Source organism: Capricornis sumatraensis, chromosome 16 (assembly GCF_032405125.1).
Source record: "Capricornis sumatraensis isolate serow.1 chromosome 16, serow.2, whole genome shotgun sequence".
Lineage (NCBI taxonomy): Eukaryota > Metazoa > Chordata > Mammalia > Artiodactyla > Bovidae > Capricornis > Capricornis sumatraensis.
In genome coordinates this window covers 79,228,713-79,300,801 of record NC_091084.1, presented here as the reverse complement: position 1 = coordinate 79,300,801, position 72,089 = coordinate 79,228,713, and the positions used below count along the sequence as shown (strand labels likewise).

At 41.5% G+C, this 72,089-nt stretch overlaps 1 protein-coding gene across 1 annotated transcript; it reads left to right on the top strand.

The window, feature by feature from the left end:
• Positions 1-23,697: 23,697 nt before the first annotated feature.
• LOC138092265 (fatty acid desaturase 2-like protein FADS2B) lies at positions 23,698-61,487 on the top strand. The gene is made up of 13 exons (XM_068988071.1): positions 23,698-24,018; positions 32,405-32,515; positions 42,176-42,373; positions 44,490-44,591; positions 47,815-47,940; positions 51,964-52,024; positions 54,049-54,051; positions 54,631-54,704; positions 54,866-54,963; positions 56,596-56,692; positions 58,583-58,662; positions 59,903-60,028; positions 61,427-61,487. The coding sequence occupies exons 1-13, from the start codon at positions 23,698-23,700 to the stop codon at positions 61,485-61,487; spliced, it is 1,458 nt and encodes a 485-aa protein (XP_068844172.1).
• Positions 61,488-72,089: the final 10,602 nt, after the last annotated feature.

Here is a 72,089-nt window from a genome sequence, read left to right as displayed (position 1 = left end):
CTCTAAAGCAGAGGCTCAAAAGTTGAGGTTCATTGAACACGTGTGTCCTGCACTGGCAGGTGGATTGTTAACCTCTGAGCCACCAGGCAAGCAAGCATTTTTTTTTTTTTCTTTTTTGCTTGTTTGTTCTTATGACCAACATTAAGAAACTAGCACAGACTGCACACCATGTCTCTCTCAGACCCTGGCACAGGAATATCTATCACTAGCTACTTGACTTCATCCCGGGTTAGCCAGGATCAGCACCTTGGCTGATTCCAGGTGTCCCTGAAATAAGCACAGAATTCTAGCAATTCAGCTGAGATTAATGCTGTACTCACTTATGTAACCTGTACATCCTCAGGCCATGAGGGGACAATTAAAAATGAAATGCTAAAACAATGATAGGAAATATCTTTTGGCCCCACCTCTATAACTCATCCCTACCTATCCCTATTCAAATATTTCCCTTTTAGCCCTGGCTAGCATTCCGAAGATCCCTGAAACATTCTTGGCTACTGGCTGCAAGTGAGCCTGGGACCTGCTTTTCCTCCTGGGGCCAGACTTGGTTGCCACTGCTGCTGCTAAGTCGCTTCAGTCGTGTCTGACTCTGTGCGACCCCATAGACGGCAGCCCACCAGGCTTCCCCGTCCCTGGGATTCTCCAGGCAAGAACACTGGAGTGGGTTGCCATTTCCTTCTCCAATGCATGAAAGTGAAAAGTGAAAGTGAAGTCACTCAGTCGTGCCCGACTCTTTGCGACCCCATGGACTGCAGCCTACCAGGCTCCTCCGTCCATGGGATTTTCCAGGCAAGAGTACTAAGCACATCCAAAAGTATTAATACATCCAAATGATGGTTGACTAGTCTCTGTTGTTAGAGGTAGAAGATTCTCTTTCCTGCCTCAGTGATGATGTTCTCAAACACAAAAGGGAGAATCACTGCTTTCTTCCTGCTAGTTAAGTGAAAGCTGGATATTCTAGACCTTGGCTGCTAATGTGGGACTGGCCACATATAAGCTCAGCACCACTGTTGTAAGTGGTTCTCTATTCAGATTGAAGGACTTCACTTGATGAACTTGCCAGCAGCTGAAATGAAAAGGATTTTGAGTCAAGTTAGAACATAAATCACAAAGTGCCTATGATGTCTGTGTGAAGGATTGCTTGCAAGGTCTTCTCCTAAGTTGCTGATGATGAACTCAAATTCACTAAAACTACTGCTTCTCTGAAACACTGACCTCTCTCTTTGAGACAGTGTTTATCAGGGTGGACGGTAACTAGGATTCAAAGGACAAGTTAACAATTCAGCTCCTGACTTGAAAAACCGCAGTAGTAAGCCTTTCTCCAATCACAACAAAAATAACACTTAGAAGCTCATAAGTAACCAACCTGGCTTTTTGATTGAGCAAAATACTGTCAGGATTAACTAAGCAATGTCGAGAATTATTCCTATCTGTTCAGTTCAGTTCAGTCCCTCAGTCATTTCCAACCCCTTGCAACCCCATGAACCACAGCACACTAGGACTCCCTGTCCAACACCAACTCCCAACGTTTGCACAAACTCATGTCCATTGAGTCCGTGATGCCATCCAAATATCTCATCCTCTGTTGTCCCCTTCTCCTCTCGCCTTCAAACTTTTCCAACATCAGGTCTTTTCCAATGAGTCAGCTCTTCCCATCAGGTGGCCAAAGTATTGGAGATTCAGCTTCAACAACAGTCCTTCTAGTGAACACCCAGAAGTATTCTCCTTTAGGATGGACTGGTTGAGTCTCCTTGCAGTCCTAGGGACTCTCAAGAGTCTTCTCCAACACCACAGTTCAAAAGCATCAACTCTTCAGCACTCAGCTTTCTTTATAGTCCAATTCTCACATCCATGCATGACTACTGGAAAAACCATAGCCTTGACTAGATGGAACTTGCTGGCAAAGTAATGTCTCTGCTTTTTAATATGCTGTCTAGGTTAGTCATAACTTTCCTTCCAAGGAGTAAGCATCTTTTAATTTCATGGCTGCAATCAACATCTGCAGTGATTTTGGAGCCCAGAAAAATAAGTCTGTCACTGTTTCCACCATTTCCCCATCTATTTGCAATGAAGTGATAGGAATGGATGCCATGATCTTCGTTATCTGAATGTTGAGCTTTAAGCCAACATTTTCACTCTCCTCTTTCACTTTCATCAAGAGGCTTTTTAGTTCTTCTTCACTTTCTGCATAAGGGTGGTATCATCTACATATGTGAGGTTATTGAGATTTCTCCCAGGAATGTTAATTCCAACTTGTGCTTCTTCCAGCCCAGCATTTCTCATGATGTACTCTGCATATAAGTTAAATAAACAGGGTGTCAATATAGAGCCTTGACATACTCCTTTTCCTATTTGGAACCAGTCTGTTGTTCCATGTCCAGTTCTAACTGTTGCTTCCTGACCTGCATACAGATTTCTGAAGAGGCACGTCAGGTGATCTGGTATTCCCATCTCTTGTAGAGTTTTCCACAGTTTATTGTGATCCACACAGTCAAAGGCTTTGGCACAGTCAATAAAACAGGAGTTGATTTTTTTTTTTTTTTTGGAACTCTCTTGCTTCTTTGATGATCCAGCAGATGTTGGCAATTTGATCTCTGGTTCCTCTGTCTTTTCTAAATCAACCTTTCACATCTGGAAGTTCACAGTTCATGAAGCCTTGCTTGGAGAATTTTGAGCATTACTCTGCTAGAGTGTGAGATGAGTGCAATTGTGTGGTAGTTTGAACATTCTTTGGCATTGCCTTTCTTTGGGATTGGAATGAAAACTGACCTTTTCCAGTCCTGTGGCCACTGTTGAGTTTTCTAATTTGTGGCATATTGAGTGCAGCACTTTCACAGCATCATCTTTTAGGATTTGAAGTAGCTCAACTGGATTTCCATCACGTCCACTAGCTTTGTTCAAAGAAATGCTTCCTAAGGCCAACTTGACCTCACATTCCAGGATGTCTGGCTCTAGGCGAATGATCACACCATTGTAATTATCTGGTTCTTGAAGATCTTTTTCATATAGTTCTTCTCTGTTCTCTTGCCACCTCTTCTTAATATCTTCTGCTTTATTAACTTTATATAAGAAAGAGATTCGTGCATGGATAAATAAATACATTCATGGTTGTGTTTATATTAGACTCTCAATAGAGACCCAAGAGAGTAGTAGAAGTTATTATGCAAATATTAGGTATTGGCACGTGAGATGGACTAGAGGCAGAAATGAAGTTTGAAATAAGCTGTATAGTATTCATTTATGACCTATATGAATCCAATATCCTAAAATAAAAATAAAGTCTGACTCACTTAAATTTTCTTAGTGTTTATTGTAGCTTATGACAGAAAATGTGAGGGACAGAATGCAAATCTCTTTCTCAGAGGTCTTTGATCTTTAAGCGGTGATAGTTCTTGCATAGATTTTAGGGTGCCTTTGAAACTTTGAAACTGTACACAAAATATTGAATCTCTTTGCAAATGTGTATATTTCTAGGGGACTTATGTGACATTTTCCAAAAGACCCCATGATCCAAAACAATGTGATAAATCATGGTTTTCAGGATTCGTAATAATCTCCAGACTCATTTTTTTGAATATCAAGATACCAGATAACATGGTGGTTATGAATATGAGTTCTGGATACAAGGGAGCTGTAATCTTCACTCAACTACTTCACTTAACTAGCTGTGCATCACTGGTTAATTTATTAAAACGTCCTAACCTCACTTCTTTATTTTCAATAGAAAGAAAATAGCAATAATCTCCAAATGGCATTGTGAGGGTTAAAATAATGCATGTGAAAGCGTTAGTCACTCAGTGGTGTCTGACCCCTTGGACTGTCTGCCAGACTTCTCTGTCCATGGCATTCTCCAGGCAAGAACACTGGAGTGGGTAGTCAGTCCCTCTCCATGGGATCTTTCCCATCCAAGGATCAAAACCAGATCTCTTGCATGGCAGGAAGATTTTTACTATTCAAGATACATAATAAGAATATTATTAAAATAATTGAACTGCATATCAGCACAGTGATTACTCAGCAAGCTTTGGGATGGGTCAAAACTAGCACTGTGTTTTGGACATGCTGAATTTGAGATGCTTGCAGGATATCTAAAGAGACATCCAGTATAAAGTTGGATGTAAGGGTCTGGAATGCTGGGAAAGGTTTCTGTTGTGTTATTAAGTTTTGTTTCTGTCTATAATTAGTTCCTTGATTAGCTCATCTAATTTCATTGTCATATGGGTTTGACTCTCAGATTAATATATCCAGTAGAAGTCTTCCTAAACACACACTCCACACACCTATTCAGCAAATAATATTGAATATTTTATAGGCATCTCAAAATGAATATGTCCCAAATCAAATTCTTGATCATCATCTCTTAACCTGACCCATTTATAGCCTTCCACATATTGGGTTTCCCTGGTGGTTCAGATGGTAAAGAATCTGCCTGCAATGCAAGAGAGCCGGGTTCAATTCCTGGGTCAGGAAGATACCCTGGAGAAGTGAATGGCTTACCCACTCCAGTAATCTTTCCTGAAGAACTCTATGGAGAGAGGAGCCACATATTAATTATCAATATTTTCATTTTTCTAGTTACTCAAGCCAAAGATGTTGAAGTCACTCTGATTTTCTTCCTTCTCTTCCACCCCACATAAAATCCACCCCACCCATCAGAACAAGACCCAATTTCCCCTGCAGTGAGTCTCTCCCATTAAGAAATTTTCATAAGCCTATTATCCCTCTCCATCAGAGAGTAGACAGACTGAAAATCACAATCACAGACAACTAACCAATCTAATTACATGGACCACAGCCTTGTCAAACTCAACAAAACTATGAGCCATGCCCTGTAGGGCTACCCAAGGTTGATGGGTTGTGGTAGAATGTTCTGATGAAATGTGGTCCACTGGATAAGGGAATGGCATACCACTTCAGTATTCTTCCCTTGAGAACCCCATGGACAGAATGAAAAGGCAAAAAGATAGGACACTGAAAGATGAGCTCCCCAGGTCAGTAGGTACCAAAAATGCTACTGGAGATCAGTGAAGAAATAACTCTAGAAAGAATGAACAGACGAAGCCAAAGCAAAAACGTCACCTAGTTGTTGATATGACTGGTGATGGAAGCAAGGTCCAATGCTGTAAATAACAATATTGCATAGGAATCTGGAATGTTAGGTCCAGGAATCAGGCAAATTGGAAGTGATCAAACAGGAGATGGCAAGAGTGAACATTGACATTTTAAAAATTAGTGAACTAAAATGTACTGGAATGGGTGAATTTAACTCAGATGAAGACTATATGTACCACTGTGGGCAAGAATCCCTTAGAAGAGATGGAGTAGCCATCATAGTAAACAAATGAGTCTGAAATGCAGTGCTTGGATGCAACCTCAAAAATGACAGAATGATGTCTGTTTGTTTCCAAGGCAAACCATCCAGTATCATGGTAATCCAAGACTATGCCCCTATCAGTAATGCTGAAGAAGCAGAAGTTGAATGGTTCTATGAAGACCTACAAGACCTTCTAGAACTAACACTCAAAAACATGTCCTTTTCATTATAGGGGAGTAGAATGCAAAGCTAGGAAGACAAGAAACCCCTGGAGTAACAGGCAAATTGGCCTTGGAGTACAGAATGAAGCAGGGAAAATGCCAACAGAGTTTTGCCGAGAGAACACACTGGTCATAGCAAACATCCTCTTCCAACCACACAAAAGATATACACATGGACATCACCAGATGGTCAATACTGAAATCATATTGATTATATTCTTTGCAGCTAAAAATGGAGAAGCTCCATCAGTCAGCAGAAACAAGATGGGAGCTGACTGTGACTCAGATCATGAACTCCTTTTTGCCAAATTCAGACTTAATTTGAACAAAATAGGTAAAACCAATAGATCATGCATGTATGACCTAAATCAAATCTCTTATGATTATACACTGAAAATGGGAAATAGATTTAAGGGATCAGATATGACAGAGTGCCTGATGAACTATGGACAGAGGTTTGTACAGGAGGCAAGGATCAAGACCATCCCCATGGAAAAGAAATGCAAAGAAAGCAAAATAGCTGTCTGAAGAGGCCTTACAAATAGCTGTGAAAAGAAGAGAAACAAAAGGCAAAGGAGAAAAAGAGAGAAGCAAAAGGCAAAGGAGAAAAGGAAAATATACCCATTTAAATGAAGAGTTCCAAAGAATAGCCAGGAGAGATAAGAAAGCCTTCCTTGCTGATCACTGCAAAGAAATAGAGGAAAACAACAGAATGGGAAAGACTAGAGATCTCTTCAAGAAAGTTACAGACACCAAGGGAACATTTCATGCAAAGATGAGCTCAATAAAGGACAGAAATGATATGGACCTAACAGTAGCAGAAGACGTTAAGAAGAGGTGGCAAAAATACACAGAAAAACTGTACAAAAAAGATATTCACAGCCCAGATAATCATGATGGTGTGATCACTCACCTAGAGCCAGACATCCTGGAATGTGAATTCAAGTGAGCCTTAGGAAGCATCATTATGAACAAAGCTAGTGGAGGGGGTGGAATTCCAGTGGAGCTATTTCAAATCCTAAAAGATGATGCTGTGAAAGTGCTGCACTCAATACGCCAGCACATTTGGAAAACTCAGCAGTGGCCACAGGACTGGAAAAAGTCAGTTTTCATTCCAATCCCAAAGAAAGGCAATGCCAAAGAATGCTCCAAAATACCACACAATTGCAGTCATCTCACATGCTAGTAAAGTAATGCTCAAAATTCTCCAAGCCAGGCTTCAACACTGCATGAACCATAAACTTTCACATGTTCAAGCTGGTTTTAGAAAAGGCAGAGGAATGAAAGATCAATTTCTAACATCTGCTGGATCATCAAAAAAGCAAGGGAGTTCCAGAAAAAGCATCTATTTATTCATTATTGACTATGCCAAAATCTTTGACTGTGTGGATCACAATAAACTGTGGGAAAATTCTGAAAGAGATGGGAATACCAGATCACCTGACATGCCTCTTCAGAAATCTGTATGAAGATCAGGAAGCAACAGTTAGAATTGGACATGGAACAACAGACTGGTTCCAAATAGGAAAAGGAGTATGTCAAGGCTGTATATTGTCACCCTGTTTAACTTCTATGCAGAGTACATCATGAGAAATGCTGGGCTGAAAGAAGCACAAGCTGGAATGAAGATTTCTAGGAGAGGTATACAGATGACACCACCGTTATGGCAGAAAGTGAAGAAGAACTAAAAAGCCTCTTGATTAAAGTGAAAGAGGAGAGAGAAAAAGTTAGCTGAAAGCTCAACATTCAGAAAACAACGATCATGGCATCCATTTCTATCACTTCATGGCAAATAGATGGGGAAACAGTGGCAGACTTTATTTTTCGGGCTCTAAAAGTACTGCAGATGGTGATTTCAGCCATGAAGTAAAAAGACGTTTACTCCTTGGAAGGAAAGTTATGACCAACCTAGACAGCATATTAAAAATCAGACATTACTTTGCCACCTAAGGTCCGTCTTGTCAAGGCTACAGTTTTCCAGTGCTCATGTATGGATGTGAGAGCTGTAGTGTAAAGAAAGCTGAGCACCGAAGAGTTGATGCTTTCGAGCTGTGGTGTTGGGGAAGACTCTTGAGAGTCCCTTGGACTGCAAGGAGATCCAAACAGTCCATCCCAAAGAGATCAGCCCTGAATGTTCATTGGAAGGACTGAACTGAAGCTAAAACTCCAATACTTTGGCCACCTGATGTGAAGAGCTGACTCACTTGAAAAGATCCTGGTGCTAGGGAAGATTGAAGGCTAGAGGAGAAGGGACAACAGAGGATGAGATGGTTGGATGGCATCATGGACTCAATAGACATGAGTCTGAGTAAACTCCGGGAGTTGGTGACTGACAGGGTGGCCTGAAGTGCTGCAGCCCATGGGGTCATAAAGGGTCAGACACGACTGAGCAGCTGAACTGAAACTGACAGGGTCAATGGCATGATCTTCATGTTTTGAACGCTGAGTTTTAAGACAGCTTTCCGACTCTCCTCTTTCACCTTCATCAAGAGGTTCTTTGGTTCCTTTTCACCTTCTTCCATATAAGTGGTATTGTTTGTGTATCTGAAGCTGTTAGAATTTCTCCTGGCAATCTTGATTTCAGCTTGTGCATCATCCAGCCTGGCATATTGCTTAATATTCTCTGCATAGAAGTCAAAGAAGGAGGTTGAAAAGTACAGCCTAGCATTTCACATGATGTACTCTTCATAGAAGTTAGATAAACAGGGTGTTATTAACTAAGCAGAACTTAAATAAGGTTACCAGGGTAATCTCTTCAATCTGGAGACATGGCATATTACCCCATCCATCATTCATTCAATCATGTTTCTTTCAAACATCAGAAAAAATGAGAGCATCAGAGGCAGAGCAAAAAGAATAAACTGAAATATGGGAGAGCTGTCGCCAGCCCTCAGAGGCACTAATAAACACCTGCTCTGTGCCTTGGAAAACTGAGCAGTAGCCACAGGAATGGAAAAGGTCAGTTTTCATTCCAATTCCAAAGAAAGGCAATGCCATAGAATGTTCAAACTACTGCACAATTGCACGCATCTCACATGCTAGCAAAGTAATGCTCAAAATTCTCCAAGAGAGGCTTCAACAGTATGTGAACTGTGAACATCCAGATATGCCATCTGCATTTAGAACTGGGAGAAAAACCAGAGATCCAATTGCAAATATCCACTGAATCATCGAAAAAGCAAGAGAGTTCCAGAAAAAACAACTACTTTTGTTTTATTGACTATGTCAAAGTCTTTTACTGTGTGGATCACAATAAACTGGAAAATTCTTGAAGAGACAGGAATACGAGACCAGCTCACCTGCCTCCTGGGAAATCTGTAGGCAGGTCAACAAGCAAGTTAGAACTGGACATGGAACAACAGACTGGTTTCAATTTGGGATAGGAGTACAGCAAGGCTGCTTATTTGTATATTGCTACCATGCTTATTTAACTTATATGCAGAGTACATCATGTGAAATGCCAGGCTGGATGAAGAACAATCTGGGATCAAGATCGCTGGAAGAAATATCAATAACCTCAGAAATGCAGAGCACACCACCCTTATGGTAGAAAGCGAAGAAGAGCTAAAGCGCCTCTTGATGAAAGTAAAAGAGGAGAGTGAAAAACTTGGCTTAAAACTCAACATTCAAAAAACTAAGATGATGGCATGAAGTCCCGTCACTTCATGGCAACTAGATGGGGAAATAATGGAAACAGTGAGAGACTACATTTTCTCCAAAATCACTGCAGATGGTGACTGCAGCCATGAAATTAAAAGATGCTTGATACTTGAAAGAATAGCAATGACCAACCTAGAGAGCATATTAAAAACCAGAGACATTACCTTGCCAACAAAGTCCTGTAGAGTCATACTATGGTTTTTCCAGGAGTCATGTATGGATGTGAGAGTTAGAGGATAAAGAAAGCTGAGCACCAAAGAACTGATGATTTTGACCTGTGGTATTGGATAATACTCTTGAGAGTTCGTTGGACTGCAAGGAGATCCAACCAATCAATCCTAAAGGAAATCAGTCCTGAATATTCATTGGAAGGACTGATGTTGAAGCTGAAACTCCAATACTTTGGCCACCTGATGTGAAGAACTGACTCATTGGAAAAGATCCTGATGCTGGGAAAGTCTGAAGGTAGGAAGAGAAGGGGATGCCAGAGGATGAGATGGCTGGATTGCATCACTGACTTGATGGGCATGAATCTGAGCAAGCTCCAGGAGTTGGTGATAGACAGGGGAGCCCAGCATGCTGTAGTCCTTTGGGTCACAAATAGTCGGACACAACTGAGCAACTGAACTGAACTGATCTGTGACTTGGAGCAATTTCTTAAATTATCAAAATCTGTTTCCATATTTGCAAAATAAGGATCATATGCCAAGCTTTGACCTACTGGCATTTGTATTGAGTAATAAATATTAAAGACACTGGTGCATTTCAAAGTGTTTTTTAAGCTAAAGCCATTGCTATTATGGACACTGAAAAATACCATCAGTTGATTGCCCGCTATATGGTACTGCATGGTACAAATCTGAACAAGGCACATTCCCTGCCTTGTACTTTTAACTATCTAATGCAGTAATACTCCAGGTTCACCTGATTTACTCTTTGCTTACTGCTCTGGCTTATCAAAAATCAGTTTTCTTCATTCTGGGTAAAAAAAAAAATATATATATATATATATATATATCCAATTGAGAACAATCAGGGTTGATTTCAGTCCCTTACCTTGAAATGACTCATTTGATCATCTCCAATTCCCTGACCCATGAAAGCAGAACCTGCACAAACCTATTTACTCAAACACCAGGTAGGTGAGAAATATAACACACGCGGGGTGGGGGGTGGGTAGGAATGGATCTCACAGAAAGCAAATGTCTCTCCAAATTCACATCTTGGACATCTCTGGTAAGCTCTTAAGTGCAAAGCAGAATCTTTAAAGACTCCCTTGTACAATGTCTGTAATATTGTATATAAATCTCCCAGTTTGTACACCTCATTAATTCAGTCTACATCTGTGTAGCAAGAAACTGAAGTAATCAACCAGATAGTGAACACTGGAAACTTTGCCATTGAGAGGCCTGAATTACTCCTCTAAGCTGACATTAGCCAAAGTGATTGGGAGAAAACGCTTCTCTCCACCTCATTATGTTAAAGCTATACACACTCACAGACACACACACACACACAAACACACACAGAAAATGTTATATAATATGACATCATAATATACAGTTTAAGTTAAGCCTCTCCCAGTCAGCTTAGATGGGGAGAAATGGAGTTCAAGGGAAGAAATACATGAATTAGAACTTAATTTATACCACTGAACACATATTGGGCTTCCTTGATAGCATATTGTGTTTAGGGTCTAAGTACCTTAAATATTTCTATAAAATGAGAAAACCTCTATAAAATGAGAAAACCAGGGTTTAAAAAAAAACAAAAACTATTTACATGAAAAAAATTCTCTCTCTCTCTCTCTCCTGCTTCCCCAAGGTGAAATTAAGCTCAACGTTATAACTTTTCTTAGGGGGGGGGGGGGGAAGATTTCTCTCCAGAGAATTTTTAGAGGGAGAAGATAATTAGACTCCTTTCTGATAAGATATGCAGATGAATTATGAGTGATTATCTGACACCAAGGTGCAAGCGGGTGCAGAGCTGCTTTCCCCCTGAGCTTGCATCTTAGAGAGGCCATGGTTCTTTGGTTTCTGTCTGTTGTGGAACAAAACCAGAGTGAGATTGCAAAGAGGCAGGGGATACACTAAACGTCTTATTAAATGTAGAAGGTCAATCTAGGGAGCAGGAAAGTGGCCTTTCTTTGAAAAAGTTTTTAAATTTTATTTAATTCTTACTCCAAATGTGACTGAAAAACAACTTCAAATGTTTCCTATATGAGGCAAGTTATGCTGTTAAGGTTAAACAAATAACCTGAGAAGGGACCTGAAAAAAAGTATTTGAACACATAATAGCTGAAAACTTCCCTAACATGAGAAAGGAAACATTCAATTAAGTACAGGCAGCAGAGTCCCAGGCAGAATAAACCCAAATAGGAACACACTGAGACACACAGTAAGCAAATTGACCAAATTAAAGGCAAAGAAAAATTATTAAAAGCAACAAGGGAAAAGCAACAAATAATATACAAGGGAAACGCCATAAGATTATCAGCTTATTTATCAGCAGTAATTCTATAGGCCAAAAGGGAGTGGCATGACATATTAAAATAATGAAATCAAAGGCCCTAGAGCAAAGAATACTCTAACCAGCAAGGCTCACACTCAAGTTTGATGGAGAAATCAAAAGATTTACAGACAACCAACAGCTAAGGCAATTCAGCACCACCAGAACAGCTTTGCAAACAAATGTTAAAGGAACTTCTCTAAGCACACACACACACACACAAATGATCACAACCAGAAACAAGAAAATTACAAATGGAAAAGCTCCCCAGTAAATGCAAACATAGAGTTGTTGCCATTGTTTAGTTGCCAAGTTGTGCTTGATTCTTTGTGACCTCATGGACTGCAGAATGCCAGGCTTCCCTGTCTTCACTATCTGTCGGAGTTTGCTCAAACTCCTGTTCATTGAGTCAATGATGCCATCCAACCATCTTATCCTCTGTTCCCCCTTCTTCTCCTGCCCTCAATCTTTCCCAGCACCAGGGTCTTTTCCAACGACTTGGCTTTTTCCATCAGGTGGCCATAGTATTGGAGTTTAGGCTTCAGTATCAGTCCTTCCAATGAGGGATTTCCTTAAGAATTTCCTCTCCATTCCCCTCCAATGAGTTGATTTCCTTTAGGATTGACTGGTTTGATCTCCTTGATGCCCAAGGGACTCTCAAGAGTCTTCTCCAACACCACAGTTTGAAAACATCAGTTCTTCGATGCTCAACCTACATTATGGCCCAACTCCACATTTCTGCATGACTACTGGAAAGGTGTGAAATCATTTGCACACAAATATAATACGAAAAGCAGCAACTGTGATAGAGGAGAGCAGAAACGCAGTATTGGAAATGCATTTAGAATTAAAAGACCAACAACTTAAAGCAACTTCGTTTATATATAGACTGCTATATCAAAACCTCATGGTATCCTGAAACCAAAAATCTATTGGGTTGGCCAAAGAGTTCATTCAGGTCTTCAGACAAAGCCAAATGAACACTTTGGCCAACCCAATACAACAGATACACACACAGATAAAGAAAAAGGAACTCAAACATGACACTAAAGTTAGCCATCAAATCACAAGAGAAGAGGGGAAAAGAGGAAAGGAGGGGGAAAGGCCTACAGAAACAAATCCAAAACAATTACCAAAAATGGCAATAAGAACATGGATATCAATAATTACTTTAAACATAAATAGATTAACTGCTCCAAGCAAAAGGCACAGATTGGCTGAATGGATAAAAACACAAGACCTGTATACACGTTGTCTTTAAGAGATCCACGTCAGGCCTAGGGACAGATACAGATGGAAGTGAAAAAATGGAAAAGGGGGGTCCATGCACAAGTGAATCAAAGGAAAGGTGCAGTGGCAATACTCACAAGAGACAAAATAGACGTTAGAATAAAGACCATTAAAAAAGACGAAGAAGGACACTACATAATGATCAAGTGATCAACCCAAGAAGAAGATACAATAATTGTAAACATATACACACCCACCATAAGAGCATCCCAATACATAAGTCAAATACAGCCAGAAAAGGAGAAGGGAAAATGACAGTAACACATTAATAGACAGATCATCCAGAAAACAAATAAGGAAGCACAGAACTTAAGTAGCTTGTTAAGCCAGATAGACGTAATTGATACTTATAGAGCGTTCCACTCAAAAGTAGCAGAATACACATTCTTCTCATGTGCACAAGGGAACATTCTCCAAGATTCACCACATGCTGGGCCACAAAGCAAACCTCAGTAAATTTAAGAAAATCAAAATCACATCACGCATCTGCCCCAACCACAATACTATGAGATTAGATATCAACTACTAGAGGAAAAAAAATAAAAAACTGTAAGGCAGGTGGAGGCTAAATAATATGCTACTAAACAACTAGTGGATCACAGAAGAAATGAAACAGAAAATCAAACGACACTTGGAGACAAATGAAAATGAAAGCACAGTCATCCAAAACCTATAGGATGCATCAAAAGCAGTTCTAAGAGGAAAAGCTACAGTGATACAGTCTCACCTCAGGAAGGGAGGAAAATCACAAACCTGAGAAACCATGACGTTATACTTAGAGGACTACAGAAAGAACAAGCAAAACTCAGAGTTAGCAGAAGGGAAGAAATCAAAAAGATCAGGACAAAAATAAATGAAATAGAAAGGAAGAAAATGATAGAAAAAAAAAAAACTCAGTGAAACTAGAAGTGGTTCTTTTAGAAGATAAACAAAAATGATAAACTTCTAGCCAGACTCATCAAGAAAAAAAAGAAGTGGGCTCAAACTGATGAAGAGACAAATGAAAAAGAAGTTACAACAGACATCCTAGAAATAAAAAGAATCATAAGAGACTATTGCAAGCAACTACAAACAACATGCCAATAAAATGGACAACCTAGAATAACTGGACAAATTCTTAGAAATGAACAATCTCCCAAGACTGAAGCATGATGAAACAGAAAATATAAACAGACTAAGCACAAGTGGTGAAATTGAGACTATGATCATAAAACTGCCCCGTATGCTACATTTTCATCTATTCATCTGTCTATGGATGTGCATATAGGTGCTTCCATAGCTTGGCAATTATAAACAATGCTGCAGTGAGCATTCCCGGTGCATATATCATTTTGGAATTAGTGGTTTTGTTTTCCTTGGGTATATACTCAGGAGTAAAACTAATGGTTAATGTGGTTCAGTTAAGTTCAGTTCAGTTGCTCAGTCATGTCCAACTCTTTGCGACCCCATGAATTGCAGCACGCCAGGCCTCCCAGTCCATCACCAACTCCCGGAGGTCACTCAGACTCATGTCCATCGAGTCAGTGATGCCATCCAGCCATCTCATCCTCGGCCGTCCCCTTCTCTTCCTGCCCCCAATCCCTCCCAGCATCGGAGTTTTTCCAATGAGTCAACTCTTCGCATGAAGTGGCCAAAGTACTGGAGATTCAGCTTTAGCATCATTCCTTCCAAAGAAATCCCAGGGTTGATCTCCTTCAGAATGGACTGGTTGGATCTCCTTGCAGTCCAAGGGACTCTCAAGAGTCTTCTCCAACACCACACTTCAAAAGCATCAATTCTTCAGCGCTCAGCCTTCTTCACAGTCCAACTCTCACATCCATACATGACCACAGGAAAAACTATAGCCTTGACTAGACGGACCTTAGTCAGCAAAGTAAGTATTCTGCTTTTGAATACACTATCTAGGTTGGTCATAACTTTTCTCCCAAGGAGTAAGCGTCTTTTAATTTCATGGCTGCAATCACCATCTGCAGTGATTTTGGAGCCCCAAAAAATAAAGTCTGACACTTTCCACTGTTTCCTCATCTATTTCCCATGAAGTGATATGACCAGATGCCATGATCTTCGTTTTCTGAGTTGAGCTTTAAGTCAACATTTTCACTCTCCTCCTTCACTTTCTTCAAGAGGCTTTTTAGTTCTTCTTCACTTTCTGTCATAAGGGCGGTGTCATCTGCATATCTGAGGTTATTGATATTTCTCCCGGCAATCTTGATTCCAGCTTGTGTTTCTTCCAGTCCAGCATTTCTCATGATGTACTCTGCATATAAGTTCAATACGTAGGGTGACAATATACAGCCTTAACGTACTCCTTTTCCTATTTGGAACCAGTCTGTTGTTCCATGTCTAGTTCTAACTGTTGCTTCCTGACCTGCATACAGATTTCTCCAGAGGCAGGTCAGGTGGTGTGGTATTCCCATCTCTTTCAGAATTTTCCTCAGTTTATTGTGATCCACACAGTCAAAGTCTTTGTCATAGTCAATAAAGCAGAAATAGATGTTTTTCTGGAAGTCTCAATTGAAGAAAGATCCTTTCCTAAATATCCAATGGCTCTGCTCAAACTCAGGGGGAAAGTCAGAGGGTCATTAGGATGCAGGTTGACAATAAACTGGTATGAACAGAATTAGTCATAGTGGAATAACACTGTGTCAAAACAGAAAAGCTTCAGCTATGAAGCCAACCATAACCAAGTTCAAATCCTATTTGAGTCACTTTCCAGCTATGTTACTTTGAGCTGTTCATATCTATTCTGAAACTCATCTGCAATGGGGCTAAGGATCAACTGTTAAGACTGGCTGAGAAGTTGCAATTAACATTTTGAAACACAGCAGTTGTGCAACAAAAGGTAAAAACAACTATGAGAATCAGAAGGTCAACTGCAGTGCTGAATGCAAAGGCATGAATCTGCCACTTGCAACAGCAAATGCTTCTTAGAAAACCACAGTTTGGGTCTTTAGTTTGTCACCTGAAGAGTTTGTTAGGCCATCAGAAATCATCTTTTGCCCTTCATGAGAATTTACTTAGCAGACTTTGCAATTATCATCAGACTTAAAGATTATGTAAATGATACAAGAATGTTAACAGCACATCAAAAGATAAATGAGTGCACCTAGCATTAAAGACCTAAGGACACTCCTCATCAGGTGAGAAAGAACAATCAGGGATAACACTGACATCAGTCACAAGGCTTGGCACTGCTAAGGTGAGATAGGAGCCGGGGGGTTAGTTTAAGTGGGACTTGCACTCACCCCCTTCATCTCCATCACAGAAAGTATATATGACAGAGTAGAGCGTGCACAACGCTGGGTCTTAGGTTTCCACTGAACCAGTCATTCTCTCTGTAAGCAAATACTGAACACTAGTTAGTGCCTGCTTTGAAAAATGCAGACGTGAGAAAGGCATGCTCCCTGCCTTCAAACCATCGCTGATCTAGAGGAGGAGAGAGACAACCAAGGTGACGGCAACACGAACAAGACGCAACCAAAGCGGCGACCTCGCCGCGGGAAGGGATAGCGGGGCACAAACGAGGAGCTTCAGCTCCATCGAGACTGAGCACGAGGCAGCAGAAGCGTGTGCTTCAACTGAACTCTCAAGAATGAGCAGGAGAACCCTGGAAAGGCAGGGTGGTGGGGACTAACCTGGGCGTGGTGACTTCTTTGTGACGTCACACATAGACCTTAACAGGAGTGCAGAAAGTCTGAGAGGCGGGCAGATGGGAAACCATTGTGAGCAGAGATCACACACCCTGCCTTTCCTGTGTATCCTCTAAGAAGGCTGAGCAGGATGATTGGCACATATGTCTACAGGAGATAAATATTTATTATGAAATGTCATATTATCTGAAGATTTAATTTGATATATGACAGTCACACATATTTATTATGAAACCTCATTTCATCTGAAGATTTAATCCCATATGTAACAGAGACAAGTATTTATTATGAAATCTCATGTTATCTGAGGATTTAATCCCATACACAATAGAGCAGAATCATAAGTACACTTTGTCTATGGTTAAGGTAGAACAGTGAAGACCCAACTTTACCAGAGCAAGGAAAACAGACAGGGCTTCTTTTTATCTAAGAGCCGGAAGGAATCTCAGATATTATCCAATGCACTGTTCAATGATCAGCCAAGAAATAGCTTTTGATTTCTAATTCAGTATTCTTTGGGACCCCTGAGTCCTTGAGAACAACATTAATGCATCATTCAATGTGAGATAAGGACATGGAGACCCCAAAAAGAAAAATGGTTGTGCAATACATCCAGCTAATCAGCAATGTTCAAACTACCATGCAATTGCACTCATTTCACAAGCTAGCAAGGTAATGCACAAAATCCTTCCAGCAAGTCTTCAGCAGTCTGTGAACCAAGAAGGACCAAATGTACAAGCTGGATTTAGAAAAGGCAGAGGAAATAGAGATCAAATTATCAAAAGCTGTTGGATCATAGATAAAGCAAGGGAATTCCAGAAAAACATCTACTTCTGCTTCATTGACTACGCTGAAGCCTTTGTGTGCATCACAACAGTGCGTAATTCTTAAAGAGATGGGAATACTAGACCATTTTACCTGCTTCCTGTATGTAGGACAAGAAATAGCAGAATGGGATGGAGAAATGCACTGGTTCAAAATAGGAAAAAGTACATCACGGCTGTTTATTTTCACCCTGCTTGTCTAACTTCTCTGCAGAGTACATCATGTGAAATGCCGGGCTTGGTGAACGACAAGCCAGAATCAAGATTGCCAGGAGAAATAACAACCTCATGCACACAGGTGATATCACTCTAATGGCAGAAAGTGAAGAGGAACTAAAGAACCTCTTGATGAAAGTGAAAAAAGAGAGTGAAAAAGCTGGCTTAAGACTCAGCATTCAAAGAACAAAGATCGTGGCATCCAGTTCCATCACTTCATGATAAATAGAGGAGGAAAAACTAGAAACAGTGACAAATTTTATTTCCTTGGGCTCCAAAATAACTGCAAATGATGACTGCAGCCACGAAATTAAGACACTTGTTCCTTGGAAGAAAAGCAATGACAAACCTGTTAAAGAGCATATTAAAGAGCAGAGACATCACTTTGCCATCAAAGGTTCATATATTGAAACTATGATTTTTCCAGTAGTCATGTATGGATGTGAGATTTGGACCATAAAGAAGGCTGAGCACTGAAGAATTGCTGCTTTTGAACTGTGGTGCTGGAGAAGCCTCTTGGGAATCTCTTGGACAGCAAGGAGATCAGACCAGTCAATCCCAAAGGAAATTAACCGTGAATATGCATTTTAAAGACTGATGCTGAAGTTGAAGCTCCAATATTCTGGCCACCTGATGCGAAGAGATGACTCATTGGAAAAGATCCTGATTCTGGGAAAGATTGAGGGCAGGAGAGGGGGGCAACAGAGGATAAGATGTTTGGATAGCAACACTGGCCCAGTGGACATGCTGCTGCTGCTGCTAAGTCACATCAGTCGTGTCTGACTCTGTGCAACCCCATAGTTGGCAGCCCACCAGGCTCCCCTGTCCCTGGGATTCTCCAGGCAAGAACACTGGAGTGGGTTGCCATTTCCTTCTTCGATGCATCAAAGTGAAAAGTGAAAGTGAAGTCATTCAGTCATGTCCGATTCTTTGCGACCCCATGAACTGCAGCACACCAGGCCTCCCTGACCATCACCAACTCCTAGAGTCCACCCAAACCCATGTCCATTGAGTCAGTGATGCCATCCAACCATCTCATCCTCTATCATCCCCTTCTCCTGCACTCAATCTCTCCCAGCATCAGCGTCTTTTCAAACGAGTCAGCCCTTCCCATCAGGTGCCAAAGTATTGGAGTTTCAGCTTCAACATCAGTCCTTCCTCCTTTAGGATGGACTGGTTGGATCTCCTTGCAATCCAAGGAACTCTGTTTATCACAGTTTAGGCAGCACCTGTTTGAATAGGCAGCTACCAGTACCACGACTTTCAGAATCTCTAATTATAGACCCACTCATAATTCACAATGGTCCAATTTATGTTTATGGTCAGAGTTTCAGCTTCCAGTTTATCTTGAACTAAAACTTAAGTCTGTGGAAAGCAAACGGAAAGGGTCAGGATAAACTGGCCAGCTTACAATGATAAAAACAGCGTTTTTTAAAAAACCCGCATTCCTTGGCCTTGTCATATTACTGATTCGTGCCTTCACACATAAAAGTGGGGTTTGTCTTACATTCTGATTAGATAGTACCTTGAAACTTCTGAGCCAAAAGTAAGAATTGTTATTTTCTTTATTGAAGGATGGTGGTAACTGATTTTTCACCAGGAAATTGTAAAAGCAGAGCAATCAGTTTGTGCTGTTCTTTACATACATATGATCCTTACATCAGTAGTCCCTGAAGTGAAGTGAAGTGAAGTAAAGTCGCTCAGTCGTGTCTGACTCTTTTGCAACCCCATGGACTGTAGCCTACAGGGCTCCTCTGTCCATGGCATTTTCCAGGCAACAGTACTGGAGTGGGTTGCCATTTCCTTCTCCAGGGCACATTTCTGAGCCAGGGATCGAACCCGGGTTGCCTGCATTGCTTGTGGATGCTTTACCGTCTGAGCCACCAAACAGGCACATAACGAACATTAGTGTGTAATGAAATATACTAAGTACGAAGAAAACACAAAAGAGTTAAAGAAACCTTCACATGACTCCTTAAATGAGTCTTAATGTCTATATAGACGTTGTCCTGGCCAGGTAAAGCGAGAAGGTTCCCAAACAAAGTATACTGTAGAATCAAAGTTTTTGTGCAGCAGAAGGAAGTTTCACGGCTGAGAAGTGTAACTAGAAGTGTAACTAGAAGACTAGTCATTGTGAAAGTGATTTGCCTGTCCTGCCACTGTGAGCTGTGAAAATAAGAGCAAGTTACTAAAGCATTTAGTGCTTGTCCCATAGGATTGTTGTGAGGATTAACTTTTCTCATGCACGTGAAGGGTTTAGAATACTGCTGGCACATCTTTGGTGCTTAATAAATGTTTTCTTATTGTTACCACTGTCAAATCATCATCACCATTATTTCAAACAAATGTGCTGTTCCTGGCAGTGTTTCTTTTACTTGTGAGAGGAGAGCCCATTTTGTTTATCATCATACCACAAATATCGTGATTCGGATATGGCCCAGGTGCCAAGGAGTAAGTTCAAAGATCACGTACATTAGTTGCTGATAAGGTCATAGTAGATGCCATAGGCTTAGCTGAGGAAATTCCATTCTTCAAAAAACCACATGCTGTTTTTACATAATCATATACTCCCACCAAGAATTACCAATTTTACTTGGTGTCATAAAAGATTTCTACTGGCTCTATCTGTCATTCAGCCCAGTCCCCACCATGGAGTCCATAAACCAGAATCCAACTTCATTCTTTCAGAATAATATTCCAAAGCACGAACCAATCTCAAAAACACAACTCCACACCATAGAGACAGCTAAGTTCCAAATTTAGAATTATTTCCTGCCTATTCTTAGGACTTTGGCTCAAGGGATGAGACCAATGCTCCCTTAGGTTTTGGTAGGAGTTACAATTGTTTCTCTCCCTGCCAATCCTTTATCTCTTCAGTCAGTTACCAACCATGAGGACATTATCATTTTGAACCAGAAAAATCCATCCCCAAACTACTATCTTTGTGGATTCTTTTATTTCTAGCTTTGTTAAGGACCCCAATCTTGCTTCTTCTCTACAAATAGGGTTCTTTGTATTAAAATTTGCCAATCACTGTCTAGGTGGTTAGAATGCAGATATAAAGGTCACGATCCTTAATAAGTGTCCCTGGGTGAAACTCAGGTGATTAAAATGAACACATACAACATTGTAGGAACCAGCACAAGGCTGGCACAAGATAGACTCTCAATGTGAGCATGTTCGGATGAATTTTGTCTCTTACACTGAGCCATAAGACACTAATTATATTTGACTGGCTTGATCTTTAAAAAACAGCAATTATATATGATTTAACCTAATCAGCATTCTGATGGGATTAATCATTGGGTCTTGTTGGAGTACAGGGAAATAGCTACATGGAATAAAGCCCTGGCTTTTAAAAATTCAACTTTTTTCCTTGTTAGAAAAGCAATATATCAGAGAAGAATCTTAAAGAATAAGTTCATTTGCACAATCTCTCCACTTTAACTGCCACTCCTCATGTGCAATCCATCATCACCTCTCCCTTGGAGTACTGCAAGAGCTTCTTAACTGGCTTCTCTGCTTTCATTCTTCTTGCACTTGGGCAGGAACTTGTGTGAGCATACATGTACACACGTATGATGGACATGAGTTTGAGCAAGCTCCAGGAGACATTAAAGGACAGGGAAGTCTGGTGTGCTGCAGTCCATGGGGTCACAAAGAGGTGGACATGACTGAGCAACTGAACAGCATAAAAGAAAAACTGAACACATAGGAGACTTCCCTGATGCTCTAGCAGTTAGGGGTTTGCCTGCCGATGCCATGGACACAGATTCAATCCCTTGTCCAGGAGGATCCCACATGCCATGGAATAACTAAGCCACAGCTACACCACAACTACTGAGCCCACACTCTAGGGCCAACAAGACAGCCGCCAAAGCCTGTGTGCCTAGAGTCCATACTGCACAGCAAGAGAAGCCACTTCAACAAAGAGCATCTCTTGTTCACTGCAACTAGAGAAAGCCTGTGCTATGCAATGAAGACCAAACACAGTGAAAATAAAATAAATAAATAACTAAAAATAAACAAACGGGACCTACGTAAAAGCTTTCCACAGCAAAGGAAACCACCAATAGAACAAAAAAGACAACTTAATGAATGGAAGGAAATATTGGTAAATGATATGAGCAAAAAGGGATCCAAACAACATAAACGGCTCATACAACTCAACCTCCAAAAAACAAACAACCCAGTTAAAATATGGGCAGAAGAAATGAATAGACATTTTTCCAAAGAAGACATGCAGGCGGCCAACAGATATATGAAAAGATGCTCAACATCGTTAGTCATCAGGGAAATGCAAATGAAAACCACAATGAGGATTAAAGAAAAGGAAAAAAGAAAGAAAAGACAAAACCTCAAATTGTAAATAGAAACAAGAACAAAGTAACATATACACAAAAGAAATGAAAACAGAACCAAAAACAAAACAAAACACAAGAGGACTAAAGAAACTAAAGAAACCAAAAAAGAAATCGAACAATTTTTAAAAAGCTAAAAATAAATAAATAAATAAAACAAAACCAAAGTAGAGTGCCAACTGAAGAATAAAGCAAAGAAAACAAAACAGACAAAAATTATCAGAAATCATTAAAAGATAATTAAAATGATTGAAAGATGAAATCTTCACACTTTTGGAAATAGGGATGGCTCTTGAGAATTTGGGCTTCCCTGGTGGCTCAAATGGCAAAGCATCTGCCCACAATGTGGGGGAGACCCAGTTTCAATCCCTGGATTGGGAAGATCCCCTGGAGAAGGAGACGGCAACCCACTCCAGTATTCTTGCCTGGAAAATCCCATGGACAGAGGACCCTGGTAGGCTACAGTCCATGGGGTTGCAAAGACTTGGGCACCACTGAGCAACTTCACGTTCTTGAGAATATTATACTAAGTGAAAAAAATCAAGCAGAGAAAGACAGCTACCATATGACTTCACTCCTTTCTGGATACAAATGTGAAATGTTAAAAACAAACATACAGTGCAGTGGCTCCTCGAGTGGGAGTGCTGGGAGGATGGAAGAATGGGTAAAGAAGGTCAACTGCATGGTGACTGATGGAAAATAAAACTTTTGGTGGTGAGCATGCTGTACTGCTTCAGAAGTTGAATTATAATTTCCCACACCTGAAATTTATATAATGTTGTAAACCAATGTAATATTAATAGGGTGTTACAAACATTTTAAAGTCAAAAATGCTTTTTTCAGAAATTTAAAACCCTTAGGGAGAAACAATAGCTGTCAAAAGAAAAATTTGCTGTATGACTGAGGGAATTCAAACAGGGGTTCTATGACAGTCTGAAAGGGTGGGATGGGGAGGGAGACGCAAAGGATATGGTCATACCTGTGGATGATTCTTGTTGATGTATGACAGAAAGCCACAAAATTCTGTAAAGCAATTATCCTTCAGTTCAGATTTTTTAAAAGAAAATTTTTAAGTAATCTGAGAAAAGCAGAAGAAAAGGAAAATTTCCAATCTTAACAACAACAAAGAAAGAACATTTCCCAATTGCAGGAGGCATTCATAGCCTCCTAGAGGTTTTGCAAGCTTCTGCTCATGTGTTGAGTTAAAACAACTCTTCCTTTCAATGGGGGAGAGCTAATGACCTGACCCAGCATGATGCCAGTGCAGACAGCAAAGAAGGAGCCAGCCCCTCCTCCCAGGGGTCAGGCCACACCATCCCCTGGGCTGTGATTGGCTCCAGCTCTTGACTAAGGGACACTTAATGATGGATAAGAACTCTGCTAAAAGATCAGCCAGCAGAGAGAAGAGAGAAAGGTAGACCAACGTTCTGGAGTGCGGGGAAAGTCTTCATCAGGACGAAAAAGACTCAGGACAGAGAAGTGAGAGGCTGGGAAGGAACTCACTATCAGGTTTGCCAAGAGTCAAGTAGGCTAAACAGTTTTCTGTGTAGGCTTCTCACTTCACAGGAGAGGGAAAAGGTCATTCTGTAGTTCAATCAGGTGAGAATTAGAAATTCCAGGTGTCAAGTCAGAAATTCTAAAAGTACAAAGACAATGGAGTTTGAAGAAAAGCCTGAGGGCAATGGCAGCCTCGTAGATGAGAACCAGCTGGACCTAGGTGCGAAGCATCAGGCAAACGGGAAACCAGGAGCAAGTGGGAAAGCCAAGCTCTCTGCAAGGCAGGAGGCAAATGCAAAGTGCGACCTGCCCAGAAAAAGCCTCAACACGTACACCTGGCAGGAGATCCAGAGACACAATCAGAAGACTGATCAGTGGCTGGTGATCAATCGCAAGGTCTACGATGTTACTGGCTGGGCGGACAGGCATCCTGGTGGGCGGCATGTCCTCAAGCACTACGCTGGGGAAGACGCCACGGTAAGCTCAAAGCCTGCCCTCTCTCTCTCTGTTCCAGCTGCTGGGTGGCTGGGACCTTGGCTGTCTTTCCAAAACCATTTCAAGTACATGTTCAAGCTCCATGATCACTCATCTCCTCCCAAACCAACTTTTCAGGATTCCTATCCAGCAAAAGCTTGAAAGCTAATTAAGCCTCAAGGTCTAGCTATTATTTGCACTGGGTTTGGGGTGGGCTCAGATGCTGACAGTAGATACTATGTGTATTGCAGGTTTTGGTTTTTGTTCTTGGCATTATGTTTTTTGTTTTATTTGTTTGGTTTTGAAATGTAGTTATTGTCTTATAAGAAGAAAATTACAAATGGGTGAGTAAAATCTGGGAAAAACGTCTTTACCCAAGTAGAAATTTCTCAGACTCCTACAACTGGAGTGCGTGAAGTAGACAGCAGTCCATCTGGCGAGCATCAGAATCTTGAGCATTGTTTGAAGCGTACAGTGACACAGGCTTTTAGACTTTGTAGAGTTCTTTTTAGTCGTGCAGTTCATTCAGTGGGATACAGGTGATACAGCCTACTTTTATGGAAGAAGTAACTGAAATAAGAGCGGTTAAGTGACTGCCTCAAGTTCACCAAGCCAGCAGATCTCAGATTCAAAACACTTATCTTTCTTAACTTTTAGTCTTAAACACTTTCCTTCACTGGTTTTCCTCATAACTCTCCTCCACCAAAATAGCTGAAAAAAATAGACTTTCAATGGATGCCTAACATCATGTATGTTAAGTAGCTTTCAGTTCAGTTCAGCCGCTCAGTCATGTCTGACTCTTTGTGACCCCATGAACTGCAGCATGCCAGGCCTCCTTGTCCATCACCAACTCCTGGAGTTCACTCAAACTCATGTCCATCGAGTTGGTGATGCCATCCAGCCATCTCATCCTCTGTTGTCCCCTTCTCTTCCTGCCCCCAATCCCTCCCAGCATCAAAGTCTTTTCCAATGAGTCAACTCTTCGCATGAGGTGCCCAAACTATTGGAGTTTTAGCTTTAGCATCAGTCCTTCCAAAGAACACCCAGGACTGATCTCCTTTAGAATGGACTGGTTGGATCTCCTTGCAGTCCAAGGGACTCTCAAGAGTCTTGACAATACCATCATGATTATCTGGGTCGTGAAGATCTTTTTTGTACAGTTCTTCTGTGTATCCTTGCCAACTCTTCTTAATATCTACTGCTTCTGTTCCATCCATACCATTTTGTCCTTTATTGAGCCCATCTTTGTATGAAATGTTCCCTTGATATCTATAACTTTCTTGAAGAGATCTCTAGTCTTTCCCATTCTATTGTTTTCTCTATTTCTTTGCATTGACCGCTGAGGAAGGCTTTCTTATCTCTCCTTGGTATTCTTTGGAACTCCACATTCAAATGGATATATCTTTCCTTTACTCCTTTGCTTTTCACTTCTCTTCTATTCAAAGCTATTTGTAAGCCCTCCTCAGACAGCCATTTTGCCTTTTTGCATTTCTTTTTCTTGGGGATGGTCTTGCTCCCTTTCTGCTGTACAATGTCATGAACCTCCATCCATAGCTCATCAGGCACTCTATCAGATCTAGTCCCTTGAATCTATTTCTCAATTCCACTTAATAATACTTACAGATTTGATTTAGGTCATACCTGAATGGCATAATGGTCTTCCCTACTTTCTCCTATTTAAGTCTGAATTTGCTAATAAGGAGTTCATGATCTGAGTCACAGTCAGCTCCCAGTCTTGTTTTTGCTGACTCTATAGAGCTTCTCCACCTTTGGCTGCAAAAATATAATATATCTTTTTTCGGTGTTGACGATCTGGTGATGTCCATGTGTAGAGTCTTCTCTTGTGTTGTTGGAAGAGGGTAAGTCTATTATACAAGACACAGGCACATCAATTCCTATTATAGAACATATTGTTGATTTGATTGTTTCTTCAAAATATATGATTTAAAACTAATGCACAATGCTAATAACTAAAGTCAAGGCTTAGACCTTCTCACCTAGAAAAGCTTACCTATGAAAAGCCAGAAACAACCTATATGTCCAACAAGAGGAATTAATCACATAGATTACAGCATGTCCGTATGAAGGATCCTGCATGGTAAGTTGGGCTAAGTTACTTCAGTCATCTCTGACCCTATGGACTGTAGCCCACTAGGCTCCTCTGTCCTTGGGGATCCTCCAGGCAAGAATACTGGAGTGGGTTGTCCTGCTCTCCTCCAGGGGGATCTTCCCTACCAGGAACCGAACCTGCCTCTCTTACATCTCCTGCATTGGCAGGTGGGTTCTTTACCACTAGCACCACCTGGGAAGTCCCAAGTTTTATACAAGTAAGTGAACTATATTTCCGGGTTCCACAAAAGAAGTAAACACACACCTCTTGTGAGGTATGCACAAGAGCAGACAATTCAGAACAAAGAAGTCATGGTTATTACCAAAGCTGCATGCTAAGCCACCTCAAGTCTGAACATCAGGGTCTGAGAGGGACACTGAGAAACTCAAGCTCTTCATCAGAGTAAAAATCCAATATGACAGGAAAAAGTTGACAAAAGCCTGGAGGAAATATAGCAAAATTTGTTTCAACTGCTTGGAAGACTGCAAGGTGGACGAGGATAGAGCTGTGTGCAGGTCCAAAAGACTCATGTGGAATCAGCAGAGGCAAGGCTGGGGTGGGGCAAGAGAGGAGGTGTACAGAGGTGGCATACAGATCGGGTTCACTTCGCGAGTAAGCACCAGCAGAATAGGTCTCCCGGCTTGGCCACATCCTTTGCTCAGCTCAATCCTGGTCGATATGATGGCTTGAGGATGAGAAGAGGGGGAAGGAGGAAGAGAGGATGAAGGGTGTGCGACGTAAAGAAAGAGACAAGAGAAGGAGGAGGCGGAGAAAGGGTCTTGAGTTCTGAGCGAAGGACTCTGGATTTTACCATCGCTGTAGGTCTTCCTCTCCTCCCACTGCAGGTAATGACACTTCTCTAGCCCAGCATCCCTCCCTACACCCAATCGTACAAGGAAACCAACCAGGATTCTAGCTGCTGGTAAACGGAAAGTGGTCATCAGTCATAACTGCATCTTTTGTGGGCTGTCAGCATTTTTTACTTTAAAATTAAATTTTAATTTGATTTTCATTTGAATGATGGTTCAAGTTGAAAACAAGGTACAAGAGTAAAGAGACAAGTGCAGTTAAAGGGCTAATGGGTGGCAAAGGCCATGAAGAGGGACTCTTTTTCAAACGTCAGCCTGGTGGTTAAGTAAAGGCTGAAGATCAAGAAGAGTTAGTCAAGGCAGAATGGATACAGGCATCTGTATGGCTGAGTCCCTTTGCTGTCCGCCTGGAGCTATCACAACATTGTTAATAGGCTACGGCCCCATATACATTTTTTTTTAAAGAATCAAAATGAAGGAAGGAGTCCAGGGAACATGCTGAAGTCCTGAGAAAGGCACTGACAACAGAAATGAGGAAGAGGGGTGGATAACCAGGAGACATAATTTATAATAGGGGATAAGTGGCTGGGTAAGTAAGCAGGGGTAAGGAGTCTAAACTGTCTGATGGATGCCTTATGTAGGTAGGTGGGTGGCAGTTGCCATTATGAGATAATGAAGCCAGAAAGATGAACAGGTTTGGTGGGGGCAGTGGAGATAGAGAGAGAGTCTGGCCTGGAGCTTAGTTAAGTATATCACAGGAAAAAATCTCAAATAATGAAAATTCTCAAATAATAGAGTGAGTTAGGGTAAAAATAAATAGATAAATAAATACCACTCTGTTCATCCGTGTGGGTGGAGGGGAATCTTAGTGACTTCATGTGAACATTCTCCACTCCAAAGTGGCTCTTTTCCCAAATGAAGGCAAAGACTATATTCTCCAGATAAATCAGCGTACTCAAAACTTGTGATCTCCCAGAAATACAAGGGACCTTGATTTAGCATTTGCCTTGAAACAGGTGAGATCTGAGAAGGAACCAGAAGAGGAACTACCCAAAGGTGTAGGAATGGGTGTCCATGGTTGGGTATTGAATATTCTGGTGAGGTGGGGTTTTTTTTTGTTTGTTTTTTCGGCTGTGCTGAAAGGCGTGTGGGACCTTAGTTGCCCAACAGGGATGGAACGCACACCCTCCATTGGAAGCATGGAGTCTTAACCACCAGACTGACAGGGAAGTCCCCTGTGAGCTTTTTGAGATAAGTAAATCAAAATTTATGTTCTAGTTATATTGTTTTGTGACTATATACATAAATTCACCATGGGTGGGGTTTTTTTTTTTTCTGAATTTTGGGAAATTTCAACCCACTTCAGAGGAACCAAACAATAATAATAATATAAAAACATCATCATTTTAATAGCATCTGATTCCAAAGCTTAAGCTTTCTGATGCTTGGCTAAGTCTTCGGCAAGGTTTTGCAATGACGGAATAAATGAATGAAGGGATAAATGAGCCCATGGAGCAGACTAAGTAGTATCCACAGTTAGAAAACAAATTGAAGCTTCAGAGATTAAGCAAATTTCCCAACATGAACAACATGCCTCACTGCTCCCTGCAGTGTGTTCTGGTGTAAGTTTAATAGGCACACACTTTGATTGATTACAGAACAATATTTGGCAAATGGAGTGTCTCCTGAATTTCAACCCACACATACCCTCTAGGCCAAGTGCCTTGATGCAGGGCACAGCCTGTATACAGTAGTTAAATTACAAGGACATGATCCTTCTCAGGCCATCTCACTTTACATACTTGTCTCTCCCACTAGGGATCATACTGCTCTTCCAATAATGGGCACATTTCCAGCCCCCATTAAATATCAGCAAAAAATCAGCAGGATTTCAAAGTCACTGTGAAAGCAAAGATAATCACATCTTTCCTCTCTGCTGATACTGTTTGGGAAATGATCAGTTTTAAGAGGAGCTACAGTGTTAATTTATGAAGAGGTTAGTAAATAGAGATGATGGTTGAGAAGTGAATCAAAAGATAAGAAATGAAAATGAGAGGTAACAAAGTAGTTAAGAGATCAGAAAATTGAGATGCTGAGGGAGGGGAAGAGACAGCAGTGCTTAAGATCCATATCCTTTTAACTCAATACTTCTCAACTTTCTCCTTTTTAGAGAAGTCATATACTGCTCTATTCATTCACCCTTGCCCTTATTCATCCGACATCTCTTGATCACATGTCATATTCCAGGCACAGCGAAAAACATCAGGTATAATTTAATCAATAATGCATGGTCCCAGTCTTCAAAAAAGTCAAAAGCCACTAGAGAAGGCCTTTGTGAATACACAGGTTCACTGCAGCATCATTTGAAAAGCTTTAGGAACAAAGTGTCATGGGAGCCCAGAAGAGATCATAAATAACTTTCCTAACTGTGTTAGGAAGCCATATTTCATCTGGATGTTCAAGACTGAGAAGGAACTTTTAAGTAGGAAAAAAGAAACAATGGAGGAAAGCAGTCAAAGCAACGGGAGCAGCATGTATTAAAAGCTTCAGAACTATACAGGGTCCTGGAGTGTTTACCGAATAGGGAGAGTTCCACTGGACAGGATGAGGCATGAAGCGTATGGTGAGAGCTCAACCTGGAGAAGTAGGTTGGGGCCACAGACAAAGTGACACACATGATTAAAACCTAAGGTGGGGAAACACTTTACTAACTGCCTAGCATGCACATACTGATCTTAACATCCTCCCCAAACAATCTTGTGTCACCCTTCTTTCAGGAAAAGAACTGTACATGTTAAGGCTGGAATGGACCTTTATGGCTTCCTGGCTGTAAAGCCACATAGCCTTGAGTTCAAATCCCGGCTCTCCCACTTACTGTGGCAATGTCCTGAGATTTGGACTCTTTATATGTATAACAAAGATGATGGAACCTCACAGAAGTAAGTTGATGATGATGACGAGCTGGCCCACAGAGCGCCTTGTACTCAGGATACACTAAGAACATGGTGTTACTCCCTCTCCCCTTCATTTACCCCTGGACTTTCTTCAGGAGGAGCATACTTGTCAAATAAAGTTAATTAAAAAAAAACAACAACTCATTTTTGAAGGTCTTTTGAGAAGATTTCACAACTTACTCGGTATCTAGACTCTAATAGTGAATTCCTTCAAACTGAATATTCTAAGACTGCCTGAGCCATATTTGTACTGCCCATTAATGCAATGAAAAGAGTTCCACACAGCAGGGCAATTCTTACTCTTCTGGAAAACTCTGTAGGTCTTCAGGCTCTGTTGTCACAGTATTGACCTGTGAATCTTGCTGAAGATCAGAACAAACAGTGAACCCAGAGGAATATTAGCTTCAGCACACTGTTCCAGGGCTCTGGGCGACTTCTCAGAGTAAGATGCGAGTCCAGGGCCTCACCCCTGCTCTACACTCTGATCTTGATCCCTCAGAGCGTTTCTCGCCCTCCTCTGTTCCTTAACAGCAGGCAGAACATGATTTTTCAGTGTGGGCCAGCCACCCTGAAATGTTTCAGTCACATTGCTAATCACCGAATGACTCTCATCCTGGTTAGGTAAACTAACTTTAGGGTCGTTGAATGTGACAATGAAAACACATCTTTGAAAGCAGCATTTCCCAAGGGGTCAGAGCCAGTGGACAAAGGCAGAAGGAGCAGCAGGTCCTGGACTGGTTCTCACAGACACAAATCCCTTCTGACATCACTGAATCCAGAAAAGTGGGTCTAAAGAGTCGATATTGCCCCCTTCCGAATGGCCTCATTCGTGTCATATACAGACATACAAGCCTGTGCATATGGAAATGCTCTGTGTGTAGGTGTGTATGTAGTTCTAGATGTATCTAAAGTTGCTTTAGATTTTGAAGATGGAGGGTGCATTGTCTTCACTAAAACAATCCAGAGCTCACTCCGAGTGGAGTATGGAAAGAAACTCTCTGAACTGTTATATTTAATTGAAGAGAAGGAAGGCAGGTGGCTCTTATCCTGTGTATCTTAGTCATTCAGTTGTGTACAACTCTTTGCAAGGCCGTGAACTGTAGCCCATCAGGCTCCTCTGTCCATGGAATTCTCCAGCCCAGAATACTGAAGTAGGTGCCATTCCCTTCTCCAGGCTATCTTTCCAACCCAGGGATCTAACTGGGGTCTCCCGCATTGCAGGCAAATTCTTTACCATCTGAGCCACCAGGGAATCCCAGAGGCACACGTATAGGAAAGAGAGCTAATAGGTTTGAGAATTTACTATAAACCACTCAGATTCTAATCAACTCACTTAATTTTTATAATAACTTTATAAATTGAGTAGCTATTACCATCACTCCCATGTTAGGGAAGAGAAAACATGAGCATGGACTGGTCAAGAGACTTGTCCACAATTACACAGCAAGCATAGACTTACGTGTAGGAAGGCTGCTCGGGGATCCAGCTTCTTAATCAGCACTCTGCAACACCACCACTCCAGGGTGTTGTGTATCAATTCCACATATTCAAATTAATAAACCTTGGTTATTTTTCTTCATATTGACCATTCCTATTCTCAAAACCATAATAGCAAGAAGTCCAGTATCTTACTCTTGGAGAAAGCTCCTTCCCCCAAAGCAGTTTAAATCCCTGGAGGAAAAAAAAAAAAAAAAGTCTATGTCTTATTTCCAAACTTAAGCAGGACATGAGAATCACCACTGCTTCTCATAGCCACTTGGAGTTACTACTGAACATGGGAATGGAGTTGGAAAAATATAGTGGGTCAGCTCTATTTTGTGCCTGTCTCCAGCCCCTACAGAGAATGCTGTGGTGCTTTTTGTTGTTGTTGTTGTTGTTTTAGAAAGAGTGCTAAGGCTTCTTCAGTGATAAACTTAGCCAAGAAAGTGCCACTTTAGACAACTAAGGGTTTGAGGGCTTTGCTCCCATGCTCTCTTAGACATTTGTTATCATCATCAACTTTAACTTGTCTTTCCTTAGAAATAACTCAATTCAAGAGCCTCTGTCCCCTGGCCCTTGACCAAGAACTAAAAGGGAAACTCTGATAGACATGGTTTGTATAGGCAGTCTTGGTTGCTGCACGCCCCAAACAATGTGGGCAACTTCCACACCAAGCCTGAGGTTTGTCGCTAAAGATTCACCATGGCCCACAGTCTCAAAGCCAACTACTTCTTCTCATGCTCGATAAAATAAACAACAATCTCTTCCAATGCTTGGGGATCAGCTTTCCACCCAGGACTTGCCTAGTAAGCCATGGACTCAGTGGGTGGATCTCCAGTGTGAGGCTCTCATAGAAGAATTTCAAGGGTAACTCTGATCAGTGAACTTGAAGTGTCAACCTAGAGTTAGAAGTAAATGCTCTATAACATAGTCTGTGCTGATTCCTAAGGTTGGTACAGAGCGAGGTAAGAAAGGGGAGATAATCTGTGTGTAAGCATGTCATTTTTAAGCCCCTAACAGTTCTCTCTGATTCACAGGACGTCTTCAGAGCCATGCATCCGGACCCTGACATTGTGCAGTTGTACCTTAAACCACTGCTCATCGGAGAGCTTGCTCCAGAAGAGCCCAATCAGGAGAGAAATAAAAATGTGAGTGAGGTCTTGGGACCAAAAAGTGTGTGGAGGGATGAGGAAGAGGTATATTTCAGGGCCAACTCATCATTTTCCGTGGAAAACCAGCCATTCTGCCTGGGAGGACCTGCAATAGCATAAATGCTGCTAAGTCACTTCAGTCATATCCGACTCCATGCGACCCCATAGACAGCAGCCCACCAGGCTCCCCTGTCCCTGGGATTCTCCAGGCAAGAACACTGGAGTGGGTTGCCATTTCCTTCTCCAGTGCATGAAAGTGAAAAAGGAAATTGAAGTCGCTCAGTCGTGTCTGACTCTTAGCGACCCCATGGATTACAGCCCACCAGGCTCCTCCGTGAATGGGATTTTCCAGGCAAGAGTACTGGAGTGGGTTGCCATTGCCTTCTCCAAATAGCATAAATGAATGGGTTCCAAATATTTCCAAATAATGACATTCTCCTGAGGTCCTCAAAATTCTTAAACCTCTGAGAAACAAAGGAATGGGACGCTTGGCCCTGTGCCAAACAATAATTCCATGTTTCTACCTACTTCTTGCCACACAACTTACAAGTAACTTTTCTTTTTCCATGCTTATAATTGTTTGATGTTCCCTGTTAAACCAGTTTCCATGAGAGCAGAGACTATGTCAATTTTGCTCATCCCTCAGTCCTCAGTACCTACCGGTGCAGGATTGGACCTGTAGTAGGAATTCCATAAATAGCTGTTGAATCAATGATGTGACTATATCCTAATTATAGTTCTTTTTACAATTGGAGAAATTACAGTTCCAGGAAAATAAACTACCTTCTGAAAAGCAAAGACAGGAACTCCAGTTCACCTTTCCTGGCTCCAAACCTTTGGGTATTCCCCACGTAAAGCATCACTTTTTTATTTCACCAAGACTTTGGTTGATTGAAAAACTGTCTTCAAAGGGCAGGGCCTCCATAAGACTAGAATTCACTAGAATGGTTGCACACAAAGCTTAAAGGGATTTTAGGTAGTATTAAGCGCTTCTTTGTTTTTATTTTTTTGCACTTCATGTTTTAAAACAGCTTACAATTGTACCATTCTTTTGAAATACTTTGTACAAGGTGGTGATCCAGATATCACTGTGCGGCAGAAAGAATATGAATTATATTTCCATTTTAAGAAATGAAGAAACAAACTCACAAGGGGATAGCAGGAATCTGAGGAAAGAGGACTGGTTAAGTGCAGGCCCAAGACGAATACTTAGGCTGACACCTGAGGTCCATGTGCATCCCTCAAGGCTGTGTGTCAGGAAGCAACGCACTGTACTGAGACGAGTGGGCCATCAGGCACACAGCCTGGACACAGCCCAGTTCCTATGACAAGGTGTAGGAGTCGAGATATTGTTGTTCGAACAGCCCAGTTCCTATGACAAGGTGTAGGAGTCAAGATATTGTTGTTCGGTCAGTAAGTCATGTCTGACTCTTCGCGACCCTGTGAACTGCAGCACGCCAGGCCTACATGTTCCTACACTATCTCCGAGAGTTTGCTTGAGTTTCCATTGAGTCCATGATGCCATCCAACAATCTCATCCTCTGTCGCCCTCTGCTCTTCCTGTTCTCAACCTTTCCAGGCACCAGGGTCTTTTACAATGAGTTGGTTCTTTCCATCAGGTGGCCAATGTATTGGGGCTTCAGCTTAACCATCAGTCATTTCAATGCAAATTCAGGGTTGATTTCCTATAGGGCTGATAGGTTTGATCTCCATGCTGTCCAAGGGATGCTCAAGAGTTTTCTCCAACACCACATTTCAAAAGCAACGATTCTTTGATGCTCAGCCTTCTTTCAGGTCCAACTCTCACATCCATACCTGACTACTGGAAAACCCATAGCTTTGACTATATGGACATTTGTTGGCAAAGTAATGTCTCTGCTTTTGAATATGCTATTTAGGTTTGTCACTGCTTTTCTTCCAAGGAGCAAGCATCTTTTAATTTCATGGCTGCAGTCACCAGCTTCAGTGACTTTTGGAGCCCAAGAAAATAAAGTCTGTCACTGTTTCTATTTTTCCCCATCCATTTGCCATAAAGTGATTGGACTGAATGCCATGATCTTCATTTTTTGAATGTTGAGTTTGAAGACAGCTTTTTTTACCCTCCTCTTTCACCTTCATCAACAGACTCTTTAATTCCTCTTCACTTTCTGCCATTAGAGTGGCATGATCTTATCTGAAGTTGTTGATATTTCTCCCAGAAATTTTGATTCCAGCTTCTGCTTCATCCAGCACAGCATTTCACATACTATACTCTGCATATAATTTAAATATGCAGGGTGATAATATACAGCCTTGACATACTCCTTTCCCAATTTGGAACCAGTCCATTGTTCCAAGTCTGGTTCGAACTGTTGCTTCTTGACCTGCATACAGGTTTCTCAGGAGGCAGGAAAGAGGGTCTAGTACTCCCATTTTGTTATGAGTTTTCCACAGATTGTTGCGATCCACAAAGGGTCAGAAGAAACAATAAACCCAGAGGAATGTTAGAGCAGTCGGTGAAGCAGGTTTTGTTTTTGTTTTTGTTTTTTTAATTCTCTTACTTTTTCCATGATCCAACAGATATTGGTAATTTGATTTTTTGATTCCTCTTCCTTTTTTTAAATCCAACTTGTATATCTGGAAGTTCTCAGTTCATGCACTGTTGAAGCCTACTTTGAAAGATTTTGAGCATTACCTTGCTAGCATGTGAAATGAGAGCAATTATGTGGTATTTTGAATGTTCTTTGGTCTTGCCTTTCTTTGGGATTGGAATGAAAACTGATTTTTCAAGTCCTGTGACCACTGATGAGTTTTCCAAATTTGCTAGCATGTCGAGTGTAGCACTATAATAGCATTATCTTTTGGGATTTCAAATAGTTCAGCTGGAATTACAGCACTTCCATTAGCATTAAATCACCTCCATTAGCATTTTTCATATCAGTGCTTTCTAAGGCCTACTTGACTTCACACTCCAAAATGTTTGGCTCTAGGTGAATGACCATATCATTGTGGTTATCTTCATCATTAGAGCTTTTTTTGCATAATTCTCTTTATTCTTGCCACATCTTCTTACTATCTTCTTTTCTGTTAGGTCTTTACCATTTCTGTCCTTTATTGTGCCCATCTTTGCATGAAATGTTCCCTTGACATCTCCAATTTTGTTGAAGAGATCTCTAGTTTTTCCCATTCTGTCATTTTCCTCTACTTCTTGCTTTGTTCGTGTAAGAATGCTTTCTTATCTCTACTTGCTATTCTCTGCAACTCTACATTCAGTTGGGTATATCTTTCCTTTTCTCCTTTGCCTTTCACTTCTCTTTTTTCTAAGATATTTGTAAGGCCTCTTCAGATCCCACTTTGCCATTTTGCTTTTCTTTTCCTTGGGGATGAGTTTGATCACCACCTCCTGTACAATGTTATGAGCCTCTGTCCATCGTTCTTCAGGCGCTCTATCAGATCCTATCCCTTGAATTTATTTGTCACTTTCACTGTATTACTGCAAGTTCATACCTGAATGGCTTACTTTCTTCAATTTCAGTCTGAACTTGTCAATAAGGAGTTCATGATCTGAGCCATAATCAGCTCCCGGTCTTGTTTTTGCTGATATATAGAGCTTTTCCATCTTTGGCCACAAAGAATATAATCAATCTGATTTCAGTATTGACGATCTGGTGATGTCCATGTGTAGAGTCGTTTTTTGTGTTGTTGGAAGAGGGTGTTTGCTATAACCAGTACATTCTCTTACAAAGGCAAAAATTTGTTAGCCTTTGCCTAATTTCATTTTGTACTCCAAGGCCAAGCTTGCCTATTACTCCAGGTATCTCTTGACTTCCTACTTTTGTGTTCCAATTCCCTATGATGAAAAGGATATCTTTTTTTGGTGTTAGTTCTAGAAGGTGTGGTAGGAATTCAGAGAACCATTCAAATTCAGCTTCTTCAGCATTAGGGGTCAGGGCATAGATTTGGATTACTGTGATACTGAATGGTTTGCCTTGGAATCAAACAGAGATCATACTCTCATTTTTTAGAATGCACCCAAGTACTACATTTTAGACTCTTTTGTTGACTATGAGAGCTACTCCATCTCTTCTAAGGGATTCTTGACCACAGTAGTAGATACAATGGTCATATGAATTAAATTCACCTATTCCCTTACATTGTAGTTCACTGATTCCTAAAATGTTGATGTTCACTCTTGCCATCTCCTGCTTGCCCATGTCCAGTTTACCTTGATTCATGGACCTAACTTTCCAGGTCTCTATGCAATATTGTTGTTTACATCATCAGGCTTTACTTTCCCCACTAAACACATCCATAACTGGGTGTCATTTCTGCCTTGGCCTAGTCTCATATTCTTTCGGGTGCTATTTCTCCACAGTTTCCCTGTAGTATATTGGACATCTACTTACCTGGGGGGGCTCATCTTTCAGTGTCATAGCTTTAGCCTTTTCATACTGTTCATGGGATTCTTGAGGCAAGAATACTGAAGTGGTTTGCCATTCCCTTCTGACCATGTTTGGTCACAACTTTCCATCATGGCCCATCCATCTTGGGACCCTGACTTTGAAGGGCTTGAGACTGTGGGATATGAGTCTAGGCCAGTTACCAAACGTGTTGTGGTTCAGTGTCCCTCTGTGTAAAATAGCAACAATAGAATCAACCATATAAGTGTTATTGGGAGATTACTGAAAGAGTTAAAGGCATTTAAAGTGCTTAGAACAGTGCCCGGAATGTAGAAAATGTTCAATAAACTTTAGAGACTACAATTATCATAAACTCAGCAGTCACGCAAGTACCTTGCAAGCCTCTAAGTTTAGAGAGTCATTTAGGGCAGGACGCACTAGGGTAAAAAGAGGAAATGATGCAGAGCTTTGTTGTTTTCCCTAAATATTTTCTCTAAAGGAAAACATAATCCCATTCATGGTTGAGAGCTATAATTGTTCATTATCTAAAACAGTGTTGATCCCTGAGGATAAAGAGCTGATGTGAATTTTCTTTGTGCATCTGTGATTACCCGGAGATATGTATATAGACAATTAGTGTTTGAGCACAAAACTGAATGTCAGGAAGTACAGGCTAAAGTCCAGCTTCCATCCCTTGCTGAGGATTTCACATTAATCACTCTTCTGGGCTTTAGCGATCCCCAACAGTACAGTGACTGTGATGGTAAAATCAACCAAGCTTGGAAACACCCTGTTGCTTTTGTTCAGTTGCTAGGTTGTGTCTGACTCTTTGTGACCTCATGGACTGCAGCACGCCAGGCTCCCCTGTCCTTCACCATCTCCCAGAGCTTGTTCAAACTCATATCCACTGAGTCGGTGATGCCATCCAGCCATCTCATTCTCTGTTGTCCCCTTTTCCTCATACCTTCAATCTTTCCCAGCATTAGGGTCTTTTCCAATGAGTCAGCTCTTCCTATTATGTGGTCAAAGGATTGGAACCTCAGCTTCAACATCAGCCCTTCTAATGGATATTCAAGACTGATTTCCTTTAGGATTGACTGGTTTGATCTTCTTGCAGTCCAAGGGACTCTGAAGAGTCTTCTCCAACACAACAGTTCAAGCATCAATTCTTCAGTGCCCAGACTTCTTTATAGTCCAATTCTCACATCCATACATTACTACTAGAAAAACCATTGCTTTGACTAGACAGACACTTGTTGGCAAAGTAACGTCTCTGCTTTTTAAAATGTTGTCTAGTTTTGTCTTTTCTTCCAAGGAGCAAGCAAGCTTCAGTTTCATGGCTGCAGTCATAGTCTGCAGTGATCTGGGAGCCCAAGAAAATAAAGTCTGTCACTGTTTTTATTGTTTACCCCATCTATTTGTCATTAAATCATGGGACCAGTTGCCATGATCTTCATTTTTGAATCTTGAATTTTAAACCAGCTTTTTCACTCTCCTCTTTCACCTTCATCAAGAGGCTCTTTAGGTCCTCTTCACTTTCTGCCATAAGGGTGCTGTCATCTGCATATATGAGGTTATTGATATTTCTCCTGGCAGTCTTGATTCCAGCTTCTGCTTCATTCAGCCCAATATTTCTCATGATATACTCTGCATAGAAGTTAAATAAGCAGGGTGATGGCATACAGCCTTGATGTACTCCTTTCCCAATTTGGAACCACTCAGTTGTTCCATGTCCAATTCTGTTACTTCTTGACCTACATACTGGTTGCTCAGTAGGCAGGTAAGGCGGTCTGGTATTCCCAGCGATTGAAGAATTTTCCACAGTTTGCTGTGATCCACATGGTCAAAGGCTTTAGCACAGTGAGTGAAGCAGAAGTAGATGTCTTTTGGAATTCCCTTGCTTTCTCTATGATCCAACAGATATTAGCAATTTGATTGCTGGATTCTCTGCCTGTTCTAAATTCAGCTGGAACATCTGGAAGTTCTTGGTTCACGTATTGTTGAAGCCTAGATTGGAGAATTTTAAGAATTCTTTTGTTAGTGTGTGAAGTGACTGCAATTGTGCAGAAGTTTGAACATCCTTTGGCATTGCCTTTCTTTGGGATTGGGATTAAAATTGATTTTTCAGGTCCTGTGGCCACTGCTGAGTTTCCCATGTTTGCTGGCATATTGAATGCAGCACTTTAACAGCATCATCTTTTAGGATTTGAAATAGCTCAGCTGGAATTCTATCACCTCTGCTACCTTTGTTGGTAGTGATGCTTTCTAAGACCTACTTGACTTCACACTCCAGCATGTCTGGCTCTAGGTGAGTGATCGCAAAACCATCATGGTTATCTGGTTCATTAAGATCTTTTTTGTATAGTCCTTCTCTGTATTCTTGCCACCTCTTCTGGATATCTTCTGCTTCTGTTAGGTCCGTATGGTTTCTGTCCTTTACTGTGCCCATCTCTGTATGAAATTTTCCCTAATTTTCTTGAAGAGATCTCCAGTCTTTCCCATTCTATTGTTTTTCTCTATTTCTTTGCATTGATCAGTGAGGAAGGCTTTCTTATTTCTCCTTGCTATTCTTTGGAATTCTGCATTCAGATAGGTATATCTTTCTTTTTCTCCTTTGCCTTTCACTTCTCTTCTTTTCTCAGATATTTGTAAGGGCTCCTCAAACACTGGTTTGCCATTTTGCAGTTATTGTCCTTGGGGATGATTTTGATCACCACCTCCAGTACAATTTGTGAACCTAGGTCCATAGTTCTTCAGGCACTCTGTCTATCAGATGTTATCCCTTGAATCTATTTCTCACTTCCACTGTATAACTGCAAGTGATTTACTTTAGGTCATACATGAATGGCCTAGTGGTTTCCCCTACTTTCTTCAATTTCAGTCTGAATTTGGCAATAAGGAGTTCATGATCTGAGCCATAATCAGCTCCTGGTCTTGTTTTCGCTGACTGTATAGAGCTTCTCTATCTTTGGCTGCAAAGAATATAATCAATCTGATTTTGGTATTGACTATCTGGTGATGTCCATGTGTAGAGTCATCTATCATGTTGTTGGAAGAGGGTGTTTGTTATGACCAGTCCGTTCTCTTGGGAAAACTCTGTTAGCCTCTGCTGAGCTTCATTTCGTACACCAAGACCAAGCTTGCCTGTTACTCCAGATACCTTTGACTTCCCTTGCATTCTAATCCCCTATGATGAAAGAAAGCTAAGCGCTGAAGAATTGATGCTTTTGAACTGTGATGCTGGAGAAGACTCTTGAGAGTCCCTTGGACTGCAAGGAGATACAACCAGTCCATCCTAAAGGAGATCAGTCCTGAATATTCATTTAAAGGACTGATGCTGAAGCTGAAACTGCAATACTTTGGCTACCTGATGTGAAGAACTGATTCATTTGGAAAGACCCTGATGCTGGGATAGATTGAATGTGGGAGGAGAAGGGGATGACAGAGGATGAGATGATTGGATGGAATCACCACCTAAATGGACATGAGTTTGAGTAAGCTCCAAGAGTTGATAATGGACAGGGAAGCCTAGTGTGCGGTAGTCCATTTGGTCACAAAGTGTCAGACACGACTGAGCGACTGAACTGAACTGATGATAAAAAGAACATCTTTTTTTGGTGTTAGTTCTAGAAGGTCTTGTAAATCTTCAGAGAACCATCCAACTTCAGCTTCTTCAGCATTAGTGATCAGAGCACAGACTTGGATTACTCTGCTAGTGAATGGTTTCCCTTGGAAATGAACAGAGATCATCTTTCATTTTTGATTTTGCACCTAAGTACTATATTTTGAACCCTTTTGTTGACTAGCACACTTGTGTGATCTATTAAAGTTATCTGTGGCCACCAGCATTCTGATGTTCATGGGGTCTTTAGAGATGAGCCCATCCAGACCCTTCCCAGGTATTGGATCATTTAAAAGTTGTATCAGTGAATTTTGAAATGAATTTTCTTGCTTCTAGGATTGTTCATAGCTTTTTTTTAAATTAATATTTCAAATTTTACTCTTTTCTTTTACATCTGAACAATCAAGTTTTCATTCTTATACCCTGGTCACTTTCTCAACAGTCTGAGTTTCAAACCCACTATAGTTATTAAGCTAAGGAGATATTTCTTCCCAGGCCTTCCGCTGACTCTCGAGTATGTGCAAGTTCATAAATCCATGCTAGCACTTGACGTACATATGTAAGCACAGTACATGTACACAGAGTAAGGACTCCTTCAGCCAATAGACACACCACAAATACCACAGGACACCCTGTCTCATTCCTGTAGAGCTTCTGAGCATCTCACAAGAAATTCATCCTTTGAGCTAATCTACGTGAATGCTATCTTTCATAAAGGAGTCTTTTGCCCACACTAAATAGCCGATAACATAGAAAGTAACACAGATCCATATAGATAGCAAAGTTCCCCAAAGTATAATCAGAGATCAAACAACACATTGATTTAAAAAGGCAATTATTATTCATAGCTACACACTTCCACATACAAAGCAGACAAACAACAAGGACCTGCTGTTTGGCAGGGATCTCTATTCAATATCTCGTAACGGTCTACAACGGGATAGAATCTGAAGAAACAATATGTGTGTGTGTGTGTATATATATATATATACATATATGATTTGCTGTACACCTGAAACCAATACAACATTGTTAATCAACTATACTTCAATAAACCTTTTTGTTTGGAAAAGTAGAAAATTAATTTAAGGGGTTTTCCCTGGCAGCCCAGTTGTTAAGACTTCTCCTTTCAATGCAGGGGGTGCAGCTTTGATCCCTCGTCAGGGAATCCAGATCTCACATGCTTCACAGCTCCCCCCCCAAAAAAAAAATAATAAAATAAAAGCAATATTGCCACAAATTCAATAAAGGCCTCAAAAGAAATTATCTGCATCAGATTTGTTTAATTAATCAGTTTTAAAAAGAATTGTTAAAGTTATATATCTGTTCACTGAACCTCCCCCATCCTCCCAAAAAGAAGTAAGTTATAAGTCCCATAACAATTTGAGGACAGTTTATAAATCACTACTGATTTGTCCCTTCTCCAGAAAAAAAAAAATATTATCATAACTTGTTTTAAGCATTTTGCTTTTTGTTAATTTTTTAAGGTTTCGTTTTCTTGTTTAAATTATGCCTAATTAAATTTATTAAATAAATAAACATCTATTCATAAAATTAAGGTATCATACACTGATAAAATAGATGAATAATATATGCTCATCTGTGCTCCCTCTCCACTGAAGGAACCAATTCCTTTCTTGCATGCTTATCTCACAGTCCCGGTTGGTGGAAGATTTCCAAGAACTGCGGAGGACATTAGAGACCTTGAATATGTTCAGTGCCAACCTGGGGTTCTTCTTCCTTCACCTCGCCCAGATCTTGATTTTGGAGGCCCTGGCTTGGGTAATAGTGTGGCATTTTGGCAGTGGCTGGCTTATCACAATGTTCATTTCTTTTCTTCTCATGGTTGCTCAGGTAAGTAGGTATCTTAAGCCCAGGGAATGGCTCTATGGGAAACCTCAGAATTTTTCTTCTCTCTTTATACTGGTATCAGTGGCTGCCTGCCATTTCCTGTTAAGCTAAGTTATCTGTAACATGGGGTAACAATTTTTTATGGAAATATTCTGAGGAGAACTAAGCAAGTTACTCTGTAGAGTACTTAGCACAGAGACTGGCATGTGGTAAATATCCTTGACAGTTGCTGCTCTTTGCCCGACGTTATCCACACAATGTCAGTAACTGAAGTTCCGTTCTAGGCCACGTAACCTTCACCTTTGTCTTTCGTTCATTAACCAACCAACATTTTTCATGGTTGTTCAATGATTTTGTTAAGATTATAGGCACACACACGAGCTTATTTTGTTCTCTTTTTAATCGCTCAGTTGTTTCCAACCTTTTTGACCCCACGGACTATAACTGGCTCCGCTGTCCATGGATTTCCTCAGTCAAGAATACTGGAGTAGGTTGCCATTCCCTTTACCAGGGAATCTTCCTGACCCAGGGATCAAATCCGAGTCTCCCACATTGCAGGCAGATTCTTTTCTGTCTTAGCCACCATGAAAAAAGGAAGCCCCACATTAATTTATACCTATACATGTGTGTGTGTGTGTATATATATATATATACATATATATATTACTATTTATACATGCTGTTTAAAAATGCTTCCACTTAAAAAAAAACAGATTCTACTAAAAAGAAGTTAAATATATGTATTTTTTTAAAAAATTCCCTGAGACCCTAGCCAAAAGCCTCATTTCACCAATACTTATCAATACACCAGTCTATGAAGAGAGTCTATTTATTATTACATGATAATAGGATGGTTTTTCCAGTGGTCATGTATGGATGTGAGAGTTGGACTGTGAAGAAGGCTGAGTGCTGAAGAATTGATGCTTTTGAACTGTGGTGTTGGAGAAAACTCCTGAGAGTCCCTTGGACTGCAAGGAGATCTAGCCAGTATATTCTAAAGGAGATCAGCCCTGGGATTTCTTTGGAGGGAATGATGCTAAAGCTGAAGCTCCAGTACTTTGGCCACCTCATGCGAAAAGTTGACTCCTTGGAAAAGACTCTGATGCTGGGAGGGACTGGGGGCAGGAGGAGAGGGGGACAACAGAGGATGAGATGGCTGGATGGCATCACCGACTCGATGGACGTGAGTCTGAGTGAACTCCGGGAGTTGGTGATGGACAGGAGGCTGCGATTCATGGGGTGGCCAAGAGTTGGACACGACTGAGCGACTGAACTGAACTGAAGGATCATGTATTCTACCAGAAATGGCAATCAGCAACTGGCATGTAGCAGGGCAATTGATAAATCCTTTGAATGAAGCACAGATCTCTGAAGATGGCATTCTATGGCCACAACACTGTATTGTGGACACAAAGGGAAACACACCTGGCCCTGCACTTGGGAAATGGTCTTCCAGGGGAGGAGCTGGTCATTGAAATATCTAGACATGATATAAGGCAGAAGGAAAAGAAACAAGCATGTGCTGTTGGAGCAGAAAGAGGTATCTAATTCTAATTGAGGCAATTGGGGATGATTTCATGGAGAATTAACATCAGTGTTAATTACAAAATTTTATCTGCTCATTTTTTTTATTGAAAAGTCAACTTGGTTTATTCTCTGAAAAGCAACTTTTGGAATCAAGAAAGGAAACAAATATTTGACTGCTTAGCATTATCAGGAATTTTACGTGTATTCAGCTGCACAACAGCTGAATGAGTAAGGTATATTATAATCCCTGCTTCTCAAACAAAGAACTGAGTTCAGAGGTACTGACTAGCTTGCCAAGAGTTGTATAACTTGTAAAGTGGTAAAGGGCAGTTTAGAGCCCTAGTCAGCCTGACTCCAAAGGCATCCTCCTTCCATTCCACACTGGAAGACTGTGACAGTTGAGAGAAGAGTATTGTCAGCTAACAGAACCACCTGTGCAAAGGCACAGAGATGGGAAAGAACACAGCAAGTGTGACAGATACACACAGAGATCTCTTGATATTCCCAGGGGTTCCCAAGTCTACCAGAGGGCTCACTTACTACTTTCTTCTTACCTTGTCAACTTCTCTGACAGTAACCCTGTCTCTTCTAGGCTCAGGGTTCATTTCTGCAACATGACATGGGACACCTTTCCATATTTAAGAAGTCCAAATGGAACCACCTGATGCAAAAATTTGTGATGGGTCATCTCAAGGTACAGAAAGTTCCAGGAGTATGATGGGATTCTGAAAGTCATTTCACTAAGCAGTGGTTTCTACATACACTTATCAGCAAAAAATGTTACTACACACCCCACAAGTAAAGTGTAAATATACTAACAATGTAGTGACTACACACACACACACACACACACACACACACACAAACATTATAACATATATGCTAAAATTAGAATTTTAAATGTTTAGGAGAAATGGTTAATTTTATTTAAGAAGTTCTGTGTTTTCTTAGCCAACAAACTATTTGGCCCAATCCCTGGTACACCATTAAAGAACCACTTCTCAGGACATATACCCTATAAAGTCATGAGTAGAGATATTCTTAGAAGGGGTCTGGACATGTACTTCTAGGAGGCTAGGGGAATCCAGCAAACCATTTAATCCTGGAAAGACAATGTACAAATAAAAGAAATGATGCAGAATAGATAAAAGTTTAACAAAAGAGAGAAACCATGGAAAGTTAGATGGCTCGGTTTAAGAGTTGAGGGTTGCAAAATCCAGACTACTGGAAAAAGCAGGGGCAGTTGGTCTTATCCCCCTCAGATATGCTCCAGAAGGACAGGAACACTATCCTATGCACCCCTGAAATGTAGTGCCTAATAGAGTGCCTAACACACAGTAGGCCTTCAATAAGCATTTGTTGAATGCATGAAGGAATGGATGGATGGATGGAATGATGGATGGATAGATGGACAGATGCTAGATAACAGTACATGGATTGATGAAAGTAGGTTTTAGCCCAGGCTCTGATAATGCTCACTGGACCCTGAACAAGTCAGATTCTATCTCTGGCTCTCAATGTTCCCATCTCAAAAACCAGGACTTCAACTGGATATTAGCTTTTCTATGATGTTCTAGGATTTGGTGAGAAACCAAATGACAGAATGATCTCTGTTCGTTTCCAAGGCAAACCATTTAGAATCACAGTAATCCAAGCCGAGCTAACTCTGCTAGCCTTTGCCCTGCTTCATTTTGTACTCCTTTTCAGTATTCTTGCCTTGATAACCCCATGAACAGGATGAAGTGGCAAAAAGATATGACACTGAAAGATGAAGTCCCAGGTCGGTAGGTACCCAATGTGCTACTGGAGAAGAGCAGGGAAATAACTCCAGCAAGAATGAAGAGACAGAGCCAAAGTGAAAACAGTGGTGAGCTGTGGATGTGACTGGTGGTGGAAGTAAAGTCCAGCGCTGTAAAGAGCGATATTGCATAGGAACCTGGAATGTTAGGCCCAAGAATCAAGGCAGATTGGAAGTGGTCAAACAGAAGATGGCAAGAGTGAGCATCGACATTTTAGGAATCAGTGAATTAAAATGGACCAGAATGGGCGAATGTAATTCAGATGAACATTATATCTACTACTGTGGGCAAAAATTCCTTAGAAGAAATGGAGTAACCCTCATAATCAACAAGAGTCCTAAATGCAGTACTTGGATGCAGTCTCAAAAATTAAAGAATGATCTCTGTTCATTTCCAAGGCAAACCATTCAATATCACAGTAATCGAAGTCTATGACCCAAACACTAATGCCAAAGAAGCTGAAGTGGAATGGTTCTATGAAGACCTACAAGACCTTCCAGAAATAAAACTGAAAAAAGATGTCCTTTGCATCAAAGGGGGCTGGGATGTAAAAGTAGGAAATCAAGAGATACCTGGCTTAACAGGCAAGTTTGACCTTGGGATGAATGAAGCAGGGCAAAAGCCAATGGAATCTTGCCAAGAGAACACACTGGTCACAGCAAATACCCTCTTCCAACTTTATTATTCCTGTATATATTTCAAATATTTTCATTTTAACACAAAAGAAATATAAAAATTCTTTTTTCATTCTGAGGCTTTGAATCTAGTATGTATTATATCCTTACACAGCCCGCCTCAATTTGACTGGTCACTTATTAAGTGCTCAGTGGCCACAAATAGATAAGGGCTACTCTATTGAGCACTGGAGACCTAAAATGCACATTAATCATTTTTTGAGAGATGTCATATATTCAGTAAAAGCTATGACTATTGCTTATTCTTTTATAAATGATTAACATAATAGGGGAAGGGAAGAGAAATTTAATATCTCAATATGCCAGTATTCTACATACAGCAATTCATGTCTCCTTAAACAACCCATGCAGGTAAATGTCATTATATTATACTATATTTACTGAAGATGAAACTGAACATCAAAGGGTAGATAATTTTCCCAAACCACACAGATGCATTTATACATCCAGTGGATGCAAGTAAGTTGATGTGCTTCCAAATCCTTTTCTCTGTTAAAACCTTAAGATTTTCACTGAAAGAGAAAAAAGTCCCAAACAACTTAATCAGAGATGACATGAGCCCAGCATCAACTAAAATACTTTTATTCTTTCATATGTAATGAGATCATTGAAGCTTGAACACGTGATGATCAGAGGCAAGCCCCCATAGGAGATGACTTCAGATCCATGACTTTTTAAAATATTCATTGAATTAGGAACCCTGGGGCCATTTCCCCCCAAGAACTAGTTAGTTTTAGAGCTGAAATTTCTTTATTTATAAAATAAGAAGTGTTCTATCTGCTCTACCTATTTCATGTTTCTTTTTAAAAGGAGGACAAAAAAAAAAAAGAAAGAAAGATGGAAAAACATTTCATTTCAATGGTTTTTATTCTTCTTCATTATCAGGAGTTTGTTTTAACCTGGAATTTGTGTTCCTGGGTAAGATAATTATTTGCTGGTAAGCTTTTAGAGCCTCTAGGCAATGAATCATTCTGTGACCCAGGAATGAGGGGTGGTGGCATGTTCCAGGAATCCATATCCTAATTAAACTTTGGAGATGTAGGCAGAAAACTCTGATTGTTACTATTCAGATGCTGGTCAGGTCCGACTCATTGCGACCTCATGAACACAGCACATAAGGCCTCCCTGTCCATCACCAGTTCACAAAGTTGCTTTTTTCATGTCCATTGAATGGGTGATATCATCCAACCATCTCATCCTCTGTCATCCCCTTTCCTTCCTGCCCTCAGTCTTTCGCAGCATCAGGGTCTTTTCCAGTGAGTTGGCTCTTCACATCAGGTGGTCAGTATTGGAGCTTCAGCTTCAGCATCAGTCCTTCCAATGAATATTCAGGGTTGATTTTCTTTAGTTTTGGAAAACTCTGATAATGAAAGATATTTCCGGAGAGAAATCTTGCATCTAATGAATGTTCTTTTCTCCTTAGGGCTTATCTTCAAAATGGTGGAATCACCGGCACTTCCAACACCATGTAAAAACAAACATCTACCCCAAAGACCCAGATATTGACGGAGGCCCACTTTTTGTTATTGGAGATTTACAACCTGTCAAGGTATGTTTAGAAATCCTCAGCACTAGAGAAATGTTTCAGGAAGTAGTTCTTGGAAAGGTCTACGCCTTTGTCTTGAGGAGATCAGGCTGGAGATTCTGGCTTCAAGTATGTTATCAGAGCATCTCTTTTTAAGTCCAGGATATAGATTTTATTTATTTTTTAATATAAATTTATTTGTTTTAATTGGAGGTTAATTACTTTACAATATTGTTTTGGTTTTGCCATACATCAACATGAATCTGCCACAAGTATACACATGTTCCCCATCCTGAACCTCCCTCCCTCGTCCCTCCCCATACCATCCCTCTGGGTCGTCCCAGTGCACCAGCCCCAAGCATCCAGTATCATGCATCAAACCTGGACTGGCGATTCGTTTCATATGTGATATTATACATGTTTTAATGCCAAATCATCCCACCCTCGCCCTCTCCCACAGAGCCCAAAAGACTGTTCTATACATCTGTGTCTCTTTTGCTGTCTTGCATACAGGGTTATCGTTACTATCTTTCTAAATTCCATATATATGTGTTAGTATACTGTATTGGTGTTTTTCTTTCTGGCTTGCTTCACTTTGTATAATAGGCTCCAGTTTCATCCACCTCATTAGAACTGATTCAAATGTATTCTTTTTAATGGCTGAGTAATACTCCATTGTATATATGTACCACAGCTTTCTTATCCATTCATCTGCAGGATATAGATTTTAAATAAGTGAATCTGGTGTTGTAAGAAAAGAAGAAAATGCGGAAGGAATGACTTAATGATCTTAAAAGTCATTCAGGCTAAATCACATGGAAGGCATGGCAGTACATTCAACAACTGCTAAATCATGAAACATCTATATATCTAGTTATGTCAACTAATTCTAGCTGTTGGAAGAAACTAAGCTGTTATTTTTAGTTTAGGTTTGTTTTGGTTCATTTATACATGAAACTCAGCTCAAATGCCTCATAATACACAGGACCTCGCCTCTAATTCAGATTTCTTAAGGAAAAGAAAAAGGAAGGCAAACTCCAGGATATCTCAGCTGTTGACTTTCTTAAACCTCAGCTTAAAAACCAGCCTGTAAGGATTATTACCAAGATTTTTAGAGTCTGCTTTCAAGATAGAAGGCAGAAGGATAACCACAGAAAGGTATCTTTCCTTGAGAAGAAATGATGGATCCGGAGAATTACGTGCTTAGGAAGAGGCTCTGTTTCCTTCTGGAAGAATTTAGGAGCTTTCTAAAAACAAAGGAGTGTAGCTTGGTCACTTGCTGTGTGGACTTTGTGGTAACCAGAATTGTGCAACTTTCTCAAAATAGGTTTTCCCAGTTTGGGAAGACAACCTTCTTCCAATTAGGGAAAAGTCTCCTGCCAAGATATAAAGAAAATAAAAGAAAGAAAGAAACCTTGACTGCATTCTTCAGTCAGTTGTTCTTCACAATGACTCCACAAACAAGTCAGAGCTCTCCAAAGTTTGCAAACTCCTAAAGTGAAGTCGTTCAGTCCTGTCTGACTCTTTGCGACCCTATGGACTGTAGGGATTTTCCAAGCAAGAATACCGGAGTATTCTTCATTTCCTTCTCCAGGGATCAAACCTGGGTCTCCCACATTGCAGGCAGACTCTTTACAGGCTGAAGCCACCAGGGAATCCCTGTGAACTCCTTGGCTGATCACTAAACTTATGACATTTTGACTTCTCTCCTCATTCCCTCACAGCAATGGAGATTTGTCTCATTGGAGTCCATGAGGCAGCCTGGCCCCCTCCAGAAGTCCCTTCTGTAGAACTGTATCCAGTTCACATGCTGCCTCTTCACAGAGGATGGAGACATCATCACTTCTCCATCATTCGAGACACATATCCCTTGAGGCTTAGGTTTCTATTTACTATAATTTCAAAGCCAATGCACACCACATTACTTACAATCAGTTAATCTCTAAATTCAGCTGTTTTGCAACACAACTAATTCTGATAAGCCTTAAATGTTTCTGTTCTTCCCATTTTACTGTCAGTCTTTCTACCACTTTCTTCAAACATTCATTCCTTTAACAAGTATTATTTAAATCCTCTAGGCCCAGGTCCCGTGCTCATACTCTGGAAAAGTTAGACTTCTCCTTTGGAACCACACTCATAAATCAATCCTTCACCTACATTTGCCAACTCTCCAAAATTCTCCACCAACTCCCTCTTTCAAGTTTCCTACCACTTAAATATCCAGAAGCTTGGGAGTAACTGCAAATAACTATCATTACTTTATCACCATGACATTTATTTTTATTTATGATAGTAAAAGAACCAAGGGTCAAGTCTAATATCTAAACAACAGAAGAAATATATAGAAGGGAAGGTGTCAAAAGAATGGGAAAAGCAACATATTAAACACGGCTCACAGTGTTGTAACTGAACATAAGGTAAAATTATAGAGGGGATTTGAATTATCATTCATTCATTAATTCCTTCAACTAAGCATTTATTAAGTGTCTCTTAGGTTATAGAGATAAACCATTATTTCTATGCCTCCTCTCAAGATATTTGCTGCCTTTGTGCATTTGGGCACAGACTAAATTAACTAAGAAGACTCCTAGGAAACAACTCAAATTCCCAGTGGTAAGATTATATATTATCAAGCCTTAAAATGAGTAAACCACAGCATGAGATCCATGATGGAATTAAAAGATGAAAGATGAAGTAGATACCAGAGTTATGACTATGCGTTTTATAATGTAACTATTCAACAAATATCTGTTAAATGGATGAATGGATACAAGCAGACTGAGCTTCAAGCAGAATTCTAAGCACATAGGTTGAAGAATACCTTGAAAACTTATCAGAAATATTTCTCCTCCATCACCATTCTATTTACACCAGGACAAAAATTTTAAAATGGCTCCCATGAGAATAATAATAAACGATCAGTTCAGTTCAGTTCAGTTCAGTCGATCAGTCATGTCCGACTCTTTGCAACCCCATGAATCACAGCACGCCAGGCCTCCCTGTCCATTACCATCTCCCGGAGTTCACTCAGACTCACGTCCATCGAGTCCGTGATGCCATCCAGCCATCTCATCCTCGGTCGTCCCCTTCTCCTCCTGCCCCCAATCCCTCCCAGCATCAGAGTCTTTTCCAGTGAGTCAACTCTTCGCATGAGGTGGCCAAAGTACTGGAGCTTCAGCTTTAGCATCATTCCTTCCAAAGAAATCCCGGGGCTGATCTCCTCCAGAATGGACTGGTTGGATCTCCTCGCAGTCCAAGGGACTCTCAAGAGTCTTCTCCAACACCACAGCTCAAAAGCATCAATTCTTCGGCGCTCAGCCTTCTTCACAGTCCAACTCTCACATCCATACATGACCACTGGAAAAACCATAGCCTTGACTAGATGGACCTTATTCGGCAAAGTAACGTCTCTGCTTTTGAATATACTATCTAGGTTGGTCATAACTTTTCTTCCAAGGAGTAAGTGTCTTTTAATTTCATGGTTGCAGTCACCATCTGCAGTGATTTTGGAGCCCCCCCCTAAAAAATTCTGACTCTGTTTCCACTGTTTCCCCATCTATTTCCCATGAACTGATGGGACCAGATGCCATGATCTTCGTTTTCTGAATGTTGAGCTTTAAGCCAACTTTTTCGCTGTCCTCTTTCACTTTCATCAAGAGGCTTTTTAGCTCCTCTTCACTTTCTGCCATAAGGGTGGTGTCATCTGCAAATGGAATAAACCATTCCTGCAAGAATTGCCCACATTTACATAAAGAAAAAGGCACCACAATATTTCCTTCCCCTTCAGTTCTGGTTCCTCAGTGCCTTCACTTTGACAGTAAATGAACTCTGACCAGATGGCTCTTTCCATAGAGATTCTACACACACACACACACACAAACACACACAGACACACACAGACACACACGCACACACACAGACACACACACATATGCACACACACATACAGACACACACACACGTGCATGTGCACACGCACACACCCAACCTTGAGTATAACAGAAGTCTATATTGTTCTTACTTTCGTTCTATCCTCTCTCCATTCAGTATGGCAAGAACAGAATCAAATTCTTCGACTACGAGAAGCAGCACCTGATCTTCTGCCTGGGTGAGTCACCAGAGAGCCACAATCCTTATCACCCTGTTTCCCGGAAGCAAACAGCTGTCGAGCCAGAAGGCATGACTGAAATGCTCCCACAGAGAGACGATCCCAGGCCTTGTGCCTTGAAAAAGCAGCCTGCTTTATTTCAGACTTACTGGGGTGGAATCTGAAGAGGAAAACAGAAGAGCTATTAAGCATTCTTAATGGGCATCTCATCACTCTGGCTACTGTACAGGGAAGGAGATGATCCAAGAAGGATGGGAAGCAGGATGCCAATCGAGGGGTCTGGTGTCTGCGACTCTCGTCCTGGATAAACTAAAGGCAACACTTACCAAGAAGAAAAGGACAGTGGTATATGGATAGGGAGGAAAAACAGGAAAAGAACGCTCAAGCACTGACAGTAGGTGCCAGGAAAAGCAGAGTCTCATGAATAAAAGTCAGCTGTAGAGCTTCTGTGTGCAAGAAAGTTGACTGTTCCCACAGCTTACATACAGCTGTAGAAGGTATTCGAGTGGACAGATACACACACACACATATACACACGCACACATTTAATAATACAGGTCGGGATATGTTCTAGGCTTGAGAGAAAATAGAGTAGCTGAATAATGCTAATAACAATACAAATATTAGAAGCAAAAGTGTTTTGCTCTTAACCAAGTCAAACTCATGATTGCTCACGAAGAAAAGTTTAGGATCCCAAAATATGCTCATCTGAAACACGCTTACTCATTTGGAAAAGAAACCCAAATTAGGAAAGATTCCAAACATTTCCTATAGATCAGTGGTTCTCATCTCAACTAAGAACATTGCTGCCCCCAGTGGGACGTTTGACACCATATAGATACTTTTTTGATTATTGCAACAAAGAGGGAGGAATGGCATTGACACCCAGGGGGCAGAAGCCAGGGATGTTATGAAATGTCTTATAGTACACAGAACAGCCCTGAACAATAAAGAATTATCTGACCCTAAAATGCCAACAGTGTTAAGATTCAGAAACTGTTACAGATGATATGGCTTGCCCAAACATTAGCCACCAAGGGTCATCTGTCTCGTGCCTGACCGGGATAACCTGTAAGTCCATTTTCTGAGCCACAAGGCTCAACCACCACTGCAGCCTCTTCCAGGGCTAGAATTCTGAGGATTTCTCCTAATGCAGTTATTCCCTTTCATGACCAAAGAGGGTGTGGAGGACATTGGTGCCCCAGTTTGAAAGGGAACTCTTCCAGCCCAGACAGACATATATTCACATAAGAAAAAACTGTTGGAGTCTCTTGTCTGAACTCTCCTCCTGTGTGTAGTAAACCAATACAGCCTTAGCTTATGAGGAATGGATGAATACTGTAGCTTCACTGCAGAATGCCCAGCTTACAAACCACATCATCCTCAGGAGCTGTTTCATTTTGTCATTTTCTTTCAAATGTCTTCAACGTAGTGTGACAGGTACAAATGAGTCATACTCAACCTGTCAGAGAGAGATGAGGCTTGACACTTCATAAAGGTGGCGAGACAGCTTTCATGCAGATTCCTGTAGTAGGGAAAGGTAATTCAGTATAGGCTGAGCTCAACTCTCCAGAAATGAAAGGTGGGAGACTTTTGAAACACTGGGACATGCTAATGGGAATCAGGGAAAGAGGATAAAGGGAGGGGAAGCTGGTCATGTGGTTAAGCCACCTGTGGCTTCTCACTGGTGCTTATCAAAGTCAAACTCCTACCCTCCCAGAGGCTACAGGACAGAGCCCAATCTTCAAAGATTGTATTTCAAAGGGATAACTCCCAAGTCCTTGAGAAAAACATTTCTGGGTCAGAGAAGATCCATCTCAGAGGGACAGATTAAGAATTTTATAATTGTAAGTTTTCTAACAAATGATTGAAGAAAAGGTCAGATGCCTACTGAACAAGCAGTAAGTTCTTTAGACAGTCTTGAACTTTCTCAGGCAGGGACTTTAAGGTGTCAGTGTCATCCCAGGAGCACGACTTTGAATTGTTCTTAGAAACTATTTCTAGCATTTGTGTGAGTTTCTTAGTGTGTAGGGTGGAGAAACTCATTTGTGCTGACAATTTGCAGACTCTGAAAATCTATGGGTCACGTTTGAAGCCTAGTTAGGATGGGGACTCAGAGCATCTGACTAAATTTTGATTTAGAAGAGAGTTTTCAAAATCTGAAGGGTCTCCATATGACTCCTACCTGCTCCAGGCAACTTCACTGGTCCTGGGGGAGATGCAGGTATGCTCTGTATCTGCCACCTCAACATATTGTGACAGGGCCCAACATCAAGGATCGTGACGAACTGAAGGATTCCAGGGACCTTGAGAAAACTTGAAATCTCACAGCAGAAGCCCTTCCAGGATGCCTTCATGGAATGACTCAGATCTTCAAAGCTTCCCTAGTCTCCTTAAGGGAGCTTGAACCGAAGGCCCGGTTCACCCTCAGAGACTCTGAAAGCCCAGCAGCATCCAGGATGTGGTTGTGGATTTCCACCGTGCATCCTTCTCAGGGGCAATACTCCAGGGGCAGCATGCTAGGAGATCACCTCCCACTAGGGATCAATCTGCTCATGTGTTCACTAACTTCTTGGTTTTTTTTATCTTCTTCTTCTTTTTTTCAGTTTCCCCCTTTGTCACACCAGTATATTTCAACCTGGGGTCCATTCTACATATGTGCCGCAGAAGGCACTGGGAGGTGAGTAACTCGATTCCTTCTCTAGAGCTAGATCAGGCTGGTAGAAAAGGGGAAAGGTAAATGCTTGATCCTTTCCAGATGCAGCTTCCTTGAGTATAAGGATATAAGACTTAACCAGTTTTATTTCCACTAGCTTAACTTACAAGCACTTCTTTCTGCAGGAGATTGCCTGGGCCATCAGCTTTTATATCCGCTATTTCATCACATTCGGTCCTTTCTACGGAATCTTCGGAACCATGGTGCTCATATATTTAGTCAAGTAAGAAAACAATAATATTATCCTACACTTATTGCCTGGATGGTCCTCTTACCTTTCTTATTTGATCTATTTATGATTAGCAAAGGTTTGCAGATTATGACACCAGACTGCATTCTTGTAGCTGAGACACTTCAAGAAAATGTGGGATAAAACAGCTGAAATAGTTGAATGAGTTTCTGAGAAACTGAATTTGCCCAGTCTTGCCTGTTTTCCCATGTGATTAATTCCCAATTACAGTATAGTAGTCCCTCAGCATCTGAGGAGGATTAGTCCCTGGACCCACCTCAGTTACCAAAATCCAAAGATATTCAAGCCCCATAGTCATCTATCCATATATGTGGTTCCACAACTGTGGATTCAAGCAACCACTAATCTTGTAGTACTGTGTGTTTTCTTAAAAATATCCATATTTAAGTGGACCTGCATGTTTCTCGAAGGTCAACTGTATTCTGCCTGATCACCAAGTCCTTCAAACTGTAATTGAGCTGGACATCATAATTCTTACCAAAGATAACAGGAGGCCAATCTTTTTAAATTTATTTTACAACTACAGATTTTCCCCAAATCAAAATAACTTTAAGCTGAATAACCCTCTTCAACTTCCCAATGTATTCCTTCCTCATTCATTTGCATTACTATTAATAAAATAACGGTAGCTACTATGCATCAGGCAATTTGCTAAAGGCTTTACGTTGTGGGCTGCCCTGGTGGCTCAGACAGTGAAGCACCTGCCTGCATTGTGGGAGACCCGGGCCAATCCCTGGGTCAGGAAGAACCCCTGGAGAAGGAAGTGGCAACCCACTCCAGTCTTCCTGCCTGGAGAATCCCACGGGTGGAAGTGCTGGTGGGCTACTGTCAGTGGGGTCGCAAAGAGTCAGACACAACGGAGCAACTTCATTCACTTCACATGCATTGTCTTATTTGATGTAATCAAAAACGCACAACCAGGCAATGTAGATAGTATCAATTTCATTTTTCTGATAAGAGAACTAAAGTTCAGAGAAATTAAATCACTTACTCAAGAGCAAATAAGGGCCAGTGGCAGCACCAAATCAGAGCTTGTACTCAGTTCTATCTGACGACAACAGCCAAGCCGTTAATCACGTTGCGTATATCTTTAATTTGTTGTTGCTTTAGTCGCTAAATCATGTCTGACTCTTTTGTGACCCCACGGATTGTAGCCTGCCAGACTCCTCTGCTCTGGGGATTTCACAGGCAAGAATACTGGAGTTGGTTGCCATTTCTTTGTCCAGGGGATCTTCCCAACCCAGGAATCAAACCAGGATCTCCTGCACTGGCAGATGGAATCTTGACCACTGAGCCACCAGGGAAGGCTGACCTTCAGTTATCTAGGTATCTTCTGAGCCTGGCACCACTGCCTACAGAAAATACTGGGGACACTGCTCTGGTCCAGTAGGCTGCAAGACAGGTAGTGTGACTGAATACCTAGTATGCCATCTTTAGATATAAAAGGTCTGCAAAGATGAAAAACAAACAACCACCACATGATGGAACCTTTGAGTCACTGCCATTTCCTCTACTGCTCAGCCAGATCTGCCAGTGGTTATGCAAGCCCATTGACTAGAACTTAGACTCCCCAAGGAATGATCATATCTTCTAATTCTCTTAAAGGATTTTGGAAAGTCCCTGGATTGCATATGTTACCCAGATGAGCCACATAACAATGAAAATAAGCAAAGAGGGGAACCAGGACTGGTTCAGCTCTCAGGTAATAACGCTGTTCCGGGAAAACATCCACCAAAGCACTCTGATTACTGTCTGCTTACCTCAAATAATGTTTATTGGAGGCTTGCCAGGGGCCAGGCACTGTCAACTGTTTTGCATGTAGCTACATGAGATGTTGCTACATGTACCTACATACTCGGAATATTCCCACTTTGCAAATGATAACATTGAGGTATGAAGAAGCTGCACAGCTTGTGCAAGATCACACAGCTAAGTGGCAGAAGCAGGTTTTGTTTATTTATTTGGCCACTCTGTGAGGCAGGCAGGGTCTTAGTTCTCCTACCAGGGATCAAACCTGTGTTGAGCACACAGTCTTAACCAGTGGACCAGTAGAAATTCCCTAGAAGCAGGTTTAAAACCTCAGCAGTTTGATTTCAGAACCTTGGCTTTTAACCAAGGCTTAATAAACAACAGTCCAAGGGACAATCTAGCCCAGTTTTTATTTTATTTTTTTAAGTTTTATTGGAACACAGCCACACTCATACATTACATATTCTCTATGATAGTTTTCATTCTAAAACAGCAGAACTGCATAGCTGTGATGCAGAATTGAAACATTTACTGTGCAGCACTTTACAGGCAAGGTTTACTAAACCTGCCTCAACATGATACGATCTTTCAATGAATCTCACACTCCTAGAATAACAGAAGGGAGAACCCTGGAATCCCCCTCATTTCATTGTACAGATAGTGGGGCCCAGAGAGGAGACTCAGTATTCTCAGCAAGCATGCTGTTAACGATTAAAAGATTCATGACCCATGCAGAATACCACTGCCTCCTAAGCCTGACACTGGCTGTGCTGTGATTAACTGGAGAATCCAGTCATCATACTGCTTCCTTCTCCATGCTCATTTGCAAATTCAGTGGACATTCCACACAGTAGTGATTCTCAATCTTTTTGGTCAAGAAACCACTCTTAAAACTTATTGAGAACATAAAAGAGCTTTCGTTGCTGGAGGTTATATCCACTGATACTTACTGTATTTGAAATTGAAACTGAGAGTTTTTAAATATCTATTAATTAATTTTAAAATAACATGATAAAGCTGTTAAAGGTTAACATCAGAGTGATTACATCATCCCATGTTTAATAGCCTCTGGAAAAAACCATGCTATAAGCGTGCAGGAATGAGAATAAAAAAGGCAAATACTGTCTCAGAAGTATATGGGGATCATTTTGACCTTGAAGATCCCCTGAAAGTGTCCTAGGGACCCCAAGGTGCTCTAAAGTACACTCAAGGAACCCTGATATAAAGCAACTGCAAAAATGCCATTCAAAATGGCAACAACCCTAACAAGAATTAAATCTTAGAAAGGCACTGAATAAAAGTCACATTCATAAGCATTCTAAGTAGTCTGAAGAATCCTATGACCTTTGTACAAAATAAAATACATTAGATTAAAAAGGAAGCTACTTGTATATATTAATAAATGTATTTCTATGCACAAAACTCTTGATTTAAGCCCTTGCATGCTTTATTCCCCATTTAGAAGTCCTTTAAGTCTATTCTGTGGTAATAATATTCAAACTCCTATAATTTCTATGAGTCCTACAATCCCGCTTCCATCTGCCAAATTCCTTACCCATGATACCTTGGTCTTCTGATTTTGAGGGCTGATAGTGACTTAGTCCTCTCAGATCCTATTCACTTCTTCATATCTGTTGCCTTATCAATACTTCTTAGCAAAATGCCTATTTCCTTTATAACTGTAAGGTCCCTGAGACCTGGGACTTATTTTTATCCCGCATGGTTTGTTACATAAAATACGTACTCAATCAGCACTTGTTGAATGATGGATGAATAAAAGAATGACTAAATATCTTGTTTGATACGGGTTCATTTATATCTAATGTAAGCTTTTTCTTTGCAGGTCTTGGCCACCTGTAATGTTGAACATTCCTTTTTCAATGACTGGTTCACTGGGCATGTGAACTTCCAAATTGAGCACCAGTGAGTAAGAGAAATCGTTTATGATAAAGGGCAAGGGCTGTCACTAATAACTGCCTTCCATAGAGTCCAGAGAGGAGCAGTAGACTCACAATCTTAAGGGAAAAAAATGAACCAGGATTCTCTAAAGGATGCTATTTTTCAATTAACGACAATGATAGATAAGGGAAGCAAGAAATGAAGGAGGTGTCACAATTGCAAGTAAATGGAGTGAAATCTTGGAAAAGTATCAGTGACTCAGTTTCCAGATTCCTATGGGCTTAGGAAATGGTGATGTCTTTGCATCTTCTTTGTTGGCAAAACCTAAGAAAAATCAGGACACAGGAGTAACCAACTTGTGTTCAAACTTAACTATGCTATAATTCAAATATTTATTTATCTGTGTCTTTAGAGACAAGTTTACAAAATAACTAATGAAGTGGAGTCCCTGCTGCAATTTATACATGGTATCTGGAAATACTTTGCCAATGGGTCAGTTACAGAGAGGAAATGGGTAGTTCACACCTTGATGCAAGTTAAAACACTGAGAGTCAATTTCCCCAGAGTGTCAGGGGAAAGGCTTTCCACATTCTCTTTGTCTAACCATGTGAGTCTATGATAGTCAAAGAAAGAACAAGACCTTTATTTGTTCAAGGAATTTTTTTCATTCTCTCTCTCATATTAGGGCTTGAAAATTTCAGCAAAACAAAACAGAAAGATTCTTACTCACAGTTTCATCAAAGGAGAGGTTTCCATTCGAGACGATCATCCGGGAGACTGATGAAAACTGGGGATAAGAGTCGTCTCTCCTCACTTCTCATTCCTTTCCGGGGACTTTGAGCTGTTTTCCATTACTTAATAAACATTCATCTGTTCTTGCTAGGAAGGTAGAAAGAGAGACTAAGACAGAGATTAGCAGGGGCAGGGTGGGCAGTTCAGTATTTCCAGTTCTCTAGGTAGTTCTAAATGGTAGAAAGTTCTAAATGATTTACTTTCATTGGATCAGGCCAAAAATAACAAGTTGATGGAGCTAAAACATATTTTCTTAGTTCTTCCTAAACATCTGCCACCCACAAGGCTTGTAGAGGTTTAACGGATAAGATGAGTCTGGCAGCAAGTTTAATTTCCCAGAACAAATGTATCATGCAAGGTCAAGGTTGGGTCTGTGTGGCTGATACCATTTTATTTTGTAAAAGGGGAAAGGGAACTTTGGGTTTCTCCTTAGGTCTGAGAAGTTTTATATCTCCTTTCTCTGTTTCCCTAGTCTATTTCCCACAATGCCATGCCATAATTATCACAAGGTGGCACCTCTGGTGAAGTCACTGTGTGCCAAGCATGGACTACCATATGTGAAAAAGCCCATGTTGAAGGCATTTGGAGATATTCTCAGGTAATAACAGTCCCTCAACACACAGCTCTCATTTCCTATCACTGTTGGTCCCCAGACTCTTCACTGCTTTATGAATCATTCAGCCAATAGCTATTTATTAAGGAGCATTCATGTGCCCAGCATGGACATGAGGCTCAGTACGGAACAACGCTAACACAGAAATGGTAACAGGCATTCCTACCATTTACCTGCTGCCTTCTGGGTACTTCTTAGCGAAAATACCTTGACACCCTACTAAATTTCAAGCTTCTTATAAACCAGGGTTCTGCATTATTTGTCTTTGTATCACCCACAGAGCCTTGACACGCTTTAGAACTTAACCGGTGGGAGGGACTCTCAAATCATCTGGTCCAGGGTTGCAAACTAGGATGCTTGCAGGGTCTGGTGGGACAGACAGGGGTGACTCTTCCTACAGGAACTGAGAATCCATACTCATCCTGAAGCATTCACAGTTCCCTGGAGGATCCTGTGCTTGTCAAATTTACTGCCAAAACCTTGGTGGCAATTTTTTTTTTTAAGATTAGGAAAAAGAAAAACAGTATCCTATTAATATGAATTAATAATGCAGCAAGGCTAGACCTAGTCATATCAGATCCCTGAAGAGTGATCCATCTTCACTTTCTACCATTGCCCTCCTCCTTTCCTGCCCTCCAGATATCTGACCTCCCTACAGTTGCCACATAACTCCCTGCCCCTTGCCATGACCCATCCTTGGTCACCTTTTCTTCTACCGGAATAATCTTCCAACTTGCCACCCGCCTCCTGTCACCTTCTCAAGTTCCATTCACTCTCCAAAGCTCACCTGAAAGGTCTTTTCTTCATCTCAGTCCTCCCTTGCCCCCAAGACTACACCTGCAGAGAAGAAGAGAAATGCTTGGTTCTCTCCATGTCTGACCTTTATCACAATCATGATTCAATAGCATATTGGGTAATATGTGTCTCCCAATGCAGACCAGGAATTCCAGGTGGACAAGACTCTCATCACTCCTATTCACTCCTGTATCACCAGAGCCTAGAAAAATGTTTCCCTTTATAAAGTAGGTGAGGTAGGTGGGTACAGGATGAGTTGGCTTATAGTCATATGATTTATCTTATAGAGATTCAGCCGAGCTTTTTCTTTTAATACTGGAGAAAAGGGAAATGATGCTTTGGGGTACAGAAAAGCATGCAACAAAAGAAAATCTCAATCTCCTCCATATAGAAAATGCGAACTCACCTTCTAAAACAGAAGTCAGAGTGTATTCGACTCCCTCCACCGGGCAAGATAGAAAGAGGCCTTTCAGATATAGCTGAAAATAACAGAGTTGCAAAGTATTAAGTAAAAGAGCAAATGTTCCATGAAGTAGCTCCTTTGACCTGAATCTCACCTACTCATGATTTTGTCTGCTCCTCTTGCAGGGCCCTGAAGAAGTACGGAGCCCTCTGGAAGGAGGCTTACTGCACACATTCAGAAATATAATCCAGATGTGCTGGTGCTAAAGAGAAAAACCACAGGCCCCAAAAGTGTCACTTGTACTAAAGCCCATGATACCAAACCTCTATAATACCTGACAGAATTGCACTTAAAGCCTTCCCCAGAAATACAATCTTAAGCAACTAGTCTGGGATTTTGGGGTCAGCAGTGTGGAGATAATCTGGTGCATTTTACCCCTTCTCCATTCCTGCCCCTGGCCCAGCGAAAGATTTATCTGCATGATAAAACCCTTGTAATCCCTCCCCCCTCATAAAAAAAAGGTGTCTGCCCCAAATATACTTTGCTGATGGCTTCCTTGCCTTTCCTTTCTTCCTATAAAAACCTTCCATTTGCACAACTCCTCAGAACTCCCTTCTCCTTAATAACTGGGATACTGCTTGATTCATAAGTCACTGAATAAAGCCAATGAAGTCTTCAAATTTACTCAATTGAAGTTTTTTTAACAGCTTGTTCAATAAACTTCCCAGAGGAAGACATGAAGGCCTATTACTTTCACAATTTCCCAGATCACTGAGCATGGCGTTCGAATTCAGATGATCAATCCTGTGGATCATGTCTGCCCTCTGCTCACTGGCCACATGGATAAAGATGGCTTAACTGGGCAGACTTCCATTTAAACTAAATGACTTATGAGAGTTATGTTACAGTCCTACCTGAAATTCTTCAATGGATTCCCATTGCTCTTGGAATAAAGTTGCAATCTGCAACCTGGTGATTGCCAACAGACTACCAGCATTGGCCCTCCTCCAGGAGCCCTGCCCCACCTTGTATAGTCCCTCCCTCAGCTTCAGCCCCAGGCAGCCAAAGTAGGCACAAGGGAAGAATTTTTGATCTCAAATAACACCCAAAAACTAAGTCTCCATACCACCTCCAGGGAACCAAAGGATCAGGACATGACTGGAATTTGAATGCCAGAATCCTTTTAGAAGTGAAGGGTTCTCCATCCTAGAAGATCCCATGTTGAAGCTTCAACCATATCCCATCATAAATGGACAAGTTACAAAATCCACTAATTGAAACCTGCTTCACCAACATTTCTGCCAACTAATACATCCTCCACCAACTCATAATGTTTGACCGAATCTCAAATCAAAGACACAGATTTGAGCCCTCCCCACATCTCCTCGCCAGCTGGCCTCAAAATAGAACTCTTCTCAAAAGCTGGTGCCATAGTATTGGTTTCTACGTGCTTCAAGTAGTGAGCCCTTTGCTTGGTAAAGATTTTAGGGAAGCCTCCCCATTAATTCAAGGGCTCCTTTTGATATATTCTGTAGTAATTACTAAAGGTATAATTTGACACCCATTTATGTGATTCCTTAGTTTTCCACTGTAACCTGCAATATCCATAAGAGTAGAGACTGCCTAACATGACAGAGACACTCAATAACAACGTGCAGAAGGAAGGGACGGAGAGAGCTGGAGAGGAGAAAGGAAGGGGGGAAAGAAGGAGTTTGTCAACTACAAATTGGCACTTGACAGCTACCTCTACAAGGAATAAATCACGTGCTGCTGCAGCTGCTGACATTCAATACCCTCTGAAAGGAATATACAGTGGAGAACAGGAATGAGGCACTCTGTACTCTTGGAAAAACTTGCAGAACACGTCTTCAGATAGTTAGATATTTGCAGAAGAAGATTTTATGAGCCCAGTTATTACATCTCTTCATGTCCAGAAAAGCACTAAACTCATTAATGGCGAATTTGCTCATGACTAGCAGCAAACCTCTGCCAAAATGTGTGCGTGACTGCAGGTGCCCCCTTCACTAAAATCATATATGACACTTACCTTATCCCCTAACAAGACACTGAACTTTTTTCAGAGATAAGAGAACAAAACTGTAAGTCAGGCAGAAGTTCCTCTTTGGAGCAGTTTCTCAGAGCTATCAGAAATCCTGTCTCCCAGGCTGTAGTCCTCATTTTGCCCCAACAGAGCTTAACTCACAGCTCTCATACTGGGCCTTTCTTTCAGTCTATAGAAAGAAGGGAGGGAGGGAGCGAGGGAAGGAGGAGGCAGGAAGAAAAAGCTGTGTGTAAATGTTGCTGTTGTTCAGTCTCTAAGCTGTGTCCAACTCTCTTTGTGACCCAAGAATTGCAGCACACCAGGATTCCCTGTCTTTTGCTGTCTCCCAGGGTTTGCTCAAACTCATGTCCATTGAGTCAGGGATGCCATCTAACCATCTCACTCTCTGTTCCTCCCTTCTCCTCCTGCCCTCAGTCTTTTGCAGCATCAGGGTCTCTTTTAGTGAGTCAGCTCTTCAAAAATAGGTAGCCAAATATTGAAGTTTCAGCATCAGTCCTTCTAATGTATATTCAGGGTTGATTTCCTTTAGGATTGACTGGTTTAATCTCCATGATCTTCAAGGGACTCTTGAGAGTCTTCTCCATCACCACAATTGAAAAGCATCAATTCTTTGGTGCTCAGTCTTCTTAATGGCCCAGATCTCACATCTGTACATGATTGCTGGAAAAACCATAGCTTTGACTATATGGATATTTGCTGGCAAAATGCTGTAAGTATCAGTTCAGTTCAGTCGCTCAGTCGTGTCCGACTCTTTGTGACCCCATGAATCACAGCACGCCAGGCCTCCCTGTCCATCACCATCTCCCGGAGTTCACTCAGACTCACATCCATCGAGTCCGTGATGCCATCCAGCCATCTCATCCTCTGTCGTCCCCTTCTCCTCCTGCCCCCAATCCCTCCCAGCATCAGAGTCTTTTCCAGTGAGTCAACTCTTCGCATGAGGTGGCCAAAGTACTGGAGCTTCAGCTTTAGCATCATTCCTTCCAAAGAAATCCCAGGGCTGATCTCCTTCAGAATGGATTGGTTGGATCTCCTTGCAGTCCAAGGGACTCTCAAGAGTCTTCTCCAATACCACAGTTCAAAGGCATCAATTCTTCAGTGCTCAGCTTTCTTCACAGTCCAACTCTCACATCCATACTTGACTACTGGAAAAACCATAGCCTTGACTAGACGGACCTTAGTCGGCAAAGTAATGTCTCTGCTTTTGAATATGCTATCTAGGTTGGTCATAACTTTTCTTTCAAGGAATAAGCGTCTTTTAATTTCATGGCTGCAGTCACCATCTGCAGTGATTATGGAGCCCCCCAAAATAAAGTCTGACACTGTTTCCACTGTTTCCCCATCTATTTCCCATGAAGTGATGGGACCGGATGCCATGACCTTTGCTTTCTGAATGTTGAGCTTTAAGCCAACTTTTTCACTCTCCTCTTTCACTTTCATCAAGAGGCTTTTTAGTTCCTCTTCACTTTCTGCCATAAGGGTGGTGTCATCTGCATTCCTTCTAATTAGAGAGTAAGATAAATTTTATCAAGTTTATGAAGAGCATTTCTACATTCTAACTCTGAATTATTAAAATTCTTAGCAATAGTTATGAGCATCTTCTAAGCAGCAAGTACTGTGTTGTACCCTTCATAAGTATTATTCCATTTAGTCCTTACAACAATTCCAAAGGGCAAGCTTTATAATTAATCTCATTTTATAGATAAAAACATGAGACTTATGGGAAGCCGAGTGACTTGCCTGATGGCACAGGTGAGCTGAGTATAGTCTCAGACACAGGGATGTCTGACTCCGTAGTAAACACTCATTAACCTTCAACAAACCAAAAGTAAAGGGGAATTAAATGGCATTACAAGTCATGAGCAGTGGGCACATTTGAACTCTAATAGCTTCTCAGAAGCTGATGGAATAAGTATTAAAGGAGTTATCATTCCACCTCACTGGGATCAGCCACCTGGGGAGGGGAGGATACACGGAACATATGACAGGCACAGCAGCAGCATGGTAAGGATGCCTGTTGGCTCGTCTCTACTCCCTAATCCTAAAAGAGTATTATTCACCTCAGAGAGACTCACTGGGAGAGAATCAAGCAGAGATTTATCCTTTCAGAAGGGACAGACACTGCAAAAAACATGGAAGAACAGAATGGAGAACTGGATTCGAGTCTTTGCAATTACGAAGCATGAATTCAGCCTGGGAAGAGTTCACCTTCCTTGGGCTTTTCTCTGATATTCTAATTCCTTGAAATAGCCTCCCTCCTTTTCATAAAATCAGGTAGTGAAATATTCCCTACATTTTCAGTTGGGCATTAGACATGGGTAACTGCTTGGATTAGAAGTCAGGAGCCTCAGTCCTAATTTCAGCTCCTCAATACCGTACCTTGAAATTGCCCATGTCTCTCACACATTGCCTCGATCTGTAAAACAGGTGGGTACATACTATTACCTGGCTTATCTGCAACATAGCATTGTGGGGGAAACCAAATAAAGTAAGGCAAATAGAATACTTTCATAAGCCATGAACACTCATTCACATGCTGGTTATTGTTATTACTGTAATGATGGTTCCTCCCATCCTGGACCCATCAAAAGCAAGAGTGGCCCCAAGGTCAACAAGATTTACAGGACAGAAAGACAGGGAACCATCTTAATGATCCCAAGGGCACATTTCCTTAGATGAGAGAATTATGAGTTACAAGTGAGACAATGATTTCTCCTGTTACAACAGGTAACAATTGGGAGTCACCTTCCACTTCTGACTTTACTCAGTCCCCTGGAACCAGCAGCCAGATCTTAAGCCAGAGGAATAGTGAGTCATGGGCTCTAGTTTTCCCAACTTCTAATTAACCATGTGAGTGCACAACTCTCTACTGGAAATCATACCAAATATATCACTTGTTCCTTAAACAATATACTATAAAGTATTTTCTTAACTATTTCCCTGCTAATCATCCACCTGAAGGACATAAACAGTATAGATTAAAAGTAAACTCTACCCAGAGGAGGAATATACACGGGTACTTTTTCTTTCCCACATTCATTTATGAAAATTTGCATAAAAACAGTCATGTTGAAAGAATTTACCAGTGAACATCTATCTGGTCAGCTATCATTCAAATTTTGATGTTACATTTTAGTAAGTTTGTTTTCTTTTATATCTATCCATCTGTCTCTCCATCCATTAATCTATCTCTAAATTTTCAGGGGCTTATTTATAAAACTAAACCTCAGATTATGCAAATAACAAAGTTCATTCCTCATCTTCAATAAAGAATTGTGTAGCAGCTTCATCTTTAAGGGGGTTTTATCGGAATGTTGCTATGTGAAGGGAATATAACATGATTAACATTGTGGAAAATAAATTAACTCAGTATAAACCTTCTTGTGCAAACATCTATCCTTCATTATTTATTGAGCTTTCAATATTTACTGAGCACTTACCATGTGTCAGACTTGGACCAGATGATGTGACCAAGAGATCCAGGAGCCCAGGTTCTTGAAGCTCACAATCTAGTAGAAAAAGAAATTAAATAAATAAATGGAAGAAAAACCAAGATCATCACATCTGAAGAAAACAAAAGGGTGTTTTGAGAGTGATAAGCAGGGACTAATCAAAATAAGGAGGGTCATGGAAAAGTGACCGTAAGAAGAATATGAAGGAGCCTGCAATCAGATTCTAATGAGCAGCAGCAGCGGCATCAGCCAAGTGCAAAGGCCCTAAGGCAGGAATCAACTTCTGTTCAAAGAACACAGCAGGAGGCCTGAATGACAGTAGAATAGTGTCCCAGTTTTTTCTTCAATATTACTTCATTTCTTCAGTGTATTTTGCCTTGGCTTTTCAGAGGCATTCAAAAATAATTTTCCAGATAAACAACGAGGATAAATTGTAGAGTATGGGGAATTATAGCCATTATCTTGTAATAATTTTAGTGGGGTATAAACTTTAAAAATGCTGAATCATCATGATGTACACCTGGAACTAAAATTAATATTGTGAATCAATGATACTTCAATAAAAAATAATAAAAGTATTTTCTATTATTTGTACAAGCACAGTTTTCTCGGGAAATCCTCCCAGATTTAACTGACTAGGTTAAATCTCCCTTCATAAGCTCTGTGTCCTGTGTGCCTCACTTATACAATTTATTTCTGCCTGTGCAGCCACTGAAAACTGAAAACACCAGAGGGTAGTGAACCACCCTGTATGTTGTTATCATTTTATCACCAGGCCCAGTCCAATGTTTGGCACTGGGCCTTGTACCCTCTGCAGGACCGCTCTGAGATGTGTTGAAAAAATAAATGTTTTAAAGAATAGTTAATCGTTCTTCTCATGACAGGCATTCCAAAAAATCCTTGTAATTGCTGCCTAGAATCCAGCTGCAATCCTGATGTTCTCTGTTCCATATGGAGATTTAAAAATAATAATAACACTCCTATGTGAAAAGAATTGTTAAAGCCTGCAACTTGGAACCCTTTGCTCAGTCAGTTGAAAAAGGCTGCACAAGAGTGACTTGGGTCTATGTCTCAGTGGAACAAACTCAAATGCTGACTCACACCAACTGAATTTGCATGCTGACACATGTTTTCTGGTGGAAGGAATAGGCAGAGCTGAAGAGATGAGAGAGTAAGTCTGCCCTAAACCAGAGTTTTCAGCCCTAGATTTGGATTCTCTTAATAGTTCTATATCTATTCCTCACTTACTCTCTGATCGTGAGCTTGCTCCTTACTTTCTAGAGATTACCTCTTATTCATAGGTTCAGTTCAGTACAGTCACTCAGTCATATCCGACTCTGCAACCCCATGAATCGCAGCACGCCAGCCCTCCCTGTCTATCACCAACTCCTGGAATTTATTCAAACTCACGTCCATCGAGTCGGTGATGCCATCCAGCCATCTCATCCTCTGTCATCTCCTTCTCCTGCCCCCAATCCCTTCCAGCATCAGAGTATTTTCCAATGAGTCAACTCTTCGCTAGAGGTGCCCCAAGTATTGGAGTTTCAGCTTTAGCATCAGTCCTTCCAATGAACACTCAGGACTGATCTCCTTTAGAATGGACTGATTGGAACTCCTTGCAGTCCAAGGGACTCTCAATATCGATTTAAATACAAGGCATTATTGAGGCTTATAAAAAGGTAATATATGTTAGGGAATTCAGTACCTGGCCTGGCACTGGTCAGCTTTTGTAGGCTACTGCATGAGCTTTCTAACTGTTCTCGTTGTTTACCCTTTTCTTCCCCTCACCAACAGCTTTGAACTTGATATCCTAGCTATCTGGATCTCCCAGATATTTGCACGATGGGTACCTATTTATTATCCCGCTCCCCTGCTATCTAATCGAACTGATGCGCGAAATCCCTGTTCCCTCCCTGTGAGAGTCTGTCGTTCCCTAAACACTAACCTCTTTTATTTCCTTCACAGTATTCAACACTATCCGAAATCCTTTGTTATCTCATTTCACTGGGATATAAGTTTTAACACAGAAACATGCCAAATGAATAAGTATATCCTTGCTCTTCATAAAATTTAAGGAGAACCGGAAAATAACATCAGCTCCTTGAAAGCAGTGGTTTTGTTATAACTCTAGCACCAAAGTTGCCCTGAGGGCCTGTTCAGTAAATACCTGTTTTTCAAGGGCTGTTGGTTTTATCTTCTCTTCAAGCCACCAAACACATCTCAGAGCAGTCCTGCAGAGGGTACAAGGTCCAGGCCTGGCTGGAATTTCTGAGGGAAAAAGCCACCAGTGTAGCGGTGGCCGCCGTACTCCGAACCTGAGACGTGGTGGGCTTTTGCCTCTATTGCACCGTCCTACTCGTTTCCGCTGAGGCCAAGGCCGCTCCCCTGCACGTCTCCGCCTGGAGCCCCCCTTGCCACCAGGCATGCCAGCTGCTCCCGCTGCCCATCCGGGGCCACCCTGGCGGTCACAGGCTGGCTGTGGGGTGAGCCCCTGGCACCCGCCGCCTCAGACGGTGATCCCAGTTGACGGCACCTCTGCTGTCTCTAAGCGGCCACTGTTGCCTCTCCCGCCTGCACGACTTGCTCCACTGAGACCTGGCGGACGACTGCCGGAGCGGCTGGTACTTCTGACTGGCTGCTTCCTGCTGTGGCACTTTTCTGCTCTGGGCATGGAGGCCAGGAGGCGGGCATAAGCTGGGGTAGCCAGGCTCCACCGTTGGCCGGCGCCTCAGTAAACCCCTCCCCCAGGCAGGAGGCCATTAATGAGTAACTGACGGCCAGCGACCATAAGTGGCCACTCGGCCATTGGTTAGTGCCACAGTAAGCCCCGCCCCCTTCTTTAAATAAAGGCGCCCACTTTCCGTCAAATGGAAGATGGCTCTCGGACAGGTGAGGTTGCCCTTTCCCTGTCAGCTAGCTTTCTGACGAGAGTCTTCATCCCTTGTTCCAACAACTCATCTCCGGATTCGTTGGCCTGGAGCAACAAGCAGAACAAGCGTGGACTCCTTAATCCCAGCCCTGTCCAAGGGAGTCGAACTTGGAGGACTTCCCAGTCCCGCTTCAGAGAACCAACGTGCAACCATGGAGACCCTTGTATCGGGGCCAAAGTGCACTGCAGACACATGGACTGCGGACACGCTAGTGTTCTGCCCTCAAAGAGCAGACAGCTTTATTCCCAGACTAAAATAAATTTATTGGAAAGATAAAATTAACACTCCAGAGCAACGTCGGACACTCTGAAGGGAGGGGCGGGAGGCTGCGCCTGCGCAGTACCTGCCAACAGTGGAGGGTCCGGGGTTCGGTCCCCAGGAGGCGAAGCGAAGAGAAGCCGCCTGAGGCCACAGGTGCGCAGCCAGGGCCAGAGGCCGACCTGGCTCCCTCTCACTGGTCCTGGAGAAGCTGCTGGAGAAACCCCCGCCTGAGGCGCGCCGCGATAAAGAGAAGGAAAAGCTAGCGGAAGAACAGGCTGAGAAAGCCAAGGGCGAGTCTGTAAGCAGACCTTGCCAGGTGACTGTCCTCTGTCAGTTCCACCCTCTGTCCATGGACCCGGACGGGCTCCTGCTGGAGAAGGGCCTCCCCCAGACCCCAGCCACCTGGCTGAGAACCTTCTGCTGCCTGTGGCCGAGCTGGAAGGGAAGGAGTCTCTTCCAGGGCGTCCCTGCTGCTCCTCCATCACCCTCTTCAGCCCTCAGAAACCTGTGCAGCCGAGGTTGGTGCTGGGTCTTTGGGAGGACCACCTCCCATACGAGGAAGCCCACTGCCTATGGTGGGCTGCTGGTGACCACACACCCAGTGAGGCCTGGCCCCCGGGGGGTTGTGGGGGAGGTCCTGGTGGGCCCGCAGTGGGGAGAAACCGTCTGCTCCCCACCCTGCAGCACAGCCCTCCCCTCCAACCTGGGGACTCCAGCTTATGTCACGGCCGTGGCAGCAGCAGTGGAGCCTCTGTGTTGGTTACTGTGCTGAGGTGCTCAGGACAGGGTGGTGGCTGCATTTTCACGGTTGCTCTTGCTCCCACTCCGATTATTGGTAAGCTCAGGCAATAATGTTAATGTCAGCTGACATTTATTTAGCACTTACTTTATGCCAGGCATAAACACATAATCCTCACCAAATTGATACTCGTATCTCCGTTTTATAGGTGAGGAAATAGAAGCACAGAGAAGTTCAGTAACTTGCTCAAGGTCACACAGATAGTAGGCAACAGAGGTAGTACTAGAACCAGAATGCCTGCTGGAGAAGGGCCCCCCCACCGGCCCACAAGTACTGACTAGCCACTTACTCCTTAGGCGCTGGCACTAAGAAGATAGTCCGGCAGCAAGCGAGGACCAACATCATCTTTGGGATTCCTCTTTCATCCTCTGGCCCTTTTTCAGTTTTACCTCCAGGGGGTTGTTGGTTTGATCTTTTCCAAGCCTCTTGGACATGAATCCAGCAGAGCAGACATGGCCTCCTTTTCAAAGGAGTCTGTAGAGTTTTCTGTAGACTCATTGAAAGACATACAGGGTGATGTCTCCTGGGAAGAATCCCAGGAACTGGTATGGAACCCAGAGAAGTTTTACCAAAGGATTCTCATACTCTTTTTTATTTATTTGTTTTTTGCTTTTCATTGTAGAAAACTTTCCACAGGCAAAAGCAAAAGGCTTCCATAATGAACCTCCATGTAACTGTCACTCAGCTTCATAATGCTTAACACATAACCAGTCTTGTTTTCTGTAGCGCTTTCCGTTCCCCATCCTTGATTATTTTCAATCAGTTCCTAGATATTATATCATTTCATCCATAAATATTTCAAACTACATAAAATATAAGAATTCTTTTTAAAAAATAGAGCAAAAATACCAATAGAGATAGCAATAATTAAGACTCTTAAGGAGTCAGTGTAGTCTTCCAGAAAAATAAAGCACTGGTAATAATGTCTACTGGGCTTTGGCCTTTGTTCCTTGAATCACTCATGTGGTAAATTAAATGAGGGAGTTAAGATGATGTTTAAGTTTTCACCTAGCTCTAATATTCTAATAGTTTTCATGACTAGGTAGATTATCCTGCACATATCTGTATACTCTTTAACATACCCTCAAAGTTTTTATTAATAATTTCAGTAGTATTTAATCTGTCTCCCCAACAAACTGTCCACTACTTATGGGCCAAAAAATTATCTTCTTATTCACTGCTAGAGCCTCACGGTCTAGTGGGCAAATTGTGAAGAGTCTTGTGTGCTGAGCCAAGGAGTTTGAACTTTATCCTGAAAGAATGAAGAGTCATGGAAGGAACTCAGTGAGAGAAAATGCATCACCAGAAGTGTCTTTAAGAAAGATAGGATGTGTGGAAGATGAG

Excerpts from the sequence above, each read along its gene's own strand:
- LOC138092265 (XM_068988071.1), top strand. The coding sequence starts at position 23,698 with ATGGAGTTTGAAGAAAAGCCTGAGGGCAATGGCAGCCTCGTAGATGAG. Across the intron at positions 56,693-58,582 it reads AGGACTGGTTCAGCTCTCAG|GTCTTGGCCACCTGTAATGT; the intron begins GTAATAACGCTG and ends TTTTCTTTGCAG. Across the intron at positions 58,663-59,902 it reads AACTTCCAAATTGAGCACCA|TCTATTTCCCACAATGCCAT; the intron begins GTGAGTAAGAGA and ends CTGTTTCCCTAG.